A 72,089-nucleotide genomic window follows, 5' to 3' on the forward strand; every position below is an offset into this window, starting at 1 on the left:
GGCAAGTTAACATGTTAACAAGGAGAGACCCCAGGCCAGAAAAACAAATACTCTACCTCTGAGCTACAGGAGCAACTGGCTACTCAGGTCAGCAGAGATTCACTAGCTGTTACCCTGATACCTTACACATGCAATGTCAAGAAGTCATCCATGACGGAGAATGAGTTAAACAATCACCTTAATGTAATCCTGTTTACTGTTAACACCTGTAAATTATTTAATAGAGGCTTGCCCACTCAACATATAAAACCTTACTGCCTTATCTTTGACATGGGTATTTGCTCTGTGTTTATTGTTCAAAATGATGACTCATGGTTTTATGGTCCTTCCATATTTGAAGGCATTTTTTTTAAATCACTGAACTCTGCTGAACTGTACATTTCCTTAATTACTTTACTCCTTGTAACTGTAATTGGCTGCACTTATTCATATGTTTTAGCACACGACTCTTTCTGGTTTGTAAATGTGCAAGAAGTAAACTGTCTTTTTGAAACAGTATCCTTAAAGGCTGACAGGCTGGCATTGCGGTGAAGTCAGGCCAGAAGCAGGAACAAAAATACTGACATGTGGTGCACCATTTATTTTTAAATAACACAAATAAAATAAAAGATTTAATAATAATAATAAATGCTCACAGGGCACAGAAAAGAAAACAGTGAACAAAAATAATCACAAACACTAAACACATAAATCGGTCAGGCTGGACAGTAGCCTTCACTGACACAGATTACTTTTCTTTCTACTTTCACTCTTCTCCACTCTTGTTCTCCATTCGATACTCCTCGCAATCCTCCTCTCTACACTCTGTTGCTCACCACATTTATATCTCAGCCAGGGGATTAACCAGCTACCAATTAGCTGATTATCCCCCGGCTGCATTCTGCACGCGTTTTTATTCACTGGCAGAGACGAGCTGCCTAACCTTGTCTCTGCCAGAAGACGCACACCCACACTCATAAACATTCTGCCACACCATCATTTTAAATAACGAAACAAATAAATATACAAAATCATAATACAAAAATAAACCAGTGCAAAACAATAATAAACAATCCAAAATACAAATAAAAAATAAACACATTTTAAATTGGCAGGGCTTTGCCCTGCCCCCTTTTCTATGTGCAGGACTCCTGGCCCTGTTACACATCTCTCCCTTGTGCGACATGGCCCAACGGCCACTTTCCCCGTTAGTCTCAAAGTCCTGGAAGAGTGGACCCCGGGCGAAGCAAGACCAGCAGCAACCCCAGGTGAAGCAAGACCAGCAGCAACTCAGGGCGAAGCAAGACTGGCAGTGACCCCAAGAGAAGCAAGACCAGCAGCGACCCTGAGGGATGCAAGCCAGGCAGCAGCCCAAGGCGATGCAAGCCAGGTAGCAGCCCCAGGCGATTTGGATGTGGTATCCCCCATGGGCTGGGGGCTGCGGCGCTCAGGCTTCTCCGGGCAGCGAACTGGCATCCCCTAGCGATGGCAAACCGGCATCCCCGGGCGATGGCGAACCAGCATCCCTAGGCGAATGCGAACCGGCATCCCCAGGCGATGGAGAACCGGCATCCCCAGGCAATGCACAACAGGGCTGTTCTGGTCCCTCAAGAAGCAACGGCAGCAACGGACCCTCAGGAGGCAACAGTGGCAGTGGACCCTCGGGAGGCGACGACCTCAGCGGACCCTCGGGAGGCGACGGCGGCAGAGGACGCTCGGGAGGCGATGGCAGTAGCGGATCCTCATGAGACGGTGGCGGCAGCGGACCCTTGGGAGGCGATGGCTGGAGGGGAGCCCCTGGCCTTGAAGACGGCCGCAGGAGCTCCACTTCTCCCATTTGTGGACAGGGTCCGACGGGATGCAGGGGTTGGCCCTCTTTGCGGCCGGAGGGCTTTCTTCCCCACTCCCCTCAGCAGCTTATGCAGGGGCTGCTGAGGTCCATCAGCCTCCTGTCCTGGTCCCTCCCTCGATGATGGGAGAGGCAGCTCTGGTTCCTCTCTCTCGCATGGTTGAGGCAGAGGCAACTCCTGCTCCTGTCCTCTCCTCGTGACCATGTCGGTAGTGAAGTCAGTGGTGATGGAGGTGAATGTGGTGGACGTGATAAAGATGACAGTGGGGAAGCAGATGAAGGTTGTGAGACTAGCAGGCATTCTCCCTTTGCTGGTGGGGCTGGAGGCAGTGGTAGCTCCTGCTCCTCTCCTCGTGTTGGTGGAGGCAGAGGTAGCTCATGCTCCTCTCCTCATGATTGTGGGGGTGGTGAAGGAAGTGGCCGTGCAGCCAGTAGGCCTCTTCCTTCTGCTGGCGGAGGTAGGACCAGCAGACTCTCTCTGCTGGTAGGGGTGAAGTCAGCAGGCATGCACCCTCTACTGGTGGAGGTGGAGGCAGCTTTTCTCCATGTGCTGGGGGTGATAGTGGTGGCAGTGATGGGAGTGAAGGTGGTGAGACCAGCAGGCACCCTCCCTCTGTTGCTGGGGGTGAAGTCAGCAGGCATGCTCTGCTGGTGGAGGTGGGGGTGATGGATAGTCCTCCCATGGCAGTGGAGCTGCCACCAGCAGGCATTCGCCCTCCGCTGGTGTAGGTGGGGGAGGCAAGATGTCTTCCCCCAGGGTTGAAGGCAACACCAGCAGGCAATCTCCCTCTGCTGGTGGAGAAGGGAGCAATGGGCAGTCCTCCCAAGTAAATGGAGGCACCACCAGCAGACATTTTTCCTCTGCTGGTGGAGAGGGAAGAGGCAAATCGTCCTCCCCTGGGTTTGGAGGCAATACCAGCAGGCATTCTCCCTCTGCTGGTGGAGGTGGGAGCGACGGGAAGTCCTCCCACGGTGATGGAGCAACCACCAGTAGGTATTTGTCTTCTGCTGGTGGAGGTGGTAGTGGCAAGCTGTCCTCCCACAGAGCTGGAGGTGAAACAAGCAGGTATTCTCCCTCTGCTGGTGGAGGTGGGAGCGACAAGCAGTCCTCCCACGGCGGTGAAGACAAAACCAGCAGGTATTCTCTCTCTGCTGGTGTGTACCTGAGCTGTGGACGTTTGGCCTTCCCCCTCTTGGGTTGTGGACGCACCAACTCCCCCTTCTTGGGCTGTGGACTCACTGACTCCCCCCTCGTTCGGGCTCCTCCCACTAAGGCGCAGGACATTCGGGTTCCTCCCCCCTGGGTACTGGACACTCGGGCTCCTCCCCTCTTGGTGGAGGTGGCAGAACCAGCAGGTATTCTCCCTCTGCTGGTGAGGATGGGCACAGCAGGCATTCTTCTAGTGGGAGGGGGCAGTTGAGTGGAAAGTGCCCCCACTACCCACAGAATTAGCACTCTATGTCACCCCTATGGTGTGGAGGAAGGCTCCCCAGCTGCTCTCCTCCAGTGGCTGTGGTGGGACTAGCAGGCGATCCTCCTCTGCTGGGGCAGACTTGGGCTGTGGCTGTTCGGGATCCTCCCTCTTGGGCATTGGCCGGGTCTGGTCTCTCGCCCAGAACCACTCTGCCTCATCCCCAACCAGGCCCTGGTAGCAGGCCTCCTCGTATTGGGGGTCGCCATAGGGGCAGTACTTCTGAACGTGCCTAAACTGACCACAGGCTCCGCACATGGGGGCCCCTTCAGCCCTTCATTCTTCCTGCTCGGCTGCTGTTTCTCCTTCCCCTTTCCTCTTCTTCCTCCCATCTTTTCTCACTCTACATGAACTAATAAAAAAAATGAAAAAAAAACTGCAGTAACCTCTTCTGCCTGCATCCAGGAGGCGCTGCTGGTCCCACTCTGCACACCATGTGTGACGGGCTTCGTTGCGATGACGTCAGGCCAGAAGCAGGAATAAAAATAATGACACCAGTACTGCAGGAAAAAGACGCATGGTGCACCATTTATTTTTAAATAACAAAAATAAAATAAAAGATTGAAAAAAAACGCTCACAGGGCACAGAAAAGAAAGTGGTGAACAAAAATAATCACAAACCCTAAACACATAAATCGGTCAGGCTGGGCAGTAGCCTTCACTGACACAGATTACTTTTCTTTCTACTTTCACTCTTCTCCGCTCTCATTCTCCACTCGATACTCCTCGCAATCCTCCTCTCTACACTTTCTTTCTCACTGCATTTATATCCTCAGCCAGGGGATTAACCAGCTACTAATTAACTGATTATCCCCCGGCTGCAATCTGCATGTGTTTTCATTCACTGGCAGCAACGAGCTGCCTAACCTCGTCTCTGCCAGAGCACACACACCCACACATGCAGCCAGCCGTCATTTTAAATAACTAAACAAATAAATATACAGACTCATAATACAAAAATCAACCAGTGCAAAACAATAACACACAAGGTGGAGGGGAAACCGTGTTCTAAAAATAAACAATACAAAATACAAATTAAAAAAAAAACACATTTTAAATTGGCATTTTAATTCCACTTTTGACTCATCTGTCCATAGAACATTGTTCCACAACTCTTGGGGATCATCCAGGTGCTTTTTGACAAAAATATGAGCATTCATGTTCTTCTTAGTGAGCTGTGGTTTCCGCCTTGCTACTCTGCCATGAATTCCATTTTTGTCCAGTGTCTTTCTGATGGTGCGGTCATGAACACTGACCTTAGCCGAGGCGAGAGAGGCCTGCAGATCCCTGGATGTCGTTTTACGGTTCTTTGTGACATCCTGGACGATTTTATGCCTTGTTCTTGGAGAGATTTTGTCAGGACGGCCACTCCTGGGGAGATTCACTAAATTAAACTAAACTAAACTTTCTCCATTTGGACAATATGGCTGTGACTGTGGTTTGTGGAGCCCCAGAGCCTTGGAAATGGCTTTGTAACCCTTTCCAGAGTGATAGGCATCAACAAGTTTTTTCTGGAGGTCTTCAGGAATTTCTTTTGATCGGGCTGGCCCAAATCAGGCCTGATTGTTAACCAAAGTATTTAAACAGCTGACCCTAACTAACTGTTTAATTGGGTTGAGTTAACTAGGGGGGGCAATAACTTTTTCACACCTGAAGATTGCACACCAAACAAATGAAAGAAGCACCAAACTTTGGTGTCATTTTCTTGACTACCCTCTCTCTCGCTCTCTCTCCTCTTCTCCTCTCTCCTATATAGATATAGAAAGATTAATATATATATAGATGATAATATTATATATAATATATATTTCATTCTTAATGGATTTTTATTGCTCATCTTCTAACGTCTGTCTTAAACAGCAGAAATGATGGTTTCCTGTGGGATTATGAGATGAAAGCAATATTAAAACTTTTTTACTTAATTACCCTTATAAAATGATGTATACAATAGATTGTCTTTTATATACAGTATTTATTATTATAAATAACTACTGAAAGAATGCAAACAATAAGTCATGTTATTTGTAGGTATGCTGGAATATACTAGGTTAACATCTTCCCATTTGCTGAATGTCAGTTTAAATATTTATGCAAGCAATTCCATGAAATAACAATTTTTCAACAGCACTTTTGAGTGTATGCTTGCTGTGGGATTTAAAAGTTGTTTTCTGCATAAAAACGAGACAGCTCTACAGCCTGTTCCACTACACAAGGGGCTGGATAGCCACATGAAAATTGTAGGAATGCGGAGTGTAAACACAGTTCATTCTAGCACACAACCGAGAGTAGAAGGACGTGGGAGTGGCTGTCCTTAACCACGCTCAATTATAAAGTGCTGACAGAAGGAACTGTCCGGGTACTGGAACCTTTTACACATTGCAAGCGCTCGGCTGTGATACTGAAAGAGAAAAGTTTCACTTTTTTTTTTTTTTTTTTGAAGCACCATTCCTTCAAAGAACCTTTTTACAAATGCTTCCTTTGTGTTATTGACGAGAACAATTAAACAAACTTCCGATTCTTCAAACTGGTTATTGTCTCCATTTGTCCCCACACCATCCTGTGAGATGTGGTGGGATAAATAACAGCCCCGAGACATCCAGGGGCAATGATCAACCAGAACTGTGACTGAGCACTAGACTGGAAGAAATGTTCTTGAGCTGCAACAGCAGCAGTCTGGCTGTGGTTATCATGAGGACCTCCCAGGACAAAGACTGGGAGGTTCTGAAGCAGCTCCTGCAGCAAACGACTGCTCTGGCACCAGGAGATAATACCTCAACACATCCCTTGGCCAACATTAACCCTTTGTGGTCCTATGTTGGACCAGGTCTGACATTACAATTTTCCCTTTCTGGTCTGATCATCAAAAAGATGTGAAGCACAGGTCTCTAGTGTTTTTTCCTCTGGAAAAAGCAGAGAAAACATTTTCAATGGCAGAGTGAGACCGATAGGAGAGAAGCCAGAAAAAAGGGGGGATCGGAGCAATACACAGAGGCACTGCACCGCAGACCTAACATGGACATAAAAAAACAAGATAGCTGCTTACTCATCCAGCGCTCAAAGAATATCACAGACATTTGCAGAGCTTTTTGAGATGTTATAGTAATAAAATAATGACTTTGACTGCATTACTGAGGAGTTTGGTGATACAACAAGTGATCAGGAGAGGATTTAACAGTACGCATTACTATGAAGAGGTATGTGATAAACACAGTAAACAAGGGGTGTGGCTTGGCTTGATATGCAATATCAGGATTGAGTGTGCTGTTGATATACAGTGCCTTTTAAACCTTTTTTACTGTGAAAAAAAGTAGCACGTGTGGCCCTGATGTGTCTGACAGGCGCTGAATGGACCACTAAGATGACCACTGGGGATGACACGTAGGTGGTCCTGACAATCGTTGAATGGACTGCACAAAGTTGTAACTGGCCGGGGAGTTAGTGGGCGGTGCGGCTCGCACCTTTACTAACTGGGGAGGCCCAGAGGACTTTCTGGAATCACAGCAATGAAGACGCCTTGGATTACCGAAAGGTTAAGGCTAGCATCGGGTGGGCCTTTCCAAGGACGGTTATCGTTGCCGTCTCTGAGGTTTGACCTACCAGTCAGGAGATTGGCCACGCTCATTTGCGCAGAAGGTCAGAGACACATGTCGTCACTGGCTGCACCCTGAGGAATGGAGTGGCATGGAGGTGGCGGAACAAGTGGCTCTGGAGCAGTTTGTCCAGGGCCTATCAAAAGAGACCACGCCTGAATTCAACGGCATCATCCTGGTACTCTTGCTGAGGCCAGCTGACTGGCCGAAGATCACCTGGAGCCTACGGCTACATCACCTTGACCAAGTTTAAGGAAAACCCAGCACACCTATCCGGCTCTATGGAAAAGTCTTCAAGTTTCTTCCTTTCTTGCTGTCCAAGTTCCCGGCAAAAGCAGGCATCTAAGCCATCTGACAGGGAGACTGGAGTTCCAAGCCCCTTATCAACGGCTCCTTTGGGTCCTCAGGAGTTTTTAAAACTCCTTCTTTGACTGGCTCCTGCCTTCTACAAATCCACGGCTATAACACCACCAAGGCCCCTGGTGGTGTGCTGGGAGTGCGAACAACCAGGACATCAGCATGTGGATACCCCGATTATAAAGGTCAGCTTTGCCGTAACCAGTTTGCTGCTCCAGGGGACCGCCAGTGATCTAGCGTCAGGCCCCACAGTATAGGTAACAGTTGAGCCATGGGTCTCCTGGTCTCAGGGTGCAGTAAAACCCTAGTCCAGGACAGTCTGGTTCCACTGAGCAAGGGGAGGCTTCGGGTGAAGGTGGTGGTGTGTTGCATACATGAGGATTTCCATAGTTACTCTACTGCCTGGCTAAAATTTCAAATTGGAGGAAAAAGCACTGATTGAGAGTGGGCTTGTCATCCTCGCTGCCGTACCCTGTAATATTAGGGGACTGGTAACCATTCTGGTCCTTATTGCTCCCTGCTGGATCCGGTTCCAAGGAAAAAACAATTGGTGAACATTTTTCGTTCTCTGAGCCTTCATTGTTTGAAACTTGCGTCAAACCTATAAAAACCAAATGATTGAGAGTAGACCAGTGGGAACATTCCCAGGGGACACTGGGGAGGAAGTAAGCCCACTCTTTGTGGCTAGCTTGATAATGAAGGCTACAGCGGGGAGGAGGGGAACTGTGGGGAAAGAAACCCCAGTGGACTCACCACCCTGGAGGTTTGAAGGATCTGGGGGAACCTCTTCATCTGTCAAGCTAATTTTAGCTTGACCAGTCATGGCATGTGGTTTTCTCCCCACTATACAACCAACTAGCAGTTGTAGATGGCCGTACAGTTGATGGTCAACGTGCTAGGACTTAGCCCCAGTTTCACCTGGTGCATGATCTGCTATATCGAGTGAACAAAAGTGTTAAAACAGGGGAGGTTAGAAAACAATAGTTGGTTCCACAACTGTTTAAGATCCAGTAATTTGAGTTGGCATATACCATTCCCATGGCAGGGCATTAGGGTGGGACAAAAATTCAGAACGATTGGTGGCCCATTTCTACTGAAGTTGGGGGCTGGTACGAGCAGTGCCCTGGATTTCAGCGGGCCAGTGGCCTGGTGGTCCCAAAAGCTCCACTGGTGGTGCCATTGCCACTAGTGGAAGCTCCTTTCGAGCGTATCAAGATGGACTTAGTGGGGCCACTGGAGAAGTTGGCAGATGGGTATAAACACATGCTGGTCATTCTGGATTATGCCACGTGCAACCCAGAGTCTGTTCTTCTATGTCTGCCCGAGTGATCGCAGAGGAGCTTCTCAAAGATTTCTCTTGGAAGGCATTCCTCAAGAAATCTTAAATGATCAGAGAACTCCTTTTATGCCCGGGGTGATGAGAGAATTATGTATGTTACTGAAAATATGCTCCTTCTGGTCCTCTGACTATCAGCCCAAATCAGGCAGCCGGGTGGAGCGCTTTAATAAAACATTGAAAGAAATGATTCACCAGCTCTCTCTGTCTGATGTATGGAACTGGGACAAACTCTTCCCCCAATTGTTCTTTTCCATTCGAGAAGTGCCGCAGGCTTTTATGGGGTCCTCACCTTTTGAACTCCATTATGGGAGGAGAACCCAGGGCATTCTGGATTTGGTGAGGGAGCTCTGTGAGAAACAGATGTCCGACACAGTGAATGTAGTGAGAAGTGTGCTAGATCTTGGGGGGCTTTGTCCGAGCTTATTTGAGGCAGGCCCAGCACAATCAGCAAACCTCCTACAACTGTCGTGCCTGCTTACGTACATTTCAACACAAGGATTGAGTTCTGTTACTGTTACCCAGTTCCAAATTCAATTTACTGGCGAGATGGCAAGGGGACTATGTGGTCACCTGCCATGTTGGAGAGGTCGATTACAAAATTTGGCAGCTGAGAGCTATAGATATATCCCATAAATCTTTTCAAGCCATGGAAATTTCATGAGAACCTGTTGATCTCTTCAGTTTTGGGGGAGTCCAACCTGGACCCAGAACTCCCCAAGGGGGAGGGAAAAGTCCAGCTTTGTGAATCCTTGTTCACCAAGTAGAGGCAACAGTTTGAGAGGTTGGTGTGGGTATTTTCTGATGTGTTCTCTTCTCGTCCCGGACGTACACTGATAATTCAGCACCGTATCCACCGAGCCAAATATGCATGTTCGCCAAAGTCCACACTGTCTAACCGAACACAAAAGGGGGAACTGGAGGTAATAGAGGAGTCCTTTAGCTATTGGTGCAGACCCATCATCCTTGTCCCCAAGCTGAATGGCTCAATTCAGTTCTGTGTTGATTTTCAGAAGCTCAATGTAGTCTCCAAATTCAATGCCTACCCCATGCCACAGGTGGATGAATTGATGGATTGACTTGGCAAAGCTCAATTTTTTTGTTCAACACTGGACCTAACAAAAGGCTACTGGCAGATTCCCCCCATGCCAGTCAAAGGAAAAAAACAGCTTTCTCTACCCCCTTTAGGTTCTACCAACTTTATTCTATGCCTTTTGGGTTACATGGGGCCCCTGCCGCATTCCAGAGAATGATGGTGATCTTCATTCCTGATTGGGATTCCCATCTTAATAGAGTAGCTGTTGTTCTTGCATCTCTGATGGTGTGGGGCCTACTGCTAACCTGGTTATGGAAGCAGCTATCTCCTTTGTTTGTGTTCGTGTTACCTCTGTGGTGCATGGGGCTAATGTATTGCTCAGATACGACCCCTTTGTTTTGTTTTTTTGGGGTTTTTTCTGGCTTTATTCGGCTCCTATCGGTCTCACGCATTCATTGAAAGGTTTTCTCAGCTTTTCTGGAGTGTTTTGTGGAGTACGCCGCATGGGCCGAGGGCTCCATTCGAGGGGGGGGGGGGGGGGGGGGTTGACAGGGAGGCAGGGAGGCAGAAGGGGCTGGATAGCCATGTGAAAATCCTGGGAATGCGAGGTGTAAATTGGGCAACCAGCCCTTCAACACAGCATATAAAAATGATCCGTTCACTCTAGCAGGCAGCACGAGAGATGAAGGACTCTGAAACCCTTTACAAGACATGGCTTTCATTTTGTCTTTTTCGTTTGTTTTTTTTCCATTCTGAAGCACCATTCATTCAAAGCATCTTTTTACAAATGTTTATTTTGTGTTATTGAAGAGAACAATTAAACAAACTTTCATTTTTTAAAACAGGTTGTTGTCTCCATTTTTCCTCACACTGCCCTGTGACACACTAAAATATGCAAAATTTCTAATGAATAGTCAAAATGTGTAAGTCAGTACTAAATGCATACAGTTTAGTCTGCAAAGTGTTGTAGTTCTATTCTTTAGTTTTACATCTTGCCCCTTTTTAATATTTCTATATGATTCATTTATGTTATAAAGCAGTCACTGTAGACATGTCAACACTTTATTTTTCATTCTGGCCCAAATGTGCTGCTGCCTCTACTCCTACATAATATATTAAACAGCCCCAGATCATGCATACAAAGAAACTAAAAACATCTTAAGTGTGCCAGAACTGCATCCACACACCATGCTGAACAAAGGTCAGGACCAGGTCAGCCTGTACTTTTGAATATCAATGTTATTCATCCATATCATATGTTATAATTGCATGGGGTTAGTTATGAGAGCAAACTTGCTGTTTTCAAAGGCTGGGTGGCTTGAAAGAGGTCATCATCTATGATAGAAAATGTACACACAGCAGTCTGTACTTAAAAAGATTTCAATACATGATATGACCTCATTAGAAGGGTCTCTGTTATTACTATTATAACCAATAATGTAATGTCCAGCCTCACCACATGGGACTGTGGAGAAGTTATTGTGTTTAAGAGGAATTTTCAGTGGCTCGCCTATGAAGGTGTGTTTCAGACTATGGATCTACAGTATAGCAGAAGGGCAAGGCATGCAGACTTTTTTTGACTGGCTACACAGTATGCATTACATAGGTGATGAAGTAATGATTTACGGGGGGGGGGGGGGGGGGGGGGGGGGGGGGGGGGGGTTAGGTTTATGTGGACATACTTTGGTGAGGTTTGGACTGTCAAAGGAACATGCAATTAGTACTAAATGTTGACTATATCATACCAATCTTCTGGGTGGTTGCCTCAATATTACAGTATAAGGTTGTAAAGACTGAACTTGCATTTATATAACTGTATTTACCCACACAATGAATCCCTAAGACCATTACACATGCTGCACAACTAAATGAGTGAACAACCAGTGAAATGTAGCCATGCAAGCTTCAGATGAGAGGAGTACGGAACATATACTGGAGATAAGAGCCTGCACCTGCACATCACACAACAGCTTATACATTTTTTGAGAAAGTGTGTGTGTGTGTGTGTGTGTGTGTGTGTGTGTGTATGTGTGAATGTGTGAGGAGGGATGGGAGTTAAAAGTCTAATGGAAATCAGACCACAAGAACTCATTTCACATTATTGCAAATTGGAATCCCAGGGATGAAAGGTGAGGACATAATACTGTAGCAGTGTTCAGAATACAACTCCACCTTGCCCCATGATGCTCATAAAATTATCAAATTGGTTAGTGCCTCTGGGTTCTCTGTTTCATCTAATTTATAGATTATATAGTTTATATAGTATATACATGTAGCAATTTTCAGCTAAGTATAAACACTGGCAAGCAGTTAATATAAAGAGTCTTGTGTGCATTTTACTTTTTTTAAACATTAGAAAGCATCTGTATCACAAGTTCTGCACAAAACTACAACATCCACTTCCCAGGGCCCAGAAAGTGAAAACTATTTGGGATGGTTCATATGAAATTCATTTGAGAACCAGTAATCCATTGTAAAATGTTATTTCATTGTTCCATTTTGTTTCTGAGCATACTGTCTACTTAATGGTGCTGTGTGTGTACATTTGTAGATTAAAGGCAACCAGCTAAATATTTATGAGCTTTACCACATAATCCTCCACTGTATGTAGTTTGGTGGATAGTCTTTTCTATCAAGACACTTTCTTGTTTGACAAACCCAGCTATCAAAGCCCAGCTGTATAGTTTGTTGAAGGCACTTTCAAAAGGCAAGACCTTAAACAAGCTTACATTCTGGGAGTGCCACAACATTGTTTTAGAATTTTCAAAAGATTTCTAATGGGTTTATACTTAGAACACAGGGCATACAGTACTTAGGGGGGCTATGAATTAAAGGCAGGCTAACAATAGGGGTAGCTGAGTATCCTGGGAATTAGGATAGCTTGTTTAAACCTTTTTTTGGTTTGTTTTCATTATTATCATTGTTTTTGTTAACTATTTGTCAAAATTAAATGAAAACCTATTTTTTTTTGCACATTACTTTGTTTACTTGACTGTTTCTTGCTAAGGACACTCAACGCCCGAAGCACATTGCCCTAACACTGTCATTAATAGAAAAATAAAATAAAAATAAAACACAACTGAAACCATTTAAAATCGAATAATGAATTATACATTCATATATGCTGCATTGTTTATTTTTGTTGCATTGTCACATCTAAGTTGAAAATGTAAATTGAAAATCTTCATCTAAGTTGAAGTTGTATTTTTTCAGCTAGTCAGATTAGCAAGTCACAATTTCTTAAAGTCAATCATAAACCTAAATTCAGCTGATTTCAGGGTCTACTAAAACAGGGTTGGGCCTGTTCAGTGCTTGTATTTCTGGTGTTGGGGTTTCAGTAGGGGCTCTCTCTCCTTCTACCATGCAGCCAGTATAGTTTGAGTGGGCACTGTGATGTTAGATGGATAACTGAGGTACTGTACAGTATCTGTGTTTTATTTCCACTCCTCTGAAGAATGAAACAGGGGTTATCATGATTTCCTAGTTTGATTCCAGTTACATTTTATTTTTTTCAGTATGCTATCTGAAGGCACAACAAATTAGCTAATTTTTAAAATAGCTATACTTTTATATATACTTTGTCCGTGGCAGGAATTCTAACAGTAGTTGATCAATCAACCCTAATTCATATCAGCATATAAGTAGGATAAAATCTGGTATTTAATGATGATCTGAGACAATAACTTAGACAAGGGCCAAGGCCAATGAGAAACCAACTTGTCAGGGCCAATCCATGATCCACAAAAGCAGGCAAAATGAGATCCTATTAATTACCATGGCAATACTCTTTTGCACATTGTTTTGTTTTTAGAACTAAACTGACTAAGATTGGCTAGTCTTGCATACAGGAGAATCAAGTCACAAGAAGTGCCAAGATGTATTTGTAGCACATTTTAAAAATTACTATGACTTAATGATAAAAGCAAGTCATCTATGGAAAAATAAAAATGTTGCATGTCAGTGTTGTGTTCATGCTTGATAACATGGCCAGATTGAAACTTTTAAAGTAAACAATACATTTGCTACCTTTTATTAATTGGATTTGGATCAATTTGATTGTTGCAGTTCTACATTTTACATTTAAGGAAGCATGTAATAAAAACACCATTGTATTACAACAGACAATACACTGTTAATAATATTTACTACTACTGTTACTACTAATAACTGTAATTAAATGTAATTTCTGTAGTCCTTTTCAGTAGTTTCTATTGTGGCTATGTTTTAAAAGAAAAGCAATAGTTGTTAATGGTGCCCATTTATCTAACAGATAGAAGGGTGCTTTGTTTTGCCTTTCCTAACTCTCAATTCTACCTTTAGTAGATAATGCATTCTAAACAAACAATCTACAGTAGAAAATAATCTGCTCTGATTTATTTTATTTTATTTATTTATTTATTGCAATTTTCTGCATTTACTTATAATGATCTTTCTTAAAAGTAAAAAAAAACAAAACTGAATTTATTATCTTCTGAAGACCAACGCCATCTGACTCTAGTGCGAGCCAAGATGATAAGAGTTTAAAGGATTATTTTTATTTAAAAAGATGGGCCGCTACAGTATTATATCCATTGTTACTTAAAGGAAACCTTAAAAGATACTGTTGCTAACTGTTTTTTTTTTCTTTTTCTACCTATTAGCTGGTAACGAAAGAATTGCAATTTACAAAAGGATCCACTCATTATCACTAGAATGCAATAGTGTTGTATGTCCACTATGACCACTTCTTCCCTAAATTAAATTAAAATCAACTCAGGAGTTGTTTGTCAAGATCACAAGACAACTTGCAAGATAAATGTTGTTACAGTATTCAGTGTGCAAATAAAGGAACACAAAATGCATAAGTTGGAAATGTAAGTGATGCACTGCTGTTACAGATGCCGAATCCTGTTGGGTTGTTGAGCCAGATCATTACGTTTCTTAAGATATTGTTTCATTGCAAAATTAAAGATTGTTTGAATGTTATTTTCTATAGAAATAAAAATAAACAAATCTATATACTTTAGACCAAGTTGCATCTGTTTCTTCACAATGTTTTTAATATACCAGTAATAATAATAATAATAATAATAATAATAATAATAATAATAATAATAATAATAATAATAATAATAATAATAATAGTACACAAAGAACTGGGTGAAAGTACAGTATATCCCGTGTAACTCCCTGTGAACTGTTCTGGTTTATACAGTTTACTCACCACCTGCATTCCCTATTTGGCTACTGTGGGTATAGCCATTTTTTACAAATCTCAGCAGCTGTTGTCTGCCCCTTTCAGTGACCTATTTGTTTCTAAATGCAGGTAGACAGCTCAGTAGTCTTCTGAGATGTTTACTGTTACCATAATGCTGTACGACACACAGGTCCTTAATTTAGCCTGGGGTACAGATGCAGTAGGACACCTACTCTCTTGGTCCTTTTTAACTCAGATAAATTGTTTAGCTTCTTATAGTTCTTAATAAAGTCACACATTGATAAAAACCACCACAAAATAAAAGAAAGTAAAACATTTTGATACAAACCCTGTCTGCAGTCAATTTTGATTTGAAAGAACATACACTGTATATACAATGTAGTACTGTACAACAACCACATAACAGGGAATATAGAGAACATGCTGAATGTTTTTAATAGCTGCTGCAATCACATGGTCTTTCCTTTGAATTTAGCACAAACTGTTTCAGCAATCAACCTCCAAGGGAGCAGGTGATGTAGGTGATCCAACGGACTACTGCACTTTCATAAGGCTGAGGAATATTACTGCTGGGACTGGGTTTTGATTCCATCCCAAACAAAACAACTGATCATTATGTGCTCATCAAATAAGAAATTAGTGCTGTCTTCTTAGCACTGGCATCGCAGTGCAAACACAGTACAGCTGCTCCTCCAAACGACACACATTCACTAGCTTTCTGTGTGAGCATGTAGGGTAAAGTTAAAATGCTTGTCAGTCTGTAATAAGTACAGAAATGAGGGAACATAGGGTAAAAAGAGAGGAGTCTTGCAGTGCAGCAATCCAGCACAATACCCAGGCCAACAAAAAGGTGATTAAAAATGTTAAAAAATCCCAAGAACTAGTTCGTTATTGAATACTTCATTCTCCCTTTAACAAAAGGCAAAAAAAGGGATGCAGTTGGATTATATTATATGAATATGTCTACGCTACGCCCCAGACACAAACAAAGAGATAGCTCTCCTAGATAAGGGCTGGAAAAAGGACGGCTTGCTTGTCTGTCTTTGCTCCTTAACAATGTATCCAGCAGCCTTCTCTTTTTGTCTTGTCAGTACAAAGGCCTTTTTCTCCAGACAGGAGGTGAAGAGGTCAGTCTGGACCTCTGGACGTTTGCTATGCTAATACCAGACATGTCATGTGAATGCAGTGTGATCCTCCCTGTTGTAAAAGGGGGGTTGTTTGTATTATGAGCTACACAGTGCAGCTCAGATCATAAGATTAGCCACCAGGTCATCTACTTTGAAATCCATTTACAAAATTGTGCCCTTGGTCTCTAGCTGTTCTTTAGATTTATGGTTGTTTACCCTTATGTGACATGCACTTGGTTCTTCTAATTAAAGAAACCATTATTATTAGAAATGAACATGTAACAAAAGGATACTATAAAAGGGCACCAATCCTATGACTATTGGGGTTTTCAATCTAAAAAACCACGTTAACCTGAAGTATTTTTTTTTTTCCTTTTACAGTGAATATCCTGTGCCTACGCCCCCCACAGGGGCCTAAGGAAATCTATTAGTAAACCATAATTTCAATAGGATATTTTCTGCACTTATTACATCTTGTCATTATATATACTGTAGAATTGTAACTAACATAATTTTGTATTTAAATGCCACAAAAAAGAGGTGCACAACCATTTTGGAATGCTTAGCATCTTTTTCTACACCATCTCTTCAATATTTTTCCACCACTATTATTATTTCTATAATACCATTGTGCAGTACATTGATAAATGAGCTCTCAGTTCATAGACTTGGAAAGGATAAGGTGGATGGAGATTGTAAATGTAAGGCTGATCCTGTAGTTGGTGTTCTATAGAGACTACAGTCAACAACGGACAAGGATTCTTGTGTAGTTTCCACCCTTCATGGTGACATGTTTATGTAGCTTTGTCATGTTGCACTTCCATTAGAGCACAACACAAAATAATAATAATAATAATAATAATAATAATAATAATAAATAATAATAATAATAATAATAATAGCAGTATAGAATCGGGTGTGTTGATGCAGAAATACATTTGACAGTGTGTTATTAGGATTTATCATAATCAGAAATAGGATAAAGGAGCACAAAAACAAAGAGGTCAGTCGGAATATAACCTTTCAGTTCTAACATCGAATGCCCTCTGCTAAAGTCATATTGCAAAACCTAAGCAGCAGAGCTAGATTGAAAAAAAAAAAAATCATTGGCATAAGTCACAGCATACCTCAATCAAATTACATGGATGCTGGATGAACATGTCACCCTTGGATTTATTCATTTGCATAAAACAATTACCCCACGGACAGTGGGTTCAATATCGTCTAGACAACATGCTTCAGATGGTATCATCAGCTTCAGACACACTAGACTGGCTATAAATTAGCAATGAGCTTGGTCTGGGGAAGATGCATTATAGTAGTTATAAACCATGAGAATTTATTTGAATAGATAACACACATGCAAATCCCCCTGCTGGCATGGCAACCATCTTGATATGAGTTTTCCATATGTGGAACAGAGGGCAGCGCTACAGCCGATGATAACACAGGAATAACCTATAGTGAACTATGACAGATTATCACTTTACATCCTGGCCACTTATTAACTCTTAACAGAAATATAATATATACTGTTTGTCAAATCTAAAATTCTTAGATTTGTATCTTTCTTATTATTCAAATTGTTAAAAATGGAGATTGAATCCTTAATAAGACCAGCAGTATATAAACTATAGCTTTCCAAGTCTCCTTGTTGTTTCAAATAAACTATATATATATATATATATATATATATATATATATATATATATATATATATATATATATATATATCATCATTTATAATTGGACTTTAGGAAGCACTCTCAAATGAGTGTTTAAGTCATGTTTATTAGTGCACACAGGTTAGTCTTTTTTATGCAGTCACAAGGTTGTAAAATCGTTGGATTTGTTCTTTTACTCGCTGGCTTTTAAGGAGTTAACACGAATCAGCAGGGTATCTCTAATCTTTACATCTTCATGTACTTGAGGGCATTTTATTGCACCTCTGCACTGCTTTCACTACACAAGCTCTAGAAATGTATCCATTTGGATCAATAGTTACAATATACAAAACTTCTGAAGGAAATCTCACAGGAGATCTTAGGAGAAACACCAGTGTGAGGATCATCAAAAAGCTAAAATGCTGCTGTGTTTTTTTTTCTTTTTTCCTTCCTTTTTTTAAATACAACTTTGCAACATCTTTAGCTGTATTGTAATCAATAGTATGTATTTTACAATATATAAATGTGGTTTACATTTTTTTTGTATCTATGTCTATTGTCTACATTCAATAGAACTTTTAAGAAGATGGGAGGAATAAAAAGCATCAGAAAGCCCCAAGTTAGACAAGTCAACACTTACGTATAAGAGAAGCATAACATTTTGCAAGAAAACATTTCAAGCATTCACTAAAATTGAATGTCTAAAAATATCCAGGTCACTTTATATACTATACAAGCTTTAGTTACACTGTACTTATTACTATTAGCACTGGACTGAGCTTTTACAGTATATTCTTTATCTATAAACAAACCAGGTTGTCACTGCTGTTTATCGTACAGCTAGCCCTGATCCTAACCTTTATGTCATTATTGCTTACATACCATTCCCTTGTTTATACTTTTGTACCAGCCTGTGCCCTTGAACTTGGCCCCACTGCTCCCTGACCCCAGGCGTCTCACTCAGTCACTCAGGCCACGTCTGCAATCAGTAAATCTAAGACAGGGCTGGCTGATAGTTGTGCTGCAGAGGGGCAATTAACACAGAGCTGGAGTGTCATGCATTGAATGACTGTAAGAATGACAGGCCACAGATGACAATCCCAGCTCCAAAACTGTGACATACAGGCCAAGGCAAGGATTAGAGCAGAATAGAAACAAAAGGAAACGGTAAACAAAAGAAGAGTTGGAAGAGTTATTTGCTGGAATATTTCTTGCGGGATAAAAAAAAAGCAATTAAAAAGCATGGCAGCCTGATCTAAAAACCCTGACTGGAAGACAATCTATATTAAATGCATAGCCCCCCCCACCCCACCCCCCCTTGTCCAGAAAGGTCAATAAGGTTAAAAAAAGAAAGATGAAAGAAAGCTAAGGAAATAAAAAAAAAAAACAAGAGGCACATTTGAATTCCAAAGATGAACAGTTTATTTTCATAAATCTTTTTTTTAAATTTTTTTTATCTCATTTGTTGATTTTTTTATGGTCTTATTCTTTATCTGTTTAAAGAGAAATTTAGTTAGTTTGCTTTGTCTCTTTGCCTGCCTACAATTTCAGAATCAGTGCTGCCTTATGCATGGAATTAAGAAGCTGCTTAACAATATATCAAAGACAAAAGATTTAAAGGGGGATCTAAAAGCTTTTACAGCAAGGATGATCAGGCTTCCCTTTTTAGACCTAGCCACCAAATGGAACCCAAGGAGGTGTGCTTGTTGTTAGTGCACATTTGTTTATTGTATGATTGGGAAATAATTACAGTATTATTTACAAGATGTAAAGTTTTACTGATTTTTAACCATTCTCGTTTTAATGTATCAATAGTGCAAGTTTGTCTTGAACTGTATAGGGCAGATCTTATTTTCTGCCCTATTTTACAATTATTTCCCATGACTGCAACACACCATTGCCTTGTAGTGACATCTGCTGGGACATGCAAGACTGGATGAGTTGCCAGTTAACCCAGTCCCTGCCTGTCATTCTTTGCTTTACGTTCTTTTAGCATTGTCCCCCACCCTCACCCCCTGCTCTCACTCAATTCAGAGTGCATTCTCGTCACAGGTTTAAGACTCCTGTTGAGACTTGAATATACAGTACCAAAGGGGTGGGGGGTCAACACACTGAGGCACTTGTGCTTTAGTGTTACAAGCCATCGTGTCAGCTCTGTCTTCCTGCTTATTAACTTAATGCATACTTGCCAACATTTTTAAAACAAAATACTGGACTTTTGAGCACTATGAAAGTGTATGTGATGAAGAGGGGGTAGATAGTGAGGATGTGTAGTGAGGATATGTTTGTGTAGGGGAAGGGTTGAACCACTCTTGTAAATAACAATCCTACAAATGGAAGAAGATAGTGGCAATGCAATCACATCAAGATTAATGAGTTGCTATTTTTGGAGAATTAAAAAAGGAGACACATAGAAAATGGAGGACCTGTGAGCAGTAAGAAACAAACTGAAGCATAAAGACATTTACAAGTGGCTGTTTCGGATTCTGAATGCCGCCATACAGATTTAGTGGGCAGTAAAGAATATTTACTGGTGTGGGTGTGCCCCACTTTCTGTCTTTATAAATTAAAAACAAAAAAGTTCCAAAAACAAGACATCTTAAAGGAAAACTTTATATAAGGAGGTATAACTGCAGTGTACAGATATATATATATATATATATATATATATATATATATATATATATATATATATATATATATATATATATATTGTAAGATGGCAGGGAGGGGGTTAAAATCCTTCCCTCAGAAAACATGTGTAAATGCACACCGGGTAATTGTTTTATTGTTTAGTAATCCCCTGCACCTGGTGTTCATTGTAAATTAGAGCCAGGTACAGGGTATTTAAAGAGAGCAGCCAGTCTGTTCAGGGCTGCTGGTATGTGAGGAGCCTGATTGTTGGTTGTGCACAATTGTAGTACAAGGTAGAGTGTGTGAAGACCGTGTTTTGTGTCAGGTAAATGGCTTAGCAATCCTGTGGGTTAGTCAGGCACATGTTGGTGTATAGTAAGAGCTCCAAAACGGAGTTAGGTTTTGTTTGTGTTTTTGTTTATTTGCTTTGTGTTTATTAAAAGTGTGCGGAAGCACTTTAAAAATCCATTTCTGTTTCCTGGGTCTACTTCTTAAAGGGGCAACGAACCGTGAGGGTGAGAGGATCTTTCACAATATATATATATATATATATATATATATATATATATATATATATATATATATATATATATATATATTAAACACAACGTTTCCAAATCTACACATTTCAAGGCTGGAGTCATATTGCAGCTCTAACTGTTTAGAGTAATTTCCCCTACAGGTCATGTGTCCAAAGCACCTTTGACCATTGTTCCATAGTCCAATGTCTGTGTTCTTGTGCATATTTTAGCCTTTTAGTCATGTTCCCCTTTCTTAACAGAGGTATTCTTACTGTAACACATCCTTTAAGTCCTGATTTCAAAAGTGACCTTTGTGCTGTTGATTTGATGGACAACAACACCTGTGCTTTCTGCTAGTTATGTTGTTAATTCAACGCTTGTTTTTTTTCTATTCCTTAAGGATATTATCTTCAAGTATTGCTCATCCTCCTTAGACAGGTTTTTGGGTCTTCCAGTCCTGGGTTTGTCAATTACAGATGATGTTTCTCTGTACTTGTAGATTATGCTTCGGTTACCACACCTTGAAAATCAAGTGATGCGAGCTATTTCACTCAGTGTTTTCCCTTCTTTATGCAAATCAAGATTGTTATAATAGCAGAATACACTAGTGGAGGCTTTGAGAAATTGTTGATGCTCATAATGCATTGGAGTAGAAAAATGCAACATGTCTAAGACTTTTGCACAACAGTATATATATTGTTTATAGTTTGAACAGCAACTGTACTGTAGGTGTTATACATCCACATATATTAAGATATATATATATAGATATATAATATATATATATAAGATATATATACGTATGTCATTAGGATTTTTTCTATTAATCCTATGTACAACTTGTCTTTTATGTCTTTGATGTCTTAATTAATAGTTTAAATAAAAAAATTGTTCACAAAAAAAAAAATGTGCCCAGCCATTTAAAGTGGAGATATCAAAAACTCAAATCAAGTTTCAAGATACCATTGGGGCAACGTTTTAAAATATTGTGTAGATTTATAACTTTGAACTACACACTAAGTTCAGCCGAGCAAATTAATTTTATTGGAACATGCAAAAGAAAGTACATTTGTATTTATGAAATTGTGTACATTGCCATTGAAAAGATACACCAGGGGGCAGAGTCACTGACAGTGCACACCTGTTTGAACAGAACAGATGGGAGGAATAAAAATAAGTACAACAACGTCTCGGATTTCAGAATGTTTTCAATGTATGTGTCTGAGAGCAGGGCCTACTTTACAATGGCAGCAATGGCACCACGGCGCTGTGCCCACACTCAGAAGGCATTCATAACGACCTAAATATGTTTAAGTGTACACACTGTGATACATTTTAATAGAAAATGTGTGTTTATATTGTAATGACCATGGGAGGGCTGATGGCCCCTTTTAATATGCTTGGACGACCTCCGTGATAGACAGGTGGCTAGCGTGCTGATTGGGCGAGAGGCGAAGGCTAACAAGAGGTCTCCGTCAACTGGATTCTCAGAATCAAGAGGGGGCAGGGCAGTATAAGGGGTGGGGCAGTATAAGGGCTACAAGCTTACTATGAGGAGGGGAAGGAAATTACCACTATTATAACCGCTACCCAAGTGTTTTATCCACTGTTGTGATCCTCCCTGGAGCATCCGCTGAGGGAAGAGAGAGAGTATGGAAAACCAGTCTGGATAAAGAGAGCGACTGAAGTGTAATGGACATATGTTCAAAACACTCTGCTGCACTTTGAATTCACGTTCAAAACATTGCTTTCTCCTAAACATGCATAAAACGTGTATGTAAATACTAAATCTAAATTTGTCTAAATTAAACTAAATATGAATGTCATTCTGTAGTTGGCTAAAAGTGTTAGCACTATTTACTGTTTAGCTAACTAAACAGAAGGCGATTCTGCCTCAGGATTATCATTGATATTATGTGCAACATCACAATCCAACCGCGTGCAGAGAGTTTCAACACGATGGGTAGACCTGCTGGCAAAGGAGATAGCAACAATAATAATAATAATAATAATAATAATAATAATAATAATAATGTCTCTATGCGTATGTCATTTTTCTATTCTAATTATGTTAGGGACTATTTTCCTCAGTGGAATGTTACCCGCTGAAATATCAGGTCAAGGTAAATATAGGTTTTAAAGTTTTTTGTTTCTTCTTCTTCTTCTTCTTCTTCTTCTTCTTCTTCTTCTTCTTCTTCTTCTTCTTCTTTTTATTTTATTTTATTTTTTTTTTTTTTAAAGAGAAAATAAAAAAAAAGTTTTCTAATAGCGATAGAGCCCTATCTCCAACTACCGAAGGAGAATGTATGAGTGCCCTGATGATCCAAACTGCCCCAACAAGTCACTAGAGAAATATATAATGACATGTCTGAAACATCTGCGAGCTTTTTATCTTTATTCACAAACTGGAACAAATACAACCAATATGACTCATAAACATATCTGGTATACTTACAGGCCATTAGAATAAAAATAAAATCAGTAACATAATGGCACAAATTAGTTTTTAAAAATAATGGATGACTACATTTTGCAGAACATTCATTTTAGAGAGCTTATGTCGAATGATACAAAAAAAAGGAAACACTAAATAAGTACAGTTAAAATAAATAAAAATGAGAATTAATTATACTGTAACACTGAAGTATAAAGGCAATGAGACCCTTCACATCTGGCATTAGCGTCTCAGTCCCAATTGCCCAAACAGTCCATAATGCCCTCTGTGTCAGGTCTTATTGCTCACATATATGCAATATATATATATATATATATATATATATATATATATTATATATATATATATATATATATATATATATATATATGTTTTTATCCCATGATATATGTACCATGATATATGTTCTTAATCATAATTTCAGTACTCATGGATGTTTCCTAAAGTCACCAGCATATTTTAACTTGGGGGCAAGTCTGTTCAAGGTGGAATTTCTGTAATGAGCCAGTAGAAAAATGACCACTAGGGACACATGTCTGTGAGGTATGTTTGCGCACTGTATTCTACCAAGAGAACAGGAACGCTCGATTGAAGCTTGTCCACTACAGTAACTACATACCTGACTCAGAAGTACCAACCTTTTGGATAATAGATCATTTAATATTATTGCTTAATCCAGCACCTCTTTGGTGTATGGACTGCTGGTTATAGATCATTTGTAACCTACACAGGCACATAGCCTGAACAGATTTCTGTCAGTCAGCCTATACAAGAAGCAGATTCCGAGCCCCCTAGTACTGTTTCATTTCAGGTAATAATGTACTATAGGTTGCTACAAATGAATATGTCAGTGATTACCTATTTAGCAGTTCCTTCACTAATAGTCTATATTTGTAAAAGTAGCCTAAACTGAAAAGGATGTTTTTTACAGATAGGTCGCAAAAGCACAGGTGGTATCCTTTTCATTACAATTAGAGGAAATAACGCAAAATGACACTTGTAGTTTCCAGAGTGCTTAGCAACAATGTCCTGTATATTGATAGATCCTTCAGACACGAGTATCTGCATTGCTTTTCTGAACTGACCTTTCAGTTTTGTTAGCTTCTCTCAAATCAAACACATTATTTTATTTAATTTTTTTACTGTACTGCCACAGATACAATGGTCTGTTCCTGTGACCACACTGATATACACCCGCACATAGATTCTGACTCTCCTTGAAAAGTTCAGATGTAAGTTTGATGAGCTGTGGTAGGTTTGGTTTAACATACCCAACCTTCCCAATCTCCCATTCTCCCCTGTTTGTCAAAATCGATTTCCGAATCTGTGCAGTGAGCACTGAAGCCTGCCAAAGTGATTGGAGGCTGTCGATGTAGGAAAGAGGTGATTGCAGCGAGTGTGGCTGCCTGCATCTTGTGCTGACTACACCTCCTCCTTGGTGAACAGCCCTAAAGCCATGAATTTGATCTTTGCAAAGGCTAACATCTGTCTACTGTCATTTTAGTAAGATTGATGACAGGAGAGGAAGGAGAGCGTGGAGGGGCACCGCCCCCCCCTCACCTCCCCCCCACTAACGGGGGTATGGGGATGGAGGAGCTGAGAGCGGCCCCACTGGCAATAGCCACGGCAGCCAGGGGTCACTGGCACCAGCTTCTCCAGTTGTCTCAGGCAGCAGCAGGAAGCAGCACTCACACCACGTTGGCAGTAATTGCATTGGGCTGTTACAGTTGATAACAGGAACTCTGTCTATGGTTGGAGATGGAGCAAGAGTGGCATTTATCAAGTATGTATCTCCTTATACAAAATACCTTGCTCAGGCCAGAATTAAGGGAAGAATATGATGTTAATAGTTTACCATTACATTTTTTAAAAATAATTATATGTTTTTATTCATTTAAATAAGAATATAATACATATCCATAATGCAGTGCTGTGCAGTGGGTTTCCCAGTAGGTCATGCAGCGAGACTGTATGAATGTAACATTAGATAGAAAACTGAGTACCCATTGGGTTTTAAATTACCCGACACGACCCGGGTCCAGTTTTAACACCCAGGTATCAATTTATTAATTTGAGAAAATATGCCATTGATTATTATTTCAGTAATGTATTCGTATACCACACGCCAGTACTTTGGGTGGCATTAGGACCCAGTGAAAAGGCTAGCCTGCCTGCTTTAGTTGGTGTGCAATGCATTATGGGGCACGCTAAAGGTGCAAACAAAATTAAATTAGTATAACTAATGGCAGTGTGCAGTCGTAGACTGTCATGCTACTTGAATACAGCATGACTTGAGCTTCACTACGCGCGTGTGTCTACAATGTCACTCAGAGAGCCTGGTACTGTTTTAAGAGGCAGACTAGTCATGCAGAGCTAATGCAGCATGACTCGAACACAGAACAAAGAATGGAGCGGTGCACGCTATAAACACACATAAAAACAGTACCTATATAAAGACAGAAAGACACATTTTATATTCTAGTATTATCACAACATTCTCAGCTTTCTGATTGGTCATGAAGTGCATGACTTGCATGCCCTGACTGCATGCCACTCCCATAATGCAATATATATATATATATATATATATATATATATATATATATATATATATATATTAGATATATAGTTGCAAAAGTGGGCTTGTTGGGGTACAACAGGAGATAAGGGGTAGGAAAAATACTGCATATAGTTTTGATAAAACAATAGTAATGCCACAAACATCCAGTCTCCCAAAATGGCTGACAGAGCCAAGAAGACAAACTGAACTCCAATACCCAGAACTACTGGCGACATCACTCACAGTGTTTACTGGGAGTGAGAAGCAGATAAAGGCTGACAACATGGGAATGAAGTGGGGAAGAGCAGCAATTACCTGTGGAAAAAGAAAAAAAAAAGCCTGTGCAAACTGGAGACTGTGATTCAAAGACCCTGTGAAAGGTAACCCAAAACTGAAATTACTTTTCATTGCAGGGTTAAAATAAGGAAAATATTCACTGCCATGTGAAAAGTATTGCTTGTATAAAGTCTGGAAATGTTCAACCGCGCTAGATTGTTTTGTTTATGCCAAAAAGACAATTACCCATTTCGTTGTTGTTATACTCAAGCATGCAGGATTGTTTGTTTATATACTGGGAAATGGCTTACCCATCACACAGGTTAAAGAGGGTGTTCCCGTATGTGTGTAGTCAGTGCTCCTGTGGAGTTAGGTGTTTGTTTTGTTTTGTTTTTGCTGTGAACATCACAGGGACAGAAAGTGCGTCCGCTCTCATCATAAGAGATTGAATGGTTTGGTTTTTACTTTATTTAATAATGATGCACGTCTGGAAAGACTGTAATGATTTAAAATCCTCACAAATGAATGCAGATTGGGGCTGTCTGTGAATGCAGAGAAACGTTAGAAAAGACGTAAACTAATAAATTACACAGAGAATGCATTGGGAACCTTTTTTATTTATTAAAACAGACATTATATATGAACTGTGCACCAGCATTCCAGGGACTAAGTGATACCTCAACCAGAGAAAGTAAACCTGAAAATGAGAACAAAGGAATTATAATGTGGTATTGTACTGCGGCAAGCGCCAACTTAATCTTTTGGGATATACAATACTTACCTTACACTGATTCGCTGGCATCCATTAGAGGACAGTCAACAATACATACCTGATCTCCTCCACTGTTCTAGAGAACAGTACCCGCTTGCGGACCTGTGAAATAGAAACATACAAGAGACTAATTAATGGAGGATACTCCTGGGTATAAGAAAGAAAAGAGAAAAGAGAGACTGGTGCATGGACTAAAAGAAAAATTAGTTATGTTTATATGAAGTTGCTTTTAACCATACTTTGTGCAAATTAATAAAACTGTTGTAACTGATCTCTGTTCTCTCGCCCAATCCTTCACACCACGTCACAAGTACACTTGGATACCCTATAATCTTTCACATTTGGTGGCAGAAGAGGTGGGATCCAAACTGTGGCTGATCAAACCACAGTACCCTCACCCAGACCAGCAAGACCATGTAAAGGGTTGGTCATCGACACGGAGGAAACATGCAAAGGCCTGATGCAAAGCCCGGTGATGCAATGAGAGAGTACCCGGATCACACAGGAGAGCATGGTGAGCCTCGCTGCTCCACAGCAAGAAACCAACAGGAAACTACCAAGGGTCTTCTACAGCAGTTAGCCCAGTTAACAGAATGGCCCACAATAGTAGCATCAGTCCGGTCAACAAACGTTTTAAACAAGTTGACCCCCACAGTACTTATTGGCCTACGAGAGGACTGCCACAAGAGAGACTTGGCCTAAGGAAGAGTGGGAGGGAGTCCTGGCACCATTTCTGAGCGGTGATGCACAGAAAGCATACTTTGATCTGGCTCCTGAGGACGCTGTCAACTATGACCACTTCAAAGCCAAAATATTGGCCCGCTCTGAAGTAACCCAGCCTGGAGGACACAGAAGTATCATAGTTGGAACTTCAAGACCACCACCGCCCCTAGCTCACATTTTTTTGACCTAATCCACCTGGCCAAGAGGTGGTTGAACCCTGAGGTCAAGTCAAGTACCCGGGTCTTCGAGATCATAGTGATGGAACACCTTTTACGGTCCATGCCGAGTTCCTATCACAGATGGGTGGGGCAAGGAGACCCCAAGAATGTAGATGAGTTCATCTCCTTAGTGGAATGGTACATTGTTGCTGAGGAGTTATCCCGACAACCCACGACGACCTCTCCAGTTTCTAGTGCCAGCTGCACCCACTGGGAACCAACGTAACTACACCAAAACAGGAAGGCCCCAATTACCCTCCAAGGGCGAAGACCGGCCCTTTGACATGAGGGGACAGTTAAATATGAACAAACCAAGGGTTTCCAATATAGAAGGGGGTTATGATTGCTCACAATATAGGTGTTTTTGCTGTAATCTTTGGGGTCATATAGTGAAGAACTGTCCTCAAGGAAGAGCCCATGCAATGTAATGCAGACGAGCATGTGTGGCACCAGGGGTAGCTGTGGGGAACGTTCCATATACCACGGAAATAGTAATTAATAGAATCACTGTAACCACATTGATTGACACTGGGAGTTAAATGACGCTAGTGGAGAATGTCTGTGTTGGAGGCTCCAAGCTAGATTCAGGCATGGTGACGGGAATCACTTGTATACATGGTGATGTTAAATATTATCCCACTACCCCAGTTGAAGTAGGGTTTAACGGACAGCTCTATATGTGAGGGTTGGAGTAGTACCCAGGCTTCTCCACAAGGTGATCTTGAGAAGAGATTTCCCTGGGTTAAGGAACTTAGTACAATTTAGTGTGAAGTTGGCAAGGTCAGAAACTGATACAGGAAAAGTAGACACAAAGAGACCCATAATCATCTCTAGGGTGCTCGTTAAGAAAACATTACACCATATACTCCAGAGAATTTATTGTCTATGGATTAATTGAGCTGTCAAGAGGTTTTGTAAATCCTGTCCTGTGTCTCAACGTGCCAGCCCCTGATCCTATTTCCAGGCCTCTCTCCAATCCATGCCCATCTAGACGTTGGCATGTGGACATGAATATGTTTTGGTAGTATTGGACTATTCCACTCGATACTCTGTGGCGAGTCCGCTACGGAATATCACCTCCCAAACTATAGCTAAAGATCAGTTTGCACGACTATGAATACGAACCACATGGAAGCCTTGGCAAAGCGCGATATTTTATAACACTGGACCTCACTAAAGGGTACTGGCAAATAACAATATCCCAAATTGCTTTTTCTACTTCATGAGGACTCTTCCAATATTAGGTAATGCCTTTTGTCTGCACGGGGCTCCGGCCTCCTTTCAACATCTTATGAACAGAGTGTTAAGACCCCACATGGAGTATGCGTCAGTTTATATAGGCGACACTGTAGTTTTCTCAGAAACCTACAGAAGGTAGAGGCAGTGTTAGGATGTCTTTAGGGAGCAGGGCTCGCTGCAAAGTGTCTTATAGGTCTCACCGAAGAAAAGTATTTGGGGTACACTGTAGGGGGAGTAATCATCAAACCCCAAGTTACCAAGATAAAGGCCATTCAGAACTTTTTTGTTATAGACCTAACAAAAAAATTGGCCCATAACAAAGTAAAGTGGACAGCAGAGACGGACGTTTCATCAAATAATTGATATTTTGTGTTGAGTCAGTATTGATGGTACCAGACTTTGATAACAAGTTTGTGGTGCAGACAAATGCATCTAAGATTGGCCTGGGGGCGCTACAATCTCAGATAAAAAATGGGATAGAACATCCAGTAATGTACCTGTTGCCTAGTGAAACTCGATATGCTGTGATAGAGAAATGCTGTGTTTGGCTGTGAAGTGGGCCATAGAGGCGTTAAAGTACTACCTGTTGGGAAGAGAGTTTCTACTTGTCACCGATCATGAGCCTTTGAAGTGAATGAAAGAAAATAAAGATCAGAATGCTAGGGTGACTAGATGGTTTTTAACATTACAGCCATACAAATTTAAAATTAAACACTGTAGTGGGGCCAAAAATGCTAACACTGATGGACTCTCGAGTGGAGAACAAAATCACTCAACCAGTAGGTTGGAGCTGAGGGAAAGGGTATGTGGAAAAAGTGGGCTTGTCGGGGTACAACAGGAGATGAGGGGTAGAAAAAATACCTCATACAGTTTTGATAAAACAACGGTAATGCCACAAACTTACAGATGTTTTCAAACAGTAGTTTCCAATCTCCCCAAAATGGCAGACAGTGGCAAGGCGGCAAACTGAAATCCAAAACCCAGAACTACTGTCACTGTCACTCACAGTGTTTACTTGGAGTGAGAAGTGATAAAGGCTGAATGGGGGACAGCAGCACTTACCTGTGGAAAAAGAAAAAAAGGCCTGTGTAAACTGGATACTGTGTGATTCCAAGATCCTGTGAAAGATAACCCAAAACTTAAATTACTTTTCGTTGTGGGGTTAAAATAAGGGAAACATTCACCGCCGTGTGAAAAGTATTGCTTGTATAAAGTCTGTGGTGAAATGGAATGGCAACACTATGGAAATAAACCTACTAACTGAAAAGTCTACAAAAATACAAGGAAAACGTAATACTACTGCTGTGTTTAAATGCGCTAGATTGTTGTGTTTGTGCCAAAAAGACAATTAATCCATCTCGTTTTTATTATACTCAAGCATGAGGGATGGTTTGTTTATATACTGGGAAACGGCTTACCCGTCACATAGGCTAGAGAGGGTGTTCCCGTATGTGTGTAGTCAGTGCTCCTGTGGAGTTAGGTGTTTGTTTTGTTTTGTTTTTGCCGTGAACATCACAGGGACACAAAGTGCGTCCGCGCTCATCGTAAGAGACTGAATGGTTTGGTTTTTACTTTATATAATAATGATGCACGTCTGGAAAGACTGTAATGATTTAGAATCCTCACAAATGAATGCAGATTGGGACTGTCTGTGAATGCAGAGAAACGTTAGAAAAGAAGTAAACAAATAAATTACACAGAGAACGAGTTGGGAACATTTTTATTTATTAAAACACATTATATATGAACTTTGCACCAGCATTCCAGGGACTAAGTGTTACTTCAACCAGAGAAAGTAAACCTCCTGAAACTGAAAACAAAGGAATCATAATCTGGTATTGTACTGCGGCAAGCGCCAACTTAATCTTTTGGGATATATGATACTTACCTTACACTGTGATTCGCTGGCATCCATTAGATGGCAGTCAACAATACTTACCTGATCTCTTTCACTATTCTAGAGAACAGTACCCTCTGCTGGACCTGTGAAACAGAAACTGTGTCCTGGGTATAAGAAGAAAAAAAAGATTGTGTTAAAGAAGATTATGTACCTGACCAGTTTAAGAAACGGATTGGTGTCAAGTTGAGAGACTGGTGTGTGGACTAAAAGAAACAGTTGTGTTTATATGAAATTACTTTTGAACCGTACTCTGTGTAAATTAATAAAACTATTGAAACTGATCTCTGTTCTCACAGAGGATGGAAGGTGCCTACTTAACTCAATCCAAATGGTTGTCATGCTGATGCGCTGGGGAGACTGCACTGTGGCTGATCCCTGGAGCCAGCATCGCAGCCATTGTGTGTGCTGGTGCGCTGGGGAGGCAAAATAAGCTGATCCCTGGAGCCAGCATTACACTTCAGCCATCAACACCAGGCAGAAGGATATCTACATCATCAGATGGAAAGAAACGCAAATGGATACAGATGCAGATGGATCACATTAGTTTACTGTAAATCTACATCTTAATTAGTGCTTAACTTGGCGAGAGCTGAGTTCAGATCAGCATGAAGTTTTAACATCTACTCTCATGTAATGGAAATCATAATTTAAAGAATAGGAGATTTTTTTCTAGGTTTATATTATCTAGCAATAAATTCTTCCATAGTTGTAAAGCAAGTGGCTTGGAGTCTTTCCAGGAAAGTAATATAGCTTTCTTTGCAACTAAAAGAGAGGAACCGATTCACTTTTTATGGTTTTGTTAGTGCAAGTAGTGAGGTGTCCCCAAGAATTATTTTAGACAAATGGGATAAAATGATTTCCCAATAAGATTTTAATTTGGAGCAATTCAATATCATATGTATTAGGGATCCTGTATCGGTGCCACATCTCCAGCATTTGTTTGAATCACTTAAGCCACAAGTATACAGTCTTTTAGGGGTATAATATACTTGACATGTAATGGAAATCATGATGTAATAATTAATTGACCTTAATTTTGCATTAGGAGACGAACATTTTACAGTGCTTCTTTAATATCTAGCTCCCATAATTTCCCTACCTTATTATTCATTGTGAAAAATGTAGTATTATGGGAGTCTCTAATTATGGCGTACAGTTTAGTTATACATTTATTTTGATTAAGAGGGTTCAATAAAAATAATTAAATATTAGTGAGTGTAAGGTTAATATTACCAGAACCAAGAACATGTGTTACAGCCTTTTTAACTTGTAGATATGTGCTGGTTTCAGTGGTATCAATATTGTATTTGTTTTTTAACCTGTTGACCCCTAAGCAGAATGACCATATTTGGGCATGAAAATTTTAGTGCTTGTAGTTTAAATTACAAAATAAAACCCAATATATCTACCGAAAGCCATTAAGTAGCTGTTTTCAATGATATAATGTATTTTGTTGGGGAATGTATTATATTATATATATAAGCCACGCCTCCCAAAAATATATACTTTTACATAATAAAAAAAATTTATTTTAAAACTGTCAATTCAACCTCTTTCCAAGCTATAGGTTCGATATATATATATATATATATATATATATTATATATATATAAGATATTATATATATCGTAAGATATCTAAGAGATAGGGTTAGATTCCTCCCAGCCTAAAAACATCTGCAAATAAATGCACATTGGTTTAATTTAATTAGATTTCTGTTAATTATTTTATTGTTAATTATCCCCTGCACCTGGCTATCATTATAAATTAGAGCCAGGTGCAGGGCATTTAAAGAAAGCAGCCAGTGTGCTCAGGGCTGCTGCTGTGTGGAGGGCCTGGTTGATGGTGTTTTCAACCGTAAGAAAAAAAAAAAAAAAAGGTACTGTGTAAAAGCCTTTTTGTGTGTTCACAGGCAAACAGCTTAGCTGTCCTGTTGTATAGTTTAGGTTCCAGTTGTGGTTAGTTAGTGCTCAAAACAGAGCTAGGTGTTTGTTCTGTTTTTATTTATTTTTGTAATTAAAAAGCGTGCGTCAGCGCTGTTCCTTCCAATCCTGTGTGTTGGGTCGTGTTTAAAGAAGGAAAAAGAACCCGAGCGAGTCTGTGTGGCGAGTCTTCAGTTCATATATAATATAGAAAAAGGCAAATTGGTGGGAAATTTGGGCTTGCTAGGTATTGCAAAAAACACTGATTGAGCACAGTGTTTTTTTTCTTTTTTCACTCACCACAAAACGATCCATTTTGTATACAGTGTGCAATACAGTGTGAAACTTTCACTGATTCGTAAACATAAACTTGCCCCTGATTGATTCCCTGCTTTAAGCTGGGTTTATAATAATAATAATAATAATAATAATAATAATAATAATAATAATAATAAGAGAAAAGTCTTTCTTATTAGTACTACAGTGCTTTTTGTTTAGTTTTTTTTTTTCTTGGTCCTGCAGTTAAGAATGGAAGTCTTATGCATGCATATGAAAATGTGTTTACCAGCATTGCAAACAAAACGAAAATACATTAAATACATTTTTTTTTTCTAAATTATGACATGTCCTGAATTTTTGGCAGACGTGATAGGGGTATTGGAATCAGATTTTGCAGACTGCGCGTGACTGGCAGCTGCAGACTTGGGTTTCAGTAGTAGGCTACTGTCGGTGGATTCTGTTTTTCTTTATGCAACAGCTACCGATGGCAACCAGGGAACATTAATAATGCTGATGATGTCATCAAAAAGAGATTTTTATTCTTGAATACTGTATACCCATTCACAAAGTGCTTTGTGACAGTCGCCTGTTTCCACAGATCACTTTATGAATAGCAATATGTTCAACTTTCATTAGTTTTGTTCAGTTTTTCTTAGGTTATGAGCTAACAATTTACCTGAACAGTCTCCTTGTTCAGGATATTTTCTTTTTGAGTAGCTATGAATATCTCTTATTCAGTAAGTAGATTATTTAATGCAAAGTATGTTTTAGTTAAGTTCTTGTAATTCATCGAAGGATCTTATCTAAATATAACTTCTAGTTGTTTATTCGTTCTTGTAATGTATTAATTTATTTTGTGTGTTTCTTTTCTTTTATAGATGAATAATATATACATCTGCCTCTTAGGAAAGTGTTTTTTGTTTTCCACAGAATTTCAGGGGAGTGGCTGTTCATTAAATGTCAGAAATTCTTTAATTTATTTATCAAGGAAGTCTTTAAAATATTTATCTTTAATTAGGGAAATAGCACATTTAGCACATCTTTAACACTGGAATGACCAAGGGGGTCATTTTAAGTGATTTTTATTTAATTTAAACTTAAATTGCTATGCTTGTGTTTAAGATAAGATGTGCTTTCCTGACTTTTCCTAAATTTATGCACTTACCCTGACAAAGAAAGAATCACATAGCTGAAAAAGTTTGTGAGATAAAATACTGTCAAACTTATTCCAACCAGGTGTGGTCAAAACTGACCGATACATATAAAACATTAGAACAATTATATGTTGCAGTATTATTTGTGTTTAACAGTTGGGAATTTCAGCCATATTGAAGTTTAATTATATCAATCTGCATTCCTCAAGTGAGCTTTCTGTTGACATTGTATTTGTTTCAATGAGCCTCTTATAGCCCATCAATCAGCCTTGACAATGTCTGCTCTGGTACTATAAGTCACTCATTTTTTTAAGAAATTCGTTGCTACCCCAATACCCATTGCAAATGGATCACTCGATAGCAAAGCAATGTTTGGGATTACTGCAAATTTTACCAAACAAGATTCTGATGCAAAGACAGAGACACTGCATATTTTGAAAAGAGCAGTTTCTGTGTCATTTGTGCCGGCACTTAGACTGTGTAAACTTATTCATGTTATTTAGATAGTAAGTCTGTATATAAACAAATAGCTTCAGTTGTGTATATACTCATTGTTATGTAGGCAATATAAACCCATTTATTTTAAAAAAAAATATATACTTATCTATATTGTTTCAATTGTACAGTTTTGTATGTTTGATATACCTGTATATACACATTTATTTTCAAATGTTTATTTCATTTTTTGTACCGTTTTTTGAGGATGCATGTTAGATGTATATAAACACATTTCTGTTCAAATATCCTTTTATTTACAATGTTTCAGTTGTGTGCTTTATATGACGCTCCTGAATAAAACTGACTTATATTCAATTGTTTGTCAACTCTGGAAATGGATTTGTGAACAGATAAAAAACAAATATAATCTATGTTCATGGACCACCTGGATGATTTATTTTGTATTATTATTATTACTACTACAGTGCTTTTATTTTTTGTATTTATTTACTTATCCAATTTAGTGTTTTACAGTTTAAAAAGGGGGGGGGGGGTTAGGTATAAAAGTTGACCTATTCAAGTCTAGATATAGCCTACCTCCACTGGAGGGGGGGGGCTGTGTTGTGTGTGTGATGATCACAGGGAGGGGATTAGCAGTAAAATGCATAGCTGACTCCTGATTAGAGTTTTTTTAAGGAGGAAAACCTTGGTAACAGCTTGAATAGCCTCTTTGGTAGCCTCTTTCTACTCTTCCTTGCAATACCTGTGAGCACAGCATCATGTGAAAGGAACTTATCCTGTCTTTTTTCTTGAGTTGCCCAGTCAAAGTCCTGACTTGAATCCAATCGTTTGAAAAAAAGTTTGTTTGAAAAACTGTGCATAGATTATTTGTCAATAACAAATGTCATCCAACAAAGTGTAACATTATTGGTAGGGGGTCAATACTCCATATATAGCTATATATACTAAACAAAAACATAAACGCAACATGTAAAGTGTTGGTCCCATGTTTCATGAACTAAAATAAAAGATCCCAGAAATTTTCCATATGCATAAAAAGCTTATTTCTCTCAAATTGTGTGCACAAATTTGTTTATATCCCTGTTAGTGAGCAATTCTCCTTTGCCAGGATAATCCATCCTCCTGACAGGTGTGGCATATCAAGAAGCTGATTAAACAGCATGATCATTTCACAGGTGCACCTTGTGCTGGGGACAATAAAAGGCCACTCTAAAATGTGTAGTTCTGTCACACAACACAATGCCACAGATGTCTCAAGTTTTGAGGGAGCATGCAATTCGCATGCTGACTGCAGGAATGTCCACCAAAGCTGTTGCCAGAGAAATGAATGTTCATTTCTCTACCATAAGCTGACTCCAACGTCGTTTTAGAGCATTTGGCAGTATGTCCAACCTGCCTCACAACCGCAGACCACGTGTAACCACGCCAGCCCAGGACCTCCACATCCGGCTTCTTCACCTGCGTGATCGTCTGAAACCGGCCACTCGGACAAGAATTTCTGCACAAACTGTCAGAAACTGTCTCAGGGAAGCTCATCTGTGTGCTCATCGTCCTCACTAGGGTCTTGACCTGACTGTAGTTCGGCATCATAACCGACTTCAGTGGGCAAATGCTCACCTTCGATGGCCACTGGCATGCTGGAGAAGTGTGCTCTTCACGGATGAATCCTGGTTTCAGCTGTACCGGGCAGATGGCATGCAGCGTGTATGGCGTCGTGTGGGTGAGCGGTTTGCTGATGTAAACGTTGTGAACAGAGTGCCCCATGGTGGCGGTGGGGTTATGGTATGCACAGGCATAAGCTACAGACAATGAACACAATTGCATTTTATCAATGGCAATTTGAATGCACAGAGATACCGTGACGAGATCCTGAGGCCCACTGTCGTGCCATTCATCCGCCGCAATCACCTCATGTTTCAGCATGATAATGCACGGCCCCATGTCACAAGGATCTGTACACAACTCCTGGAAGCTGAAAATGTCCCAGTTCTTCCATGGCCTGCATACTTACCAGACATGTCACCCATTGAGAATGTTTGGGATCCAGTTCCGCCAATATCCAGCAACCTGGCACAGCTATTGAAGAGGAGTGGGACAACATTCCACAGGCCACAATCAACAACCTGATCAACTCTATGCGAAGGAGATGTGTCGTGCTGCATGAGGCAAATGGTTGTCCCACCAGATACTGACTGGTTTTCTGATCCATGCCCCTACCTGTTTTTTAAGGTATTTGTGACCAACAGATGCATATCTGTATTCCCAGTCATGTGAAATCCATAGATTATGGCCTAATGAATTTATTTCAATTGAGTGATTTCCTTATATGAACTGTAACTCAGTAAAATCTTTGAAATTGTTGCATGTTGCGTTTATATTTTTCAGTATCATATATATATATATATATATATATATATATATATATATATATATATATATATATATATATGGCTTTACCCCCCACAGTTGGGGGTGTGTTTTGGTCCCAAATCCCATCCATGCCAACCCCCATAATAAAGTGTATTTCTTTATGGTGTTTCTAGTCCATTTCCACTTTCCCGGTAGCACAAAGTAGCTTCTTCTGCAGTCGCGGAATGTGTTTAATGTTCTAGTCTCACTTTTTCGACAACGTCGAAGTCTAAAATTCTATTTCAAGAAGTGCATGGCTTCTTCCACTGTTTTGAAGTCGACTCCATTACTGTCTTGGCAGAGCCAGTTTTAGTTATTTTAATTCCGCTTTTTTTGTTGATTTTTTTCAGTAGGGGCCTTTGTATGGCTTCCAGACAATTTAACATGTGTGAATGGTGGTATTTGAAAGTAATAAATATAAAATTTAAACATTGATGGGAGCTCCACAGACTTATGTCCTCGTCTTAAACCTCATCACGTAACCTCTTTCAAGTTTACCATTACTTTACTGCATAGAGGCACTGCATGGGATAGATATCAGATATATTTTACATTTATTTACCCCTCCCACCCCAAAAAAGATAAATGCTAAGCCAAATGGGTTTGAAACATATTTTTAGAGGCAAGCTGTAGATAAATAATGCTACTTTTATTTATTTATTAACAATAATAATAATAATAATAATAATAATAATAATAATAATAATAATAATAATAATAATAATAATAAAGAACCACAAAAACACTACATTTCATATTTACACAATTTCAAACCCTCTGTCGAAATCATGAGCATGAATAATGAAGGAGTGGGCAAAAATAAAAACATAGAATATGTAAAAAAAAAAAAAAACAAAGCATGAACCACAATTAAAAATTAAACTATGTCACTGGATCTCTTGTGGGTATTTGAATAATACTGAATAATGAATAATTCAGGATTTGCTTCTACTGTAATGAAAATATAAAAGGACAGTGACCCAGCACACGTGTTAATTTGTAGCCTGTATACCTTATAAGAGTTTGCATTTGTTTATGTGACAAACACATCAACTATTTTCCTTTGAAAATACGATTGACAGTCCTCTGAATGTGAGCATATGAAACATCTCTATGCACTGTTCATAGTTATTCCTAAAGATTTGGAATTCTTCAATAAACAACATATTGAACTAAATAGCTGTGCTAATTATTGTTTGCATATATTACATACACTGTTAAATATAATTCACTGATAAATATCTTTACTCATGGAAGGGGCACATCCTGCTGCACTATATTTGTATAAGGCTAAATACCTATGCATAGATACGCAATTTACAGGTACAGTATGTCCAACATATACTTTCTACAATAGGCGAATAACTTTGGTACAGTACTTTTAAAAAAATGTAAGTGTAAGTAAGTGTTTCTTCACCCTTCAATGTTTTTGGCTGGTTTTGACTGTACAATATAATGTCAATGAGAGGTAGTTGAATTTGATCAGACTGCTCTGGAATGCCTATCTCACTAGCCTCAAATTGAAAATAACCAGATCTCAAGAGCAAGAGCCTCCTGGTGTGTCAACAGCACAATAATATTTTATAAACATCTGCAATATCTCTCCGGCCTTGTAACAGGTATTATATATCAGCGAGGGTGATGACAGTGAAAATAAATGGGCCACCCGGTAACTAAAACATCCACGGTTTGTCTCGCACAGTTTTTATTAAAATGTATCAAACTCATTTTTTGAGTGTTTTTTTTCAGTCAAGGGAAGTTTAACCCCTCATTCACCTCTAGTTGCTATTTTAACATGAAGGAAAGTTTAACCACTTAGACTGTTTATTAAACCCTTTATTAAATTTAAAGTTAATGTTACTATTTAGAAGTCAGGTAATTTACCAACTGGTTTATGTTTTTGGATTTCCTGTTTAGCAGTCATGTTCAGTAAAAAAATATTTTAAGTCTTGAGGCTTATGTTCGTGAGGGGACTTTTACAAAGAAATGCTGTTTGTGTAGAGGATATTGTGAAACCTCTAAGATCTCACCACATGTGGCAACATAGGAAGGTGTCATGTCCCTGGGCTTCCTTTTCAGTTCAGCTGTAGTTAAACCACAAAGAACCCTTTAGACAAAAAACTTTAAAGGAATGCAATGGGAACCCATACGTGAATCTGCTGAAGGGTCCCTTAAAATGTTATTAAGAAACTTTTAAGAATCCTGCAATTATCTTCTGAAGAAACTTGGGGAATAGTCTAAAGCTAATGAAGTGATCTTTCTGAAACCGTGTAGTTCCTTGAGATGCTTGAAATGGTTTCTTATAAAATCACATTTGCATGGTTAATTTGCAGTTTGCCATGCTTTGATATGCTTTACCAAGCCTTTTTTATTCTTTACTACAGAACAAAATAATGGACCAATTTTGTTCTAAAAAACAGGACACCAAAATCTTAATAACATCCTTATTACAAAGCCATTACTATAGTATATTTACACTCCACGATCTATGCACAATACAGATTTAACGTAATACAACCATTAAGCTGTATCGACAACATGCAACATGGGTTCAAATGGTAGCCTATCCTATACACCACCGCTCCTTGTCTAGCACTGCCTGGTTAAGGGACAGTGAAGATAGCCTACGGGCTTCTGTTAAAGTAGCCTACCCTACAAAATGTAGCAATATTTCAGACAAGGGCACACAACTGCATTTGAAAACATTGCAACAGCCATGAGAAAGATAACATCAGATTAAGAAACTGAATGATGAAAAGGCCTGAGTTTGCTGCACTGTACCCAATGTACGATACTGAAAATAAATATTACAAGGGACCACAGAAGAGAAATAATAGCATTCTTTCCTGCTGATTTCTGTCATAACTTTGACTTTAAAAAGGTAATAGCAATTACCACACTGAAAAGATGAAAAGTACACACTAAGCTATCTCTGAACATCAATAAGCTGCGTTGTTGGTCCAAACTCAGAAACCCTCCCCTGCCCTGACCAACTGATCTTAACAGCTACAAATCTAGATACTGCATTAATTTAGGTAATTAAAATATGGCCCTTCTTGACATTATACATAGTTTCAAAAACGGAATTACATGTGCCACTGTTAGTTTGCATACCTTGTTAGTTTTCAACCCTTGGTCAGTTAAATGCCATGTTCAATGATACAATGTGCTACTCTATTTCAATTTGATGTGAAATGTTAAGTTAAGCTTTGTGCACACCTGGACGTGCTAACTCAATCTCCAATACAATTATTTTTCCTTTTTTCATTGTTGATTTTAATTTTTGAAATTTATTACGCTGTTTTGTTTTCTGAATTTAAAAAAGTGTAACGGCTACACTGCTGGAAGTTTTATGGATACCCTGCTGGATATAATGGCTGGTTTGCTGATAAATGCAGGGAAGCATGGCAGGGTGTGTGTGTTTGTGGGGTAACAACATAATAGATATTACACTTTAAATGAATGCTAACCACTTATTGGAAAACTCCCTGCTACTTACCCTGCAGATTTCTAAAAGAAGTTGACAAAGCTAACCTAAAGCAATACTTTAAGTGCAGTACAGAAACCAGGACATATTTAAATCAAATCCAAGTTCAGTATTGATTTGTCCCTAGATATAGGCCACCTTAATTAGTATTAAAGCAAAAAATAAAAAAAGGGAAAAGCAAATTACCTGTGACTCAGGAGCTGGTAAATGACAAAAATGTTAAACACACACTGTGGCTTCTCTATAAAATAAACTGTTTTAAGGCTTGCATACAAAGAAACATTCAAGCATCCACAATTGGCAAACCTTTCTGAGTATCACTGGTCTGTTCCAATTATTACTCACTGACATTAGTGCAAGCAATCACTTTTAATAAAGAAGGTACTCTGACTCAGAAGCAAAGGTGCATGACTTTACCATGCATAAATTAAGGAGAAGATCTAGAGGTATCCATTTAAGATATTTCTTTTATATACCGAGACGTCAGAAACATAGATGTAATTTGCACAGGGGATGAGGGGACATGCCCCCCTAACTTTTTCAATGATGGGGAAATGTCTCCTTCACATTGCAGGAATACTAAAACTTTTATTTCACGATAATGTATTGGTATAACCACTAGTGAGTATAGAAGTCAATGGGATCGGTACCTGGGATCATTGGAGCTCGATCATGAGATGGTGATACGTAATGTTGATCCGATCCTGCAGCTGCACACACCTTAATACTAGCACTGCCATAGCCGCTTTTTGAACAGCTTTTGCAATTCAAATTTAAATATCTCCGCGTATGTGAATATCTCGTGCATGTCCGTTCTTAAGTGTTGCTAGATATATGAATTAAATACCCATACGGTGTTTTCTAAGCTCTCTTTTTCTAAGCTAAATGAAAGCTAGAGACTGTTGCATTTTACAACACAACGAAATACGGTTCGGCTATACCGGATCAAATGGCACGGCTATATTCTGTCAAAGGTAATACTCACAAGTGGCCTGTAACTGTCTTTTATAATGCTTTGGACCTGGCAGCCATCAGCGCTTTGGTTTAGTACAAGGAGTGCACCAGCAACACAATCACTTGGAGGGACTTCATTTTGCAGCTAGCTCTGAAGCTACAGCAGAAACATTTTGATTAAAGACAGGAAAACCGGCTCGCAAATGCCCCTCAAACTTCAACCAGCACTGCGCCCACTGGCACACGGAATAAAAGACAATGCCAGGTTGCTAAATGTAATCAAAAACAGAACTTTTGATGTCTGTGCCTGTTGCTGTTTTCTGCGTAGATTGTACTGAGAAAGCTGTAATAGAACTTTGAACAGACAGAGCATTTGAACTCTGTTTCACTCAAAGCACTTTTACGTTGCATAAGTTATGTTATATTTTTGTTTTATGCTATTTTTATGACTAGTTCTTTGTTTCATAATTGTATATGTGCATACAGCTTTCTACACTTGTTTACACAGAAGTTTATTGTGTAAAGTCTATTTTATTAGTTTTTCATGTATGTGCTGTTTATGGAAAAAAAAAAGGAAAAAGTTAAATTTTCTATGTAAATATGGTGTTTCTGCTATGAAAAATGTTATGATATTCATAAATAAAAATATTAAGTTGTATCCAATTGTTTGTTTTTCATTTTCATATCAAAGCCATTTTGAATTGGAGCCGCACATTTTGCGGGTGCAGTGGTTGTATGTAGTCTGAAATCTCAGAGGTTCTACTGTTAACTAGGGAAACTGACCAATGAGAAGTGAACATATGTGGCACGTAGATTAAACAAATTAGGATATAACCTGAGATCACAGTAATGTTGGAGGAAAAATGGCAAACGGATGGACAAAGACAGAGAAGGATGCACTACTTTGCTGTATCGAAAACACAGGAAAATGTTTTAAGTTTGTAATTCAGCATAGCTTATGTTATATATTAATGTTATCATACTGAGGTTACTGTCTACTTAAAAGATTAACTTTTCATTTTAAATTGAAAAACTACACTTAACAGAAAAATGACCTTTGTGCCTTGTGCAAATAAATATAGATATCAATACAAACTAAATACATTACCAAGAACTTTTTACACAATTATTATACCAAGCTAATCACAATATATTAATGATTCTAAATTATTTTGCGTGACTCTTGTATCTCAATTTATCAATGTTCCAAAAACTAAGTCTTGGTCACATTTTGATGAAATTTTAACCCTGCCGGCAGAGGCGCAAGCCCTTGGTGACTTGGGAGTGACGTTTGGGCCACCAGGAGAAGCAAAGCAGGAGACCAGGAGACCAACTGTGCCTGGTGATGCAGCGACCAGAGGGCTCTGACCCATCAGCAATGAATCCGGACGTAGGGGTGATGGTCGGGGCTGTGGCGGTCCCCTCACCTCCTCCTTCGGTCAAGGAGGTCCTGGGTCTTCTGTAAGGGGCGTCTGTTTAACTCCTCTTGTGACCCCTGGGCTTTTGTGCAGAGATGCCCGTTTAACCCCCTGAGCCCCTTTCCCCTGTCGGGGCTCCTTTCCACAGGGTTGCCCCAGTGCTAGCAGTAGTCCTGGGTTCTCTGGCGCTGGCAAAGCTGGGCACACCAGCAGTGGTGACACTGAGCACTCCCGCAGTGAGACTGACTTTCGCCGTGCTCCCCTCAGCAGCTGCTGAGGTTGGCCTGCCAATAGCCCTGCTGATTGAAGATGGCAGTGGCTCCTCCACCTTTGGCTCTGGAAATGGCAGTGGCTCCACCTGCATTGGTGCTAGAGACGGCAAGGATTCCTCTCCCTTTGGCTATAGAGATGGTAGCTGCTCCTCCTTTTCTTGCTTCCAGGAGCAGCTGCTCTTCCCCTTCTTTCCTCCGCTGATTCAACTCAGAGGTGCCCAAACGCCTCACAAGCTCCGTACCATGGAGCCCATTCTTCCTTTAACAGATTTGAAACATTTCTACTGATTGTCAGTTTCCGCTGTTACTTAGCCCCCCCAGGGCTATTTGTGCGATTAATGCAGATCCAGGGAATTAAATGGGGGGGGGGGTTTAAATTTTCAATTTTTTTAAAGCCATTAACACATGTGTGACAGTTGGTGAGGGTCGTATTTATTTATTTGTATTTTCAATTTCATTAAGGTGGTTGTTTATACATTACGTGCCCCATTGGTGCATACAGATGCTGGCTGTCTTTGCAAGTTGCTATTTCATTGGTCCACAAACAAGTACTGTGAGTTAAACAGCAAGGGTGCAGTACGGAAGGACAAACATTGTCAGACAACTTGAAAACTAAATAAAAAACAAGTTTAGGTGGGACTGCTTAGAAAGAAAACTAACAAATGTTCATTGGAAAGAAGCAAGAAAAAAAACGAAAGTCCACAGGAGAATGTTTTTGGAAAGTTGATGTACCGGGAAAAGTGCTACGCACATTTTGTTCAGACTTAATACATAATGGATCAAGAGGATACAAGGTGCTGGAAAGTCAAATTCTCAACAGAAAACATGTAGGCATAAATACTCGTTTCAGTAACTACAGCTTACAACTACTGCATTTTCTTAGCGACTCATGTAAACAAGTTGCATTTGAGATCAAAATGAACAAAACCATTAAAAGAAAGTACATGCTGTACAACATTTATTTCAACCCTTTTGCACAGGTAAGAAAACATATTTCACTTGAAACAATATATATTTTACCTCAACTTTATTTGACTGGATACTTACATCAAGTTTCACAGACCTTATTTTACCATCCTGACTTGTTTAGAAAAAAAAAAAAACACATAAACAAAACAAAAAACAAACGCCTCATTTTGCTAGTCAGGTGCTGTTTTGTTCACTCCCAAGCATTGGCATCTCTGTGTTTGTGAAACCAGCAGTTAAAATTCACTTATTAGTTGGTATACATTCTAATTTCAGGTGTAATCTGAATCTTAACTTCATTCAATTTGGATTCCTGAACAAATCCGACACGGCAATGGATCCCAGATTCCTGCCGCTTTTCAGCTTTTGTTATTTTTTTATTATTTTTTTCCTTCTCCTCACTTTCATCTATTCTTCAACTGGTATTGTTTATCATCCCAGTCTTCTTAATGGCCCATTTTTTTGTTACAAACCTGCAATACTGTTCTGAGTTCCAGGGGCGCTATCCTGCTTCTCACACTATATGTCATCGGGTAGCGTCACTGGCAAGGTTCATTACCATCTGGAGGAAGACAGACACCGAAAACTAGTTTTAAAGCTACTGCACACTTATTTTACAAACTGACAAAGAAAAAAGCACAAGGGCCAAAACAAAAGGTTCACACTGAATAAATTACCTTCACTGAGGCTGGGCAATGTTCTTCACTAAACCATACCCACCATACCCACCATGCATCTACTCTTCAAAACTGCACCACCAAACAAAGCATTTCTCTCCCCTTTTATAGCATGTGGCTGGGCTTAACTGATCTTCAATTAATCAATTAAGTTCCAGCCACACTCTGGACAAGATTTGGTAGAGATGACATTTTAACCCCATCCCTGCCAAACTTAAATAAAAACATACACCCACAATATTTACACTGGCAGGCCACATTCATCAATTGGGTTTTCAATTTGAGCTATTCTACTAATAAAAAAATAAAATAAAATAGATTGTGGCAAATGTCTAGGCTACTCTCAAAGCAACTGGAGAAGTATAAAGAAGGTTTTGCACGTTTTTCATATTTGATTACATCAAATACAACATGTTGTCATGTCTTTCTTTAAAAGAGGTTATATTAATCCTACACTACTGCCAACTTTTATGATGGCTTGAGTGTAATATAATCTCATACAACTGCAAACAAAACAGCTTAATTAGGCCACAACACAAAACACATACTGTACATACAAATCTTTCTACTTGTAAAATCTTGAGAGCTTTAAATTGAGAAGAAATTCTACTTGCTCTAATGAACGATGACTTCTGTTTTTTCATGAAAGCCATCTCTTTCCTCAACAAGCACAATTTCAATTGTTGTATCATTTCATTTGCCTGCAATATTTTTCTCAGTGTTTCCACTTGCCTTGACCTAGATTCAAGATGAGATAGTGACATAGCTGTCTGGACAAGACATGGGTCGCATATCATTGAACTGCTTAAGTTTCTATAAAATATGACCTCCTCTTTTCCAATTTAGAAAAAAAAATTCTCATCATAAATCTGATTACTTTGAATATATGCACCAAGAATTATGCAAGTATGCAGCTAAAAGGAAAGCCTTTTGTGAATGATGGTTTAACAGTTGCATATAGTTAACCCTTCTTTCTTTGCTACTGAGACCAAATTGATGGCAGCTTTTTAGCCACGGATGCTAATTTAGCTTCTCTACATATGGCTTGGTTAACAGACTTCCTGTGTTAATAATTAAATGTCAATTATTTCAAAAAACATTTTAACCCCTAATCAAACACATTTGTCGTCACCAGGTAGTGAACCATAATCACACTTCTGACAGCCTGCAAATCAATTATGACTTGTGACGACCAGCAACTATGAGCTGTGAGGTTCGATAGAGTTGCCTGCCAAGATGGCTACTTATGGCTCACTGCCATAAGACAGATGTAAACACCTATTATTTTTCATGAAAGGCAGCAGCTACTACAAGGGGTAGGAGAATTCAAATATTAATTTAATGACCCTTGTTGGAAAGAAAAATAAGATTCCTTAGGAAAAAATATTCTGAAAGGTATGTCATAGTACTGCCAAAAGTATTAAAGTTTAATAAATCATGCTTACTATGGATTGCAACCCTACAGCCAGACCTGGTTTGGAGATATAGTAAGAGAACTATTAAATAAATGTCATAAGTGACCAAATTGAGCACTGCACCTTTTCACTTTTCATTGGTTGATTGATTTGCACTGTTTATTGTAATTTTACTGTGATTATTTGGTTGTTTTTATTTTACATTAATTACTATGTTCAGGTTTTGCTTTGTGTGTTGACTATTTTGTTGTGTTTACTATTAGCACACTGGTGACCAAATGCTAGAACTGATTGACATGCTGAGGAACCTAATTACATCACCTGTTACCCATTATCTAATTTAATTACTAACTGCCCTATAATAGTTGTGCTGTTAGCACAGTGCACCCAGAGAGCAGGGCAGAGTGTGTTGTTGGAGGCATGAGACCAGGATGTACATGAGAGCAGCTGCTGGAGGAACCTGGAAAAATTGGACAAACAGAAAGTTACAACCAAATAGTAATACTTTTGTTTGAGTGGTGGACCCTGTCTAGCTTGCAGATAAGTGTACAGGGCTAGAATAATCTTGTTTGGTGTGCAATTGGAAACCATTTTATTAGACACCACAACACATTGACTTTACTGCTATATAGAAATTATGAATTATCTCAAATAACATATCAATTGTACATGATAATTGTGGTGGTCTGTATATAAAACAACCTGCTGGAGCATTATTAGAAACTTGAGATATAATATGTTGCAATGGAACTGCACTGACTGTGGCTTGGTTTTGTTCTTTTTGCTTGTTACAGTAAGTACCTGGATTCTGGGGTTTTGGGCTGACCCCCAGTTGGACAGTGACCAGTGGGACAGCAATAAGGGATGGGGAGAACCTGGTCCTGGGTTTTGACAGGGCTTATATGTGTGGGACTCTACTATAACGAAGAGGACAAGAGACATTTTTGGCCTGGAGTGATACTATGAGCCAGGACACAAGGTTATATCTTGTTATATCTAAATGCTGCCCTTAAACTCATTTTGCACCGTTTTAATAGCAGTTACTGGCGTTTATAAAGGGTATTAATGCCTGGGGGAAAACCACAGCATTATTATTACTGTATAGTTAAGGTGGTGGTATTTAGGTATGTCGCAGTTTCGATCGTTAAAATACACCCCAAAATCTAGATGTCTTAGCTCTGTTAGGTGCTGCTCCTTGATCATGATAATGAAATGGAATAGTGTATAATGTACTAATGTAAACAAAACCAGCAGAAACTGTTACCCCAACTCAATGATTAGGGTCACAATTTACTGGAAATTGCTGCAGTTTCTTCCTAAATGACCTTACCTTTCCAAAATCACTTATCTGTCTGACAAACATTTATGAAAATGAAGTATTCTACTTAAAAAAAAAAAAAAAAAAAAAAAAAAAAACCTTAAAAAAATAATAAATAAGTTAATTGTTTTAAGATGCTGGGTGTGTTTTGGACTATAGCTAGGCTATTCTGACCCCACGTGTGTGTGCTGTACAGTTTACACAAATCTCCTATAAAAAGTAAAAACAAAAGTTAAGAGATTTGAGTTGAGTGATGTTTTAAAAATAAATAAATAAATAAATAAAATAATGCATCGTTGTGTTTTTAAATTCAGTCTCACTTTCCTTGTTTTAGGCAATCCAAAAATAGCGTTTAGCTATAATATAACCATTTTCAAAGCATTGTTTTTGGTGGGGATATATCATTTTAAATTGTCCTTGCTGCTTTATTTTAAATTTGGTGTGCTATTATTATGTAAAGTAGTACACACAGGCTTCACTTATAAAGCGAAGTGCCTATAAAATAAATACAAACTACACGTCTAAATTACTTTGCATGCACTTGCTATTACGTTATTGTTCATGCTAAAATAATTGTTTGTATAATGTATATCTGAAATTTCCAAAATTAAGTTTTGGAAAACCAAAATAATTCTACTGTCTGATTACTCATCCAAGTTGAAGAGTTTGAAAATATGATACAGTTTGCTAAAGATCTAAACAATATTCTGTTAGAGCTGTCTCATAATTACTATGACTGTGAATAATAATAATAATAATAATAAATAATAATAATAATAATAATAATAATAATAATAATAATAATAGGGACTACTTATTCCATAATAAGTTCTAAATATTCATTTCAAATGATGTATGCTGCCAGTGAACATAAAATCTGCCACTCAAACCTTTAGTTTGTCTCTAGTATTTAAGTATAATATTATATTTAAATAAAGAACACACCAGATTGCATGTCTCCTAATAATACTACTAATAAGGGTGAATGTGTATCTTCACAAAGATAAATGATTTTTTTGCCAAACAAATTGAACAATGCCCTGCACACATATTATACAACTCCAACAGTATTCAGCCCCTTTTCTAAGTATGCATTTCTTTCAAATGCAAAATGTCTTGTCACAAACACATCTTTACCAGAAATAGTACTGTCATTTTTATTTAATATAATTTAATTTTCATTAAAATGCAAGCCTGTTTGTCATTTTAACCTATACATTACTTAGATGTTTTGTAATTAGTAACCAACTAGTCTATACATACAGAATTATGCCGGTTTGTTTGGTTGAAGCAAAATTCCAGTGGCTGAAATTGTGAAAATAATTGGACTCACTCTGTCATTGTAACCTCTTGTCACTGGAAGTATTACAAATCCATTTAAATCATATTAAATGCTCATAATAATGAGAATAACAGAAAATGAGAAATCAGGGAACCAAATTGTGCTAATGAATCGCTGAGTTATTAAATTCATTATCATTGCTTTTATTATTATTAAAAGTGATTATTTGTTAATTAGACCCTGTTAAACCCATTATTTTTCTAATTGGTTAGTTTTAAGTTTAACCCACTGAGAACTTGGAAAGCATTTTCAGGCTATTAAAATGCAGTTCCTGTGTGGTTAAAAATGTATTACAATCAATCAATCATTTACAATATTATAATTAACAAGCCTTGGACAATTGTATTTGTTAACACCTACCTCTCAGACTTTTCTGATACACCCCCACCCCCCCCCCCCCCCCCCCCCCCCCCCTTAAATTCTAGTTGTAATTTAGAACCAGTTTGTTAGAAGTTAAATACACATATTGGAAAATGTAACACAACAGAGTGAATGGGTTGCTTGTAAAGCACTGCTTCTTCACCTGTTTAAAGATGGCAAACAGATGGATCATGGGTTGCATCGCTGTACCGTTTTCTTTTCACTATGAGAATAATATAATATGATTCAATGCAAACATAGCCAGCAGCAACCATTACCAAAATGACTATTGGTCCCTTGCATAAGTCAGTGGGGAAATAAGGTATCTGGTTAAATTATGTGCCAATTTTAAATTAGTCTGTAAAAATAATTAAATTGCATTTATATTGAGTCAATGAATTTTCTTTGTGGGTTTTTTTTCTACTATTTAAGAAACAATTACAAAAAATGCTGTATATCTTCCTTTGAAATGTTAAAAATATACCACTAATGATATATTGTTATATACAGTATGAACTTCAAATTAAAATGTTGGGAATGAAAACAGCCTGTTCGGCCTGTTGAGACTCCTATTGGCAAACCGTTTACCCCATGAAATAGAATTTACTTACTGGACATAGGGCAGAACCAAAGTACATCTTAGTGTTTTAAATCTGAAAACTTCAGTAGGTAAACTTTTTCATGCATTTATAACTCTTTGTAAAATAAATAATGCTTTGGAGAGCAGATGGTGAAATGAACAGTAGATGTTGTACTGTACCTCCCATTTCTTATAACATAAGCATTCCCTCTAGTTATGATTTTTTGCTAATGCTTTATGTAGCTTTCATAACACCTTCATCAAGGTTCCACAACACTATATAACTGCAGAATTCCTCAGAATCATGTTGGAAAGAGACATGCAGTAACTTGCATATAAATGTAAGTATTCATAACACTGTTGTCAAATGTGTTGCCATTAACATGTGTTACTTTAACACAGCAAATATATCATTAAATATATCTCAATAATTAAAAAAAGTGGTAATGACTATGAAACGCAAAAAAAAACACACTTAAAATGCTGCATTTTCAATTGCTTTACTTTCCTACCAAATGTTTTGACAGTGGTACTTTGAGGGGATAGAGCAGTAATTTTATACTACCCTATTTAACCATATTGGTATGGGTTTTTAAATTAGTTATTTAAAATAACTTAATATGATTTTAAATGAAATAAAGAAAAATCACTACATACCACACTTCATGTAATCATCTCAAACACATTAAAGGGGACCCGTTTTAACCTAATATTAAATCTTAAAATACTTCAGTTATCAAACATCATTTTAATCTCATTTTATTTATTTAAACCAGAAGCTTTTCAATTTGAATAGAGTATTCATTCTCTTTTAACATCTAATCGAAGGAGTTGAATCTGGACGTAAAATTTGGCAGCAGTTAATGCAGCTTTGCTCCCTGTTCTGTTCACACTAGAAACTGATATAGATCTGATACAGTTACGTTTGTCTTCAGTGTAGACACATCAAAGCTGAAGCTGACTCTGCAGTTCAGTTCTTTGATCTTCCCATGTGTAAAGAACATCTATATGACACATGCACCATCACAAAAGTGGCATTATTTTTTAAATTGGCTCAGTCCGGTAGTCAGTCTCACTCAATGACACATTCAAGTAAATAGGAACAAAACAGGTTGTGAGTTGCTTTAGTGTACACTCAACACCACTCTAAAGTGCCAGTATGAAAACGCTATTAATTTACAACTAGGTAACAGGGCAGGCACTGTCCACTGAGAGGTGGTATAGAAGCTGAATCTGGTATAAACCAAAGCGCCCAATTGGATCCTTTTTTCTGGTGCTGATAAAGTGTTTTGGTGTGCAGCAAAGAAGCTTACTGATTGTTACTTTGGTTGGGCAGAGGGCACAGTACTAATTTTTATTGCCACTGTATCCTGTAAATTCTACAAAATGTAGCATTCAAATGAAGCAATACTTAATTGTATAATACTATTTTTTGGATGATAATTTGGAACTATACATTTCAACTATACAATACAACTATATTTTCAGACTATACATAACTATTAGCTCTAGGGATACTGTTGGTGTTAACATTGAGGGATATACAGTCACAAATGCATGCATTCTAACTAGCACCCTAGCAGAATATTAGTACCATGCATTCAACAGTTTACATCACTTCAGTTGTAAAGTACTGTAAACATTATAAGGTAACCATTTACCTGATGAGGACAAAGACTTTATGCAAAAATGACCAGATGTCCTAAGCATTCTTGAATAAGAGGCTTCCTATCAATCAGTCAATCGTGGCCTATGTAAATTAAAAGAAAATGATCAAATAAAATCAATCATGATAAAACAATACAGATAAAAGCAATATTAAAATGTATGCACACATCCTCTCCTTCAAACGCTCACTGTAAGATAAGGCAGAGAAGCCTGGGGATAACTGATTGTACAACCACCAGTGAGAGAAAAGCCAGTTGATTTACAGTGGAATCATTGCAACAATATTGTCTTCTGAGCTCTTCTAATTCAACCCAACCAGGTCAAGGTCACTACTATGGTGGCAATACTGCCCACAGGCTGATCACAATAAGGCTTCACTGTGGGTCTCAACACTGAAACAAACAATGAATTGCAAAGAAGTTGCTCTTAGAGTTTTGTTATACTGTTCCGGTACTCTTTTTAAGATGTTTTCTGAGTGATTTTTATTGTAATTACTCCAATACTGTGTTTTATTTTGTATTTTATTTCCTTTGGTCTTTGTTAAGGTGCTTTCACCTAACTCCAGGAATGGCTCTTAATTTCTAATTGCCTGCCATAGACATATGTAATAGATGTAAATACCTCTAGTTTGTTTTTCTGGCACATCTGTGCACTGGATGACGGTGGTGCTTATTAACAAAGGCAATGCGGCTGACCTATCCAATGTAACACGTGTCTATGACGGACAACAGAAACTGAAAAGCAATATTGAACACTTAGCCAAACTTTATATACAGTGCCTTGCAAAAGTATTCAGACCCCTGACCAATTCTGTCATATTACTGAATTACAAATGGTACATTGAAATTTCGTTCTGTTCAATATTTTATTTTAAAACACTGAAACTCAAAATCAATTATTGTAAGGTGACATTGGTTTTATGTTGGGAAATATTTAAGAAAAATCTGAAATATCTTGCTTGCATAAGTATTCAACCCCCACACATTAATATGTGGTAGAGCCACCTTTCGCTGCAATAACAGTTTTAAGTCTTTTGGGGTAAGTATATACCAGCTTTGCACAGTGTCAGAGTGATTTTGGCCCATTCTTCTTGGCAGATTTGCTCCAGGTTGTTCAGGTTGGTTGGACGACGCTTGTGAACCACAATTTTCAAATAGTGCCACAGATTCTCAATGGGATTGAGAACAAGACTTTGACTGGGCCACTGTAGGACATTTACCTTTTTGTTCTTGAGCCACTCCAATGTTGCTTTTGCCTTGTGCTTGGGATAATTGTCCTGCTGAAAGGTGAATTTCCTCCCAGGCCTCAGTTTTTTAGTGGACTGAAGCAGATTCTCTTGCAGTATTTTCCTGTATTTTGCTCCATCCATTCTTCCTTCAATTGTAACAAGATGCCCAGTCCCTGGTGATGAGAAGCATCCCCACAGCATGACGCTGCCACCACTATACTTCACTGTTGGGATGGTGTGTCTTGAGACATGGGCAGTGTTAGTTTTGTGCCACACATAGCGCATTGAGTTTTGGCCAAAAAGCTCTATCTTGGTCTCATCTGACCTGTGACAGAGATCGAATGACGCTTGGTGTTAGATTTCCTTCCCGACCGGTGAGGGCACTAGAAAGAAGGAACAGAGTAACCTTAAATAAATGGCAAGACAATTTATTCCGTAGGGTAGATGGAAGTCGGCCATTTAGGAAAGGGGCGGAGCTATGGCACCCATGCTCACTGAACCGGACGGTAAATGGCATGGCATCTGAGGATTGGAGGAGCGGATGCATTCGTTAACCTAGGGGTCATGGGCGATGGTATTAATAGGGGGGCGTGACTTTGTGATCTGTTCCTTTGCAGATGGTTACGCTAAATAACCAAGAAGGAGCCCGTCTTGTATACAGAAACCGTGAGTGTCCTGACTGTCTGTGTATTAACACTGTTTGTTTTGTGGTGTTTTCACTAAAACTACTGAGCACGATCCAGAGCTGCAACTGCAGGCCAGCGTAAAACCCAGATATCACCACTCGCCTTTCCACTACAGGAACCATCTCTTTGCACCACGAGCACTAAAATCATGCACTATTGGAATTGTGTCTGTGTCTTGTATGGGTGAAAGAACTGGACTGTGGGTTACGGGTCAAACCCTTGGGAATATAATCAGAAGTGATACATGCCGCTGTACCACTTCCAAGATTTATTATTATTTGCAGGTTTGCTATAAGCCTCTGGACATTGAATTCATTTAATAAACACCCTTGTACCTGTACATCATCATCTGTGTCATTTATCCACTCTGCACAACACTCACCTGCACGTATTCACCACTTTGCCACATGACCACAAAACCTTTTCCCACATCGCAGCTGGGTCACTCTCATGCTTTCTGGCAAACTCCAGACATGCTTTCAGATGGTACTTTTTGAGTAACGACTTCTTTCTTGCCACCCTCCTATACAGGCCAATCTTATGCAGAGCTCTTAATATGGTTGACTGGTGCACCATTACTCCACTCCCAGCCACTGAACTCTGTAGGTCCTTCAAAGTGATTGTTGGCCTCTCTATGGCTTCTCTCACAAGTCTCCTTGTTCGAGCACTGACTTTTGAGGGTCGGCCTTTTCTTGGCAGTGCCTGGGTGGTGTGATGCAGCTTCCACTTCTTGATTATTGATCCAACTGTGCTCACTGGGATATCCAAACACTATCTCTATCTTCTGTAGAATGCTCTTTGGTCTTCATTTTCCTTCAGATTCACAGCCTTACCAATGATCCTTCAACAGTGGGGTTTTTATCCATAAATCCAACTTTAATGGTTCACAGGTGGAGGCCAATGGTAAGGTAATTGTATCCTTGTTAGGGCAATTTCTTTCATCGGTGTGAACTGGGAGCTTCCACAGCACAGGGGTTGAATACTTATGCAAGCAAGATATTTCAGTTTTTTATTTTTCTTAAATATTTCCCAACATAAAACCAATGTGACCTTACAATAATTGATTTTGAGTTTCAGTGTTTAACAAAAAAATAAATAAATCAAACAGAACGAAATTTCAATGTACCATTTGTAATTCGGTAATATGAGAGAATTGGTCAGGGGTCTGAATACTTTTGCAAGGCACTGTGTGTGTGTGTGTGTGTGTGTGTCTATGTATATATATATATATATATATATATATATATATATATATATATATACACACACACACATACAAATTAGAATAATTGCAAGCACCAAGGGGGCAGTACAAAAATATAATTTGAAGCTACTTACTCTTTAAACATGAAAGGTTGCAGCAAGTTATCTGCAGTGTCACTTTACATTTTTAAATAACTTTAATTGCCTTGATTTATCTTTGCTTTATCCTGTATTCTCAGTTTCGCAGCAATTTACTTTTCAGACATAATCCTGGTGTTTATATATCTCTCTTATTAGCATCATAGTGTATCAAGTTTATGCTCCAGATCAATTTTAAAGTAAATACATTTAATTAGCTTAACCACAAATAATGCTCATAAATTTAGACTGTGGGAATCAATCTATTTTGTACATATTTAGCAGACAACTGGTTATAGTGCTAATGCTTCCTGATAAAGACATTTTTCGTATGATTTCCTTCATAGTAATGGAGTAGTTGCATTTCAGATCAACATTAGAAATACTGTATGCACAAAGGCCATTTTTGAAAATGTAAATTGTACCGACACAGGCACGATGGTTTTCAAGTTTGGAGTTAATCAGTGAGCCGTTTTTAAACTGTAGCAGTTTTAAATATAAGAAGAAAATGTCGGAGTGGCAGCCATATTGTTTCACGAAACACAACCATTTTAACATATTTGTATTCCACTGTCACCGGAACAATGATTACCAAGGTTGGAGCCTGTTGATCAGACAGTTTTCAAATAAAAGCAGTCTGCTGTTAAGGGCGTGTTTCGTTAAAGTTTGTGGCAGCCATTTCGACATTAAAATTTATCGCAGAAACTTTTACTTCACAAACTTAATGCGGGTTTGGATGCTGATGATATATGCCAAGTGTCAGATCAATCGCTTCACTGGTTCCCAAGAAGAATATTTCAAAAGGTTTCTAAAAAAAATGCATCAAACAACCATTTCAAATATAAACATATAAGTGGCGGCCATATTTTTTGATAAAACATCACCATTTTCACATATTTGTATCCCATTGTTACTGGGATGATAACTACCAAGTTCGGAGTTTGTTGGACAAATGGATTTCAAACAGCAGCAGCAGTTTGTTGTTAAGGGTGCGTTTCAATAAGATTTGTGGTAGCCATTTTAACATTCAAATTTATCACAGCAACTTCTGCTTTGCAAACTTGATGCGGGTTTGGATGCTGATGATATATGCCAAGTTTCAGATCAATCACTTCACCAGTTCCCAAGAACAAGATTTTGAAATGTTTTATCGAAAAATGTGTCACAGTACCAACTGCAAGGACGCAGCAGCAAAATTTTTTCAGCATCTGACAGCCAATGCATCCAGCTTGTTACCTGCCAAGTCAGAACCTGATCAGTCACACAGCTTTGAAGCAGCAACAGTTTAAAGTTTTGGGAAGAAAAAAACAAACAAAAACTAAAAAAAAAACCTTTAACAATAACAATGATTAAGCAGACAATACATAGTTTAACAAAAAAACATACAAATTTGTAAAATAAATAAATAAATAAATAAATAATATAAAGGATGGAGGAAAACAAAAATAAATTTACAAACACTGCTTCAGCAAAAATTTTAGGCCTACCTCACACTGTAGAAATATATATCAGCACCATAAAAGCTTTTTTGAGCAATCGTCACCTGGTTGTATATTTATCACTTAAAGAAAACCATAAATAAATGAACAATAAACAAAAGGATGCTGTGACGGGGTACCCCCCGCCCCTGGGTGTATATTAGGTTATTTTGTGTAGTGTGGGTTATGTATCACAGGTGATTTAAAATGTATATTGGTATGTGGGCATGGGGATTGCACAAACACTTCACGTGCAGGCTGTAACAGGGCCAGATTGAATGATTAGCAATTGAGTCCTGGCACAGCTGCTTAAAAGCAGCACATCTGTTGCACTCGAGGTTGGTGTTCAGAGTGGAGAATGACAGATGTGAGTCGTGAGATAACGAAAGAATAAAAACAAATGCTACTCGTGCTGGCTGTAAACTAGCACGTTAATTGTTTTGTGTTTGTTTGTTTAATTTGGCCACTATGCTGTTTTGTTTTGGGTTCAGTGGTTTGTTTCTGTTTTCTGTTTAAATGTTTTATTTAATGAATAAAACTCATGCCCCGGCTCATTCAACACCAGTACTGTGTCCGGTCGTCTTCCTGGTCTAATGTCACTACACAAGCTGTCCACAGCCACTTTTTAATGTGATATGGACATATCACCCTTGGGGGTCATCTGGTATTCTTTGATTATTGAGACTTGTCTTCATATGCCATTCAAGCATGTTACAGGTCCTTCCCAATCTTTTTTTAATTTTTTTATTTTTTTTATTAGTCTGATATTGTTTGTGGTTATGTAGACAATTATCATGATATCCTCTGCTAGAGCAGTATGGGGTGTTGGAGGCTACAAGATATACTTGGTCACAAACTCTTTGTTTAAAAAAAAAAAAAAAAAAAAGAAAGCAAGAATAGAGGTAGGGGGAGTTAGGATCATAGTGGGCACCTTGAAGTTGGCAGCATTCATCTTTTAACAAAGTCAAGCATATGCTGCTTTGAGTGCAGTATCTTTGCATGCTCAATGACATGTTTAATGTCACCTTTCCCACTGTAAATCATCCCTGAGTAAAACCGCAAGGGAGAGCATCCCTCAGTAAGTGAGAACAGCAATAAAATTCATGAGCTAGGTTTCTTTCTTTCTTCATTTTTAGAAAGTTTTGTCAAAGGAGATATTTATACCTACCTTGTTAATTGGAAAATATGTTTTACTGCTTATTTTCCCAGAGTACACAAATGGCTTGTTTAGTGACAGTTCAAATAACAGTTACATTGCAATTTCTAAAAACTGTATCTAGTAAAAAAAAAAAATATATATATATATTTTTTTTTTTTTGAAAATTTAAACTAAACAGTTAATAATAATAATAAATAATAATAATGTATATAGGTTTCAAAGGCACAACAATTTACAGAGTACAAAACAATTAAATACATAAATACAAATATAAGCTTAATTAGACAGGACATTAACTGAAAATCAGGAAATAAATAAACCAAATTGAATGATATTTGGTATGTTAAAGCTATACAGGGATAAAACCCAATAACCACTCGGCCATATGCACTTTTGAATTTTAATAAAATACAAAACACAAAATGATCACTAGATTTTTCTAATTTATAAAGAATTTGTTAACAGTCCCCCGCTCCCATTATGCAACAGGCTCAACATCAAAAATGATGTGTCATATTATTAGGAAGCCTACCAGAAACATCTTGCTACTTCGACTGCGTGCCATTTGGTTAGTATTTGTTGTGGTGGTAAAGTAAAATCTATTCCTTGATTACAAAAAAAAAAAAGAAATTCCTTGGCCTTTCTTATTGCCAAAGCAAAGCAGCCCCATATAATCAGTGAGAAGCTGATGTTATTACCTGTCTTAGTGTGGACATCATTGAAGATAATGCTATGGAAGGAGGTTGAACAAAATATCCAATGCGTCCTGCTGTCAAATAAAATTGTGCAAATCCAAGACTAATTATACATGTCAGATGATAGAAATTTTCAGCTGACCGAATGGCTCTACTCTCCAAATTGATTCTCAACATGCTCTCCAAATTGATTCGGTATGCATTTTTATAGGTACTGTAACTTTACTGTGTTAATACTCCTGTATTTGATTGATACAGTGATTATAGCAGTTGGCACAGGAATAAAAAGTAGGTGTCCTCAGAGTTGGTCAAAAGCAGAGGACATCTAGTAACCTAGACTAGTTTGTATCAGGGAAAGTCGGTAAATTCAAAACTAAATACAATGTTGTGGTCAGTGAAGTCGTTTTTGTGCATGATTTGTAATCAATGAACCAAGTGAACTTGTGCAAGATGGAGAAAGAATGAAGCATATCAACATAGAGCCTTTTAATTTTCATTGTATCTTCTTTTCTGAAGGCTTCCAACACCTTGGCCTTGACCTGAATTTGGTTATGCCCAGTTGTAACACTGACATGGTCGATTCGCACAGGAGGACATCTGAGTTAAAAATTTCACAGGAGGGTACAATGCCCTATAAAAATTCAGAGGGCACCTGTTTATTACTGATTTTTAGTTCTGTGTGATTCTGGATTATGTTATATTCATGTCGTTGAACACTGACTTAAAATTTAAGTCATATTAGGTGAGGTTGGCATCAGTTTTCCAACAGCAGTAAAACAGTTTGTGTAACCGTAGAGATGCATTGTAAGCTTGATTTTTATTAGAGCTATATTTATTGTTGTGTACATTCTCAAACTGGACCTGCTCATAAGTTTTACTACTAAAGTGGTATAATGATTGTTTCAAAACATTCAATAGTGCAACTTTTGTTGTAATTAATGTGATTAGGTCTGTAACTGTTGACCAATCAGTACAGTACTTTGTGGCAATGGATGCAGAGGAAACGATTCTTACAAAAGGCTTTTCAGATCGGAAAAAGAAAATTGAAAAATTCTGTGATCGCCAAAAAAATAAAAATAAAAATCAGTTAACATGTTTAAGTTGCTGTGGATTTGGCTTATTTCACAGACTTATTCTGAATTGTTCACATATATATGAGAATGTACTCAACTTAATGTGTTCATTATAAACAAGCATAATTACATTTTCATCATAATTATATAAATCTATGTTCACACAGGCTGAAAACACATTTTAGTCAATTTATCTTGTATTCCCTTTTAATTGTACTGCGTTTTTTTTGTTAGCGGTGCTGTCAGCTAAGAAGAAAGAGACACACGCTAGAGATAAGGTTAATGCTCTTTTATTAAACTCGAACTACATAAATACCACATCAGAGTCACAGCTCACTTTTATGCCACAAAAGTGGACCTAGAGAAACTCCTTTACATAAAATCCTGCCAAATTCAATGTCCCAGAGTTCAAAAGTTCACCTGGTAGCCCACACAAACACAATACTTTTGTGATAATGAGGGTTATTTTCAACGGAGATCCACTGGAGGATCACAGTATTTTGAAAACTTTTTCTGCATCCCTGTTTTTCCCACTGATTCAGTATTTTCTAAAGCTGCGGTAAACATTGCTGGACTCTATCCGCTAGTTTGGTTCATTAGTTATTCTGATGCTTTCTTTTGGTGGAATACTTGATGATCTAAGAATCTGTGTATTTTCTTAAGACAACATTTAAGTGTCAAGCATACTCATACAGACATGAACAAGGAAAGTCCATTTAACAAACCATTCTGGAAGAAACCAAAAAGATCTATAAATACACTATGGTACTAAACTGTTATTTAGGGGTAGAGACTGATGTTCAGCAATGACACAGAGCACACATTGCTTTGCACTTCACATACACGTTGGGCTTACCTTTGAAAAGTAGAAATAAAAAAACTTCAACAAGGAAAACGTGCTGCGGTGCAGAATAAAGTTGTAAACTTGGTCGCGTGACTACAACAGAATGGTTTGTTAAATTGACTTTTGCCTGTTCAGGCCTGTGTGTGCTATATTTAATGCGGAAAGCACAAAACTTAAAAATGGGTTATTAGACAAGATAACAAAGGAAAGCAAAATCAATATTAGACAGGGAAGAATACATATGGATCACACACAAGGTTTCCACTTTTGGATACCTGTTGCACTAAATCCAATGTCAATACTGCTGTTTGTGCCACGTTTACCTGCTGTTCTTGTACCATATTCCATTTTGGGCCCAGATAAATACTTAAGTGTGACTGTGAACCACAGAGGCCCACGTAGTTGCAGAGTCACTGACTCTCTGCAGAAGTGCAGAATGAATGGCAGGACACCAGAAGTGCAAAAGGAGAATTGTTTTAATTTTTCCAAATAAAACAATAAGCAAACACACAGAAGTTCCTTCACAAGATAACAGTCCAGAGATAGTGCTTCCAGAGTTCAGGTCCACTACAGCTTGTATCCTCAGGCGGAGAGTTACAGCATGAATTGTATACGATTCCTCTTTTATTTTGAATGAACTCTGGGTTTGCTTTTTGTTAGGCTTCCTCTGTCTTTGACAGGTGTCTGGGATCGTCCACCAGAGGGCACAGCAAGCTCAGTACTGTCAGGTATGCAGAGAAGGTAACCCACATCCAGTCCTGCCCCACATGGTATGTTGGAGTACTGCACTGTACACTCCACCACACGGCTGTCCTTCGGGAGCTACAAAGAGAATATTGCTGCACAGGTTAGAATTTGCAATCCACAGTTGCTCTTTCTATAGGTTCTGGTTCCCCCTCGTGGAACTCGATGAAAACCCAGCCTTCTGTTTCACACTTCCTTGTTATATCCTTTTTACTGTGGGCAAATAAAATTCTCTTTTTAAACAACACTGGTTTCAGTGTTTTTTAATTTTCTTTTTTTAATCCTGTTAACTACTACAGGCTCTTAAAACAACAGTCCTATGAAGACCAGCACTAGAGGACTTAATGTTTACTACAACAGAATCATTAATTATGGTCCACTGGTAGACCTGTGTTTCCCTTCACACAGATAAGGATACTTTACCTCGTTCGTGGTGTATTTACAGTTTCGAATGGGTGCAGCTTTGTGCCCCGATCCCTTTCATCAATAAACAGCCCTGTTACTTAATTAATTCCATGAGTATAATGGCAAATCGTAAAGTACAATGGCAGCGGCAATGGCTCCTGGCAGCATGGCGTCACTCCTTTTTGTTTCCTTGTAAACCCTGGTTTCTGGACTTTCACAAACACAGCACTTGCATCCACACAGCTTATTTTAAAAACACACAACAACGGTGTCCACAAAGATATCCTTTCATCCAGGAATGCTTAACGCTTGTAACTTTACTTACTATTGTTTAGGTCTTGGTTTTTTACTTCTTTAGAGTCGGACCTGCCTTTGGAAAGACTCAAAGGGTGTATTGCGTTTCCCCTCTCGTCTTCTCTTGCTTTTGCTGTACTTCTCCTTTACTTCTCTTTCACCTCTTCTTCACTCCCCCTTTCTACTAGTTTAGCCAGCTTTTTAAACCTGCCGACCATACCCATAAGGCAGTGGTTGGGTTCGCTAGTGATCCTGGGAACTGAAGTTTTACACTGTGATGCAAGCGCTGTAGTTAAACTCAAGCAATCTTCAGTTTCACATGTGGCACTGATTAACAGTTATTTCTGGTACCATCTTAGAATCTGCATATTGTACACTCTAGATACCCCCTCCTCTGCCACAGTGACGTAGAGGGGTCCCCCTGTGTTTGTATTAACTTTTAAATGCACAGCTCAAGGCGATTTATCCCCTGATATACCCTTGGGCCCAGTTACTTAATCACATTTGTGCATATTAGCAAATAAGAAGCTAGGATGTGACTAAGAAACTAGAATGCAAATAAGAAGCTGGGATGCGTATAAGAAACTGGAATGTGAATAAGAAGCTGGCTGAATAAGAAGCCAACTTCAGCATCATGTTAATGCGGTAATAAATATGTTGCAGATATATGCTATTAAATAAAATGACCAAACCATCCACCTAATATAAACATGGTATTTGTGTAGAATTGTACACTATTTTTTTAAGTAGGATTTCCAAAGGTCGAATATATGAGTGCTAACTGTGTCAGTACAAATGTACAGTCTATTATAAAAGTATTGAAACTGAAGAGAACAATAAAAAAACTGTTTGAAAGAGCATTTTATTTCTTAAACAGTTTTAATATGACAGATCAAGAACTTCAGCAGTGGTTCTGTCTAATTAAATTAGACTGGCATCTTTGGAATTTTTTGAGCAACACTAGTGGGTAGCGATGCAAAGCAGAATATTACATGAAAACATGATTTCTCATCAAAACATTTTAGTGTTTTAATGTTAGGGATGCAAAGTAGAAAAAGTTGAAGATTGCTTGCTGAAGAATATTGAACAACATTGTGGAAACTCAATCATCTTCATTAACCACAATCAATGTGCGATAGTTATTTGGTGCTATTTTATATTTGTTATCATTATTTAAAACATATTGTTTAATTTGTTTAAAGCACACCCATTTTATTTTTGTTGTTTTTGCAGCGTGGGGTTAAACTTTTCCATCCATGCTAAACCTGTGCAGAATGTGACCGTCTCCAGATTGATTGATTTACTTACTAATTTATTACTAATTTGGAGACAGTCACTTGTATATAAACCAGCAGCTTTGGCTGATCAGAGAAGGTGTTCAGATGTGGAACGATAAAGCGCGACAGTAAGAACTGAAACTAAAAAGAATATAACAATTGCTACGCATGCTGGTTTTTCACCAGCGTGATCCTTGTTTTATTTAGTGCTGGTTTATTTTGTGTTTTTGTCTATTTGTTTTGGCCAACAAGCTGTTTTGTTTTGTAAAGTGTTTCCGTTTTGTTAAATCATTTTATTTATAATTAAACACAGCAAGCAGCGTATTCATTTACCCCAGTCTGCTGCTGCTGTGCATTCATTTACCCTAGTCTGCTGCTGCAGTGCATTCATTTACCCCAGTCTGCTGTTGTTGTGTATTCACTTCCTGGCTTGACGTCACCACTCAAGCCAGCCTTGTCACACAACGTGTTTCTAATATATACTGTAAATGCTTCTCCAGTACTTAAAGTTATGTGTTAGGGTAAATTGACTGTTGACATGGAGCAACTCGGACTAAACTCTTACCAGCTAATGTTTCTCAATGGGAGTTATTTAGTTGGTACACCAGTTGGGTTCAGCTGAACGTACAGTAATGTTTGCTTAAATTGTTTTTGTTTTATGTATGTTTTGTGTGTTTAGTTTATGAATCTATGTTATTTGTGTTTATAGAGAGACATGAAACCGACATCACTTGACTTATTATTTGATTTATTATTAGTTCTGCAAACTGTGCTTTCTGTAGTAAGATTTGTGGACTGTAACTATTACCAACTACGGTATCCTTGCTTGGTTACCAATGAAATAAACTGAGAACTATTTTTTGTGTACATACACTGCACACCAGTCTATTACATTTGGAACAACTACCTAGCTTTACTGGAGCGTTAGTTTACCATTAATATTCCAATATTAATTAATTTTATTTTCAATTGATTTGTTTTTTCAACCCCCCCCCCCCCCATTGTTTCAAACATTGAAAGTGTTGCCTAGGTTGTGTAAATCAAAGGAAAAAAATCCCATTTAAATGCATCAAGATTTCAGGTTGTAACACAACAAACTGTGAAACAAGGGGGGGTGGGGGGGGGGGGGGGGTGGGGGGGGGGGGGGGGGGGGGGGGGGGGGGGGGGGGGGGGAGGGGGGGGGGGGGGGGGGGGGGGGGGGGGGGGGGGGGGTGGTGGGGGTGGGGGGGGGGGGGGGGGGGGGGGGGGGGGGGGGGGGGGGGGGGGGGGGGGGGGGGGGGGGGTATCTGTAGGTATCACACATTTTTTTGTAATTGCTCTTATTTTAAATCATTCTCATCCATTCATCATACTTACTATGTGCTCTTACTGGACTTTAACATGTTAACTGCTCTTAGTCAAACTCACTCTTACATGTAATTATTCACTGTATTCTCTATTTTTTGCTCTTATTTGAATTTGATCTTTTTTGCTACAGATTTTATTGTACTTTACAACTGCTCTTATCTATAATATGATACTCTGCAATGTGATATTCTGAAATGTGATACTTTACAATGGCATATTTTGTAATGTGATACTTTGTACTGTGATATTTTGTAACAATTGTAAGTCGCTCTGGATAAGGGTGTCTGCTAAGAAATAATAATAATAATAATAATAATAATAATAATAATAATAATAATAATAATAATAAATAATAATAATAATAAAAAATGTATGTAGACACATTAGTTAAAATGACCGTGTAATTCTCATAGCCTATTTTGCTGCCTTAATCCCCAAATATTAAACACAGGAGAAATATTAACCGCAAACCTGGAATGACCAAAACAAAGCTTTTGTGTTTTTTTTTTCATACGCACTGTATATTTCTAGTAGTGTGTAGAAATTCTTTTTTTATGAAGTTTTAAAACCACAGATACCGTAAGTAACCATAGATACTAAGTAAGCAGTAGGCTCAAGATCACAAGTTGAGCAAAACAAAATTCCACCATCTGCAGCAGCGTCCCCTTTTCGTATCTCTGAATGCGATCTTCTGTTGAATGTAGCTTTTCTTGATTTGTCAGCTGTTTGCATTTTTAATGTTAACCATACACTGCAAGCTAATAAATCAACACTATCTAAACAACCATTTTAAACTTCTTGCCTCTGACTCACATGTTACAACATTGTACAATATGAGGAATTCACCAATCATGAAGATGGGATTTGTTTCACCCTGTTTCCGTAGTAACCAAATGCACGGTATTGACTCCAGACCGTGTTCAGCTACTGTTGCGCTGCTTCTACTTGATAAAAGTATGAAATGAACAGGTGAGGTGAAGAGTAATGCAAAATACTTAAAGAAAAATAAAATGCATATTTTTCATGGTAGGCAGTCAAATACATGATTTCTGTAAAATCCGTGATAGCGTGAATTTTCCAGGGCCCTACATATAAGGCTAGTATGTGCTCAATCTGTATCTAGTTATTAGCTCCTCATCAGACATCTGTAGTAACGTCTTCCTGGTCCAAAACACTCTCTCCCTGACTCTTCTTCTCTCTCTCTCCTGTGCAGCTCTTCAGCTGGTTCTGTGACACATTGGTTTCAATAAATGGTTCTTTCAACACATGCTGAGGCACCTAGTAAAGTTAGCGCTCCTAAGTGAATATGGTTTGCATATCAAATACCTCCCTCGCGGTATTTTGTGACATAATTTGCATACATTTCCAGCCATTAACATTATTCACTATATTTAAATGACTCAAATGCGGTGCTTTTTCCATGTGCTTTTTTCCTGGCTGCCACTGGTTAGTGAACACAACATCTGTACAAAGCCTGCTGTCTAGTGAATGAGGTCCAGAGTCAGGGAGCTACAGTGGAAACGCTGTTGCGCACATTTATTATGGAAACAAACAAAAAAAAACACAGGAACAAACGAAACACAAGAACAAGAACCAAAATAAAAAGTTTCAATAAAACAAATCCCTACTGTCCACACCTTCACGGGAAAGTCTCCTTTTAAACTCCTCTTGCTCATGTTGGGCAGCTGCCATCACTGAACCCTTCTCTCTTAAACACATGATTTGGTTTTCTTTTATACCATGTGGTTGACCCAGCCACATTCCACGGGTGAGTGTGACAGGGATGGAATTAACCTCATCCCTGCCAAACTTAAATATAAAATAGTATCTATTTATTTCACAATACACAACAGAAACACACTATTTAAATGTGCTGGGCTTACGACCCAACTTCCCTTGTTATACATAACATACAATATACATTATGGTACTGTATTCCAACTGACATGTAAACTCTCATTGACAGTTCTGCAATTTTGACAGAGACACTGCAGAAAGCTAACATCTCAGTAGTACATGGTGCATTTTAACTCCATCTGCCATGTCAAGAATGGTACAAACACCAGTATCTACCAAGGTACTTACCATTAAAACATTCTCAAACACCTGCTTACTTTTATAACAATTATGTGCAAATATCCTATAAAACACGGTTATAATTTTGTAGTTTATTTGATTAGATGATGTTAAAATAAATATTTAAATTATGTTCATATAGTTGTTGTTTTTTTTAAATGTCTCAATCCTAAAATTCTAGGTGATGCAAAACTTTTGGTCCTCGCTGTAGAGTTTGTTTTCATGTCAGTGGGGTCTGTTGTAATGATCTTAGCAGCAGATCTTAATAAGAGCTGCCCTAAACCTATACTGCAATAGAGGTTTATTGTTTTGAAATCAGTAAGAGGAATTAATCACCCTGAGGGGAAACACATATGGATTTATATCAGCATTTAGCTACAGTTTGGGAGTAGACCCCAATAAATGAAGGGAACCAATGATATTTTAGCTATGCTATTCTTCTTAAAAAAAACAAAAAAAAAACACCTGTTTTCAGCTTTCTCCTTTACATAATAAAATGCTGCTTAATAAATGGATCTTTTAAATGCATGGTTGCTGTTAACTTTGACAGTCATGTAACGTTTGCTATATATGGATGCCAGTCACAATAAATTAAAAATGATGGACATTTTCAATATATAAAAACAAACAAAGCGGGTTGGTTGGATCAGTGGATTAGAAAAGGCATAAAATACTTATTGTATATTATATATAGGCTGCAATGTGCTATTATAAAACAATTCAACAGGGGTATGCCTAATAATAATATCCATATACAGACATTTCACCAGACTTTTGCAGAAAAACTGTGGATTGAAATTTTGTCGGTATTTCTAAATTCAGTACATGTGAAATATTACCATACTTAAAAACAGACTTGCTGACCAAACATGGGTAATAGTGTGTTGCCCAGTGTTAGAATTGCTTAAAATCTGGGATATTTAAAGAAATGTTTATAATATCACACTGGTTAACAATAATGCATGCTCCAAATTGATATACTGTAATACCATGAGGGTGTCATTATGACAGGTTTGTTGCAGAAAACTTGAAGTAATATGCTCTATTTTCTGTTTCAATGGTAAATAAAAAGTGTTCTCAGTATTATCTAACCAAAATATTGAAATCCATGGAACTTATTTCCAGTAATATCTCTCTCTCTCTCTCTCTCTCTTCTCTCTCTCTCTCTCTCTCTCTCTCTCTCTCTAATATATTATATATTATATATATATATATAAATATATATATATTATAAGTTTCAAACATTCCTTAATGTTTGTGAAGACTTAATCCGTGTACTGGAATAAATGGTTAGTCATTTTACCAGTCATAGAGACACACTTGGCCGCACTCTCAACACATCCTTTTAACTTAAAACATGACCACTGCTATTTTATATTAAAAAAAAAAAAAAAAAGGTTTTATTTGTTAAAACATTTTAAAAGAACACAAGCAAACCAACAGAGCAAGCAATGTATTTCAACACTCAACAGTCTTCATCACGTCCATAGCCCTGCTTATAAATAAAGTGTTGGGATTATGTGTTTTGGTTGTGGTTGGCAGGTATGAGGGAGCTTGAAAAAATGTGTGTGTGTGTGTGTGTGTGTGTGTGTGTGTGTGTGTGTGTGTGTGTGTGTGTATGCACGGGTGTGTATTATGGTTGGCAGGTAAAAAGAGATCCTGCCTTAATGAGTCCTTGGAATGTGGCTGAGGCATAATTGGATAATGGTCAATCAATTAAGCCTCAAACACATGGCATAACAGCTGGGCTTTGTTCTTAGTAAATGGAGAGTGTCTTTGGTGAGAGGCTGTCTGTGTGTTTATTCTTGTCATATTCCATTGGTACAGTCAGATATGCTAATGTACTGTAGTACACAAAACTTAAAATTTGTCCAAAACACTTTTTAAATGATCTTAGATCACATATTAGAAAGTTAAAGGTCTTTATTTCAACTTTTAATTAAATAAAAGACTGTCTTATCAGCCCCAAATTTTCCCTTTGTGCAAATGCCCATCTAATTTATTTACTATGCCGTGGGCATTTTTCACCCATACGAATTATTCCCCTTTTGATTAGTTAGGCACTTTCTCGTAGCTTCTACATTCTGCTCCCGTGTTCAGTGAAAATAAACAACAACATTTATGGGGGTGGGGGGGGTGGGGAGAAGTTCTTATATACATTACAGTGGTTTCTGGGTTACAATCATTCAGCGAAGTGTTTTTTCAACAACAGCTGGGTTAAACTAACTTGGTTTTATTACGCAATCTGGACACTCGAACACTGTTGGGCTAGGGTTCAGGTAAATCCTTTTCTAGCTCGGTCGTCATTTTTTTTTTGCTCTAATGTGGACAAGGCATTAGACAACTGCCTCAGCGACCGTTGCTTTTCTAACTTGAGCTCTTTGACAACATAATTCTGACTGCTTTCGTCCCTTTAAGATTTTGAAGTTTGTTCTTAAGTGAAATTGACGATCATTTAGCGCTGGCCATGATAATACTGCATAAATTACAGTAATAGAGAGCATGGTCAAGTTCAAACACCAAGAAGTAGGCCTACAAGTATGTAATATGCGCAGCACAGACCACTGCGTGCCATTGTGGTGCATGTGTAATAACAGGAAGTACGTACTAAAAGGAGAATTTAAACAGGATTTAATACGATTTCATTCGGTTCCATGATATTGGTTCTTTATATCAGTGTGTGCGTTATATCCTAGGTACGTTTTAAATGGGTTTGACTATATATCACTGTAGGTGTCAAATGTGTGTGCAATAATAATTGATCATATGTCCTTGTTTATGATGATTTATATTTTTAGTTTCATCTCCATATGCTCATGAATGTTGAGCTGTTGCACTTACTCAGAGTATCTTGTAAATTCTTTAGTTGAAAATGTTTGAATGTTTTAGCTGATGTTTATCCGTCTTAACACAAGTGCTACTCTCGGTCTATCGGCTGCATAAAAGAAAGTCCAAGAATAGATTCTGAGAACCACCTGGATTCACAGAACTCAAAGGTTTTTTACCAAGTGGTCAATCACACTACAGATTCTCAATTGTGAATAGCAGAAGTTTTATTATAATTATATGTGTAAATATAACAACCTCTGTATGGCTAATAATGATTTATTACACTTCCTTTTTGCATGGGTGCTAAACATCACTTGTAAAGTCCCAGCTTTGAAAGCCCTGCATTATAAAAAATGAATGGCCACAATGATCTGATAATACAGCGCTCTAATACCAGCAGATGTTTTGTCTAATATTTTCCCTGAAGCTATACACTGTGCCTTTATCTTTCATTTACAGTTGCTATCTGCCGACTGTTGTATGTCATGCACATACCCTATAGCAATGTGCAGCAATTCACATCTAACACCATGAGCTTCACAAGATGCTTGTCGCAATAGCTCCGCACTTCCCCAACCATATGGAACCCAACACTCTAAAGCCCACAGACACTTTTTTTTTTAACTTTTTTTTTACACTTCAGATCCTTAAAATGCAATCTGTCTGTCTACTGATGGTATGTGAATAGATGCTGAAAACAAAGTTAACATTTGTTTGCATCATCTGTTACAAATGTCTAATTTGGGACGATAAAATTCTGTAGAAAACCATTCTTTTGCTGACTCGCTACTTTATTATCTTTTTTCCCTTCTTTCGCATATTATCATAATTTTTTTTTATTTTATGAAATATGCATTAAAAGGGATTTGTTGTCCCTAGATACCAATTTGCATAAAGTGCAAACCATCATTGGTTGGAGGGAAGCAAATTACATCTCCAGCAAGTTCTCACTTTTTTTTTTTTTTAACAAACTGCAGGCTGAGGCTGTTAACAGCATTTATCCAGATATGCAAAGTATCACTTTTCTTAAACCGGCTTGATCAATGAGGGGAATTTTTTTTTTTTTTATTGAATTAAGTGCTAGGCCAATCATTTAACAATTCCCTCAGCTGCCTTTGTGAGAAGCCCCTTTTTAAGCCTCTAGTTTAAGAATTTAGAGTAATCATGTAAAAATAATACCCCTGTGCTCTAAGATCCTCTGAATCTCTGTAATGCCAGATCCCAGAAGAGGGCTTATTAATGGAAAGATGCAGTGCTCCTCTATCTCTGCTCTGGTTTCTCTCAAATGCCTCCTATAGATTTCAGCACCAAACCTTGCCACTCATAAAAGAAGTACAATGAACCTCTCCTTCTGCAAACAATACAATTGCACAAAACTGCACAATAACTGCAGAAATGTACTGGGAAAGTACCATTTTTTTCATTTATAACATACAGTGCTTTTATTAATTAAAAATGCTTCTGCCCAATGACCACATTTCATTTGTTTTCCTTTATATTGGTGTGGCGTAGTGAACAGATCAAGGCTGAACTGTGCCCTTGACATATTAGACCCAGCCACGGAAACTGCAGTTCAGCGCTGTTCTCACTTTTATTTTATACAAAACAAAATAACTAAATAAAAGGTTAAACAAACAAAAACAAACAAAACACACCCAAACCTCTCTCTCTCTCTCTCTCTCTCTCTCTCTAGCCTACATTCCTGCTCACTCACTCAACAAACATTTCTTTATCCGTTTTATAGAGTTAATTGACAATCAATCATCACCTGGCCACACACCAACTTTTCCATGAAACAGTTAAAGAAACTACCAATTAACTTATTTACACTGTGGCTGTGCAATTGGTGGCCATCTTGGCTCCATGCTATTCCTCCATCCTTGAGCTAATATGCCCACCAACTGCATAAACACATACACCCCAATGTGCAGGGCCTCTGCTCTACCACAGTTGGTATCACGTTAATCACAATAAAATGTGAAACTGAAACCACCAAGGTATGGTTTATTATGCAGTGGCTGTCTGGCTTGGCAGAATTCATGTGAACTGAGTTCTGGCAGTCTCAGACCTCTCCCTAGAGTCAGTGTAGATTTAATAGGCCCAAATTGGCATTAATTCAATACAATTAGCTGTCTTTGCTCCAGCGATGCCCTGGATTCTATACTGGTGTAGAATGAATTAGTCCCTTATCTAATCGATGTTTGATCCTAGATGATCAGGCTTAAAGGACAATAGAAGTGGATTAAAATCCCTCATAACATTTTTATTTACTGTAATTATTGTATTACTTTATTTTTTATAAGTTGTGATGCATATAATGGGCGCTGAATTGGTAGTGCTGGAGATTGAAATCATCTCTGAGTATCCACAAAGCAAGCTTAGGGATACTCTCTATAGGGTAAGAAACAACTTCCATGTCAATGCCCATCCAAATGTTGGGAGACTGCCCAGTGCCAGTGGTACTAAATTGTTTTGTTGACTATATTTGAAACCAACCAAAATAATGTTACTGTTGTGTAATAGTGCTTTTTACAGTACACTATGGGCCTCATTTACCAAAGGGCACTAAATTTGTAGTTAACTGCCCTATTTACTAACAAAGAACACATTAATTTACATGCACAGTATTTGGCTAATTTACATGCCATATAGAGCACACTACATGTATTGTGAGCAACAATTTAATGTGCACAATAATGTCAAAGACTTGCCTGTGACCACTTTGATATCAAAAGCCGCAGGTTTATCTCAGTTCTGGTGTATCTTTTGGTCAGTAGCTTGTTGTAAAAGGTGGAGGTGGCTTAGATTGACCGAAAATAAGCGACCAACAGACACAGCACTCAGCAGGGGACAGGCAGAGGCAACGTAAAGTGAAATTGCACTGCTTACCTTTTAATTTTAACATTTATTCCTTGTCAGATATTGTGATAAAGAGAGAAAGGATCGATGCTGAAAATCTCCCTCCCGATCAGAAAGGGCTTTGTGTAAAGAAGATGGTACGCTGGCCCCTAGAAGAACTGCCTTGATA

The sequence above is a fragment of the Polyodon spathula genome, chromosome 6 (genome assembly GCF_017654505.1).
Source record: "Polyodon spathula isolate WHYD16114869_AA chromosome 6, ASM1765450v1, whole genome shotgun sequence".
NCBI lineage: Eukaryota > Metazoa > Chordata > Actinopteri > Acipenseriformes > Polyodontidae > Polyodon > Polyodon spathula.